The 70929-nt window shown below is 37.3% G+C and overlaps 6 protein-coding genes across 6 annotated transcripts; 2 read left to right on the forward strand and 4 right to left on the reverse strand.

Annotated features, from left to right (window-relative positions):
• Nucleotides 1-6263: 6263 nt before the first annotated feature.
• On the forward strand, nt 6264-11142 carry LOC121504350. The gene is made up of 4 exons (XM_041779060.1): nt 6264-6320; nt 6684-6941; nt 9362-9754; nt 11057-11142. Exons 1-4 carry the CDS (start codon nt 6269-6271, stop codon nt 11140-11142), a joined length of 789 nt encoding a protein of 262 aa, XP_041634994.1. The 5' UTR covers nt 6264-6268.
• A 12724-nt stretch (nt 11143-23866) lies between these two features.
• LOC121504352 lies at nt 23867-27730 on the reverse strand. The gene is made up of 7 exons (XM_041779061.1): nt 27591-27730; nt 26724-26791; nt 26576-26638; nt 26058-26315; nt 24884-25194; nt 24607-24657; nt 23867-23887 (listed from the first exon to the last, which is right to left on the reverse strand). Exons 1-7 carry the CDS (start codon nt 27728-27730, stop codon nt 23867-23869), a joined length of 912 nt encoding a protein of 303 aa, XP_041634995.1.
• A 1689-nt stretch (nt 27731-29419) lies between these two features.
• Nucleotides 29420-34761, reverse strand: LOC121504896 (butyrophilin-like protein 1). The gene is made up of 6 exons (XM_041779991.1): nt 34740-34761; nt 34328-34403; nt 31541-31882; nt 30923-31210; nt 30703-30819; nt 29420-30369 (listed from the first exon to the last, which is right to left on the reverse strand). Exons 2-6 carry the CDS (start codon nt 34392-34394, stop codon nt 29918-29920), a joined length of 1266 nt encoding a protein of 421 aa, XP_041635925.1. The 5' UTR covers nt 34395-34403; nt 34740-34761; the 3' UTR covers nt 29420-29917.
• A 6819-nt stretch (nt 34762-41580) lies between these two features.
• On the forward strand, nt 41581-46579 carry LOC121504353 (Fc receptor-like B). Its single transcript, XM_041779062.1, has 5 exons — nt 41581-41611; nt 41699-41761; nt 42125-42382; nt 44801-45190; nt 46494-46579. The coding sequence occupies exons 1-5, from the start codon at nt 41581-41583 to the stop codon at nt 46577-46579; spliced, it is 828 nt and encodes a 275-aa protein (XP_041634996.1).
• Nucleotides 46580-59682: 13103 nt separating this feature from the next.
• On the reverse strand, nt 59683-63177 carry LOC121504354. Its single transcript, XM_041779063.1, has 7 exons — nt 63038-63177; nt 62170-62237; nt 62022-62084; nt 61504-61761; nt 60330-60640; nt 60053-60103; nt 59683-59748 (listed from the first exon to the last, which is right to left on the reverse strand). The coding sequence occupies exons 1-7, from the start codon at nt 63175-63177 to the stop codon at nt 59683-59685; spliced, it is 957 nt and encodes a 318-aa protein (XP_041634997.1).
• A 2195-nt stretch (nt 63178-65372) lies between these two features.
• LOC121504355 (butyrophilin subfamily 2 member A2-like) lies at nt 65373-70077 on the reverse strand. The gene is made up of 5 exons (XM_041779065.1): nt 69786-70077; nt 66991-67332; nt 66373-66660; nt 66153-66269; nt 65373-65824 (listed from the first exon to the last, which is right to left on the reverse strand). The coding sequence occupies exons 1-5, from the start codon at nt 69850-69852 to the stop codon at nt 65373-65375; spliced, it is 1266 nt and encodes a 421-aa protein (XP_041634999.1). The 5' UTR covers nt 69853-70077.
• Between the last annotated feature and the right edge of the window lie 852 nt (nt 70078-70929).

A 70929-nucleotide genomic window follows, 5' to 3' on the forward strand; every position in this document is an offset into this window, starting at 1 on the left:
CTTTTTGCTTTACAGATTAACTCTGTCCTCAAAGGAACAGGTTTAGAGTCTGTGTCAGAGGGTAAGAAAAGAACCAGGCTCAGCCACAAAGGTAGAACAGAGGAGCTATAAGGATGTGCAGGTATGTTGGTGATTAGATCATAGTGCAGAGTGTGTATATGTGGGGAAGAATGTTTGTATTAGTGTCTTTAGTCAAACTGGAATATAATCTCAGAAGAAGTCTTAGAAACCTGCATTGCAAAAGTATTAAGTGGTAAAACAGACAACCCTTGTGTTCCCTGTTATATCCTGCTCTGTTACATCCTCAGACAGGATGGGTCCTGAGCTCTTCTTCCCTCTTAGAGCATGTTTCAGATTTTTTTTCTTTTCAAAGGGTCTGAACATCAAAAGATACACTATTTTCAATGAAAATAGCTTCTGATAAATAAATATGAAGGCTAAGTTTAAGTCAGCAGTGATTCATGTTTTAAAATGGAATCAAAAAATGGGGTAAGAAAACAGTCTTCAAACCTTTTTAATGTCAGGGGTTAATGGGTTTTTTGAAATATGTTAGAGTACAACGATTGAATAGAGCAAACATGAATAACAGAAAAAACATACAAAAAAGGTCAAATCAGATACTTTGTTATGTTACATGTTATCTTCAAGATTATCTGCTCTGAATAAAACTTCTGTTGTCCACCACACAGTCCACATTTTTCTCTGCCTCATGAAAATGGACACCATACTCAGCATTCATTATTCAAGCGACTTCATTTCTAAGGGCTCCAGCACGTTGTCTTTGTTCAGCATCTCTCTTTCATAATTGAATTTCATCTGGTCCAGGTTCCACTGATCCTGTAATAGTTTTTCCTTTTCTCTCAACAGTTCCTCTGGATTGTCAAACATCTGCTCTCTCTCTGTTATCTCTCTCTCTGCTGACTGAAGCTTCCTCTTGTTCTCCTCTCTGTCTGCCTGCAGCTGCTGAAGAATTGCTTTGAGTTGATCTCTCTGTGCCTCCAGCTCAGTCTTCACTTCCTTCAGTAAAATGACCAGGCCATCACAGTCCTTATCCTGCTTTTTTTGCTCTCTCTCTGTTATCTCTCTCTCTCGACTGACTGAAGCTTCCTCTTGTTCTCCTCTCTGTCTGCCTCCAGCTCCTGAAGTTTTGTTCTGAGTTGGTCCCTCTGTGCCTCCAGTTCAGTCTTCACCTCTGTCAGTAGAGAGACCAGGTCATCACGGTCATCTGGACGTGGTCTTCTTCTTCTGAAATCTTTAAGAGAAGACATGAACAAGGAAGACGTGTCAATAAAACTCTTATGAAACAGCATCATTAACCAGGTATACTTGAGGGCCATTTCTACCGTCACTGCAATCTAACACAAAAAGGCAGCAGTTTTCAAAGTGTGAAAGAGTGAACCTCCCCTAAGGAGAACTGATCCATTCAGTGGACCCCCATCCACAAAATAAATTGAAAAAATAAATAAACAACATTTCAAACATTTATGTATGATCTTTAAACATTTTTAACATTAATATATTTTGAATATTCTGGTTTGTAAATGTGGACAGCACGGTGGCGCAGTGGTTAGCGCTGTTGCCTCACAGCAAGAAGGTTGCTAGTTCGCTTCCCGAACAGGGCCTTTCTGTGTGGAGTTTGCATGTTCTCCCCGTGCACGTGTGGGTTCTCTCTGGGTACTCCGGCTTCCTCCCACCACCAACAGCTTCTTTTTGCCTGTTTTTCCCCATTTTTTCCGTTTTTATCCCATTTTTTGCTCTTTTCCACCTTTTTGCCTATTTAAGCTACCTTTCATAATTAAATATCAATTTTTTCCCATTTTTTTGCTCATTGTTGCTACTTCTTTTGTCACTTTTCTCCAATTTTTGCCCCCCCCCCCTTTTTTTATACAATTTTTGCCACATTTCATCCATTTAAGCTGCCCATTGCTATTTAATACCACTTGTTTTCTTTTTCCCCAATTTTTGCCACTTTTATCCTATTTTTCTTGACTTTTTTGCCCTTTTAAGTCACTTTCCACTCACTTTTTTGTCACTTCTCAACAATTTCTGCTACTTTCTGACCATTTTTCCACTTTTTCCTCCCCATTTTCACCCATTTTTTGATGCTTTTTGACCATTTTGCAACCTTCAACCTATTTTTATTGCTACTTGCTTCTTTTCTATTGCTACTTTATTTGCCATGTTTTACCTCTTAGATTGTGGCTCTTGCAAAGGTTTTTTTATTTTTTATTTTTTTATTTGGCTCGTTGGTTGAGTAACACTGCTCTATAGCATAGTTCCTATAGTAACTATAAGTTTATCCATTTTGCTCCATCCACAGCAGAGGTTAGCAAAGAAAATCACCTTTTTCTGGTTTTTGGTTTTGTGCCTCCCCTGAAGCTCTGTGGCGCCCCCCCAGGGGAGGCCCACCTCACACTTTGAAAACCACTGCTATGAGGCATTCATGACATGTAAACTACATGTAGCTGCTCAACTTGCACTATTCTACTACTAATAATAATACATATAATAATAACAACAACAATAATGATAATAATAATAACAATAATAACAAACTATGACTTACATGACTACAAGTCATATGCAGAAACACCGACGACAGCCATCAAGGCCAATCTCTTAGACCAAGACCTGGGAACACGGAGGCCAAAAACAGCAGGGATCTCAGAGGCACTCTGACCTGATGAAGGAACAACAGCTATGAAGAAGTGAGAATATGAAATTAAAGCTATGGTCTCAGCTTAAGAAACAGAATAAAATCTGGGAAATGATTCTGTGTTTCTGTAAAGATTAGAAGAGTACATTAAAGAAGGTTAGTGTTGAACAGCCAAGAATGATCAAAACAACATTTAGATTAGTTTTAGTCCTTTCTAGAGAACTTTAAACCATCCTAGTTTTGTTAAATTCAATTGAACAACCAATTTAAATCAATGTAAAAAAACAGAACATACCGTCTCCTTGCATTTTAGTTCCTTGTCTCTGAGTAGCTTTGAGACCTACTGACCTGGTTCCCCAGATTAAAGCACCTTGATTGTGATATTTTTTATGAGATGAGGTGTGGTTATCCTACAGTAGTATCACTTGTCTACCACTGATTAACAGTCTTTTATCAGGATTCTTATGACCCAATTCCTTTTTCCTTTGCAGTGTCATAAAAATGGCCTGTGTGTTAATTTCTTTTCTCTCATAGCACCAGTGTGTACAAGGTTGATAGTCTGGTAGAGTTTGAGTGTTGTGAAAAATCCAATTTAAAACAGAAAGCAATAATAAGTCAATCTCACAAACCCATATTTTATTCATCAGATGTTGACATTGAGACGTTTTACCAGTCAATGAAAAATACACTGCCCAAAAAATAAAGGAAACTCATAATCATCACAATGTAACTCCAAGTCAATCACACTTCCAGGGTATCAGCCTGTCCAGTTAGGAAGCAGCACTGATTGTGAATCAGTTTCACCTGCTGATGTCCAAATGGGACAGACAACAGGTGGAAAGGAGAGGCAATTAGCAAGACAAGCCCTGAATGAATGGTTTTGCAGGTTGAAGCCACAGACCATCTCCCTCTCTTCATTCTTTCTGGCAGATTTTTGGTTACTTTTGCATCCAGTGCCCTCACCACTAATGGAAGCGTGAGGCAGTATCTGCAACTCACCGATATTGCTTGGATAGCACACCCAAGCGTGGTGGCAAGAAGGTTTGCTGCTTCTCCCAGCACACTGTCAAGAGATCGAGGAGCTACCAGGAACCAGGCCAGTACATTAGAAGACATGGAGGGGGCTGTAGGAGGACAACAACCCAGTGGCAGGATGGCTATCTGCTCTTTTGTGCAAGGAGGAATAGGAGAAGCACTGCCATAGACTAACCTGACACACCAGATGGATGTGTTTCACACATCCATCTGGGAAGGTTCAATAGGAAATGTTTGAGAAAAGGCAGAGGCTTTGAAAAAAACTCGGAGCGTGATTGGATGAACGTTCTGTCTGTCACATCTCCACGGGCCAAACAGACCAATCAACACGTTTGCGTAACGACACTGCCGAAAGTACTGCCCCTTGTAGCTGATTGGTCCTGTCGCTGGCTAACCGGGCCCAAACGGTTTAGACAGGTGCTTAAAAAGATGGATTCGCCCGTGAAAAACAAGGAAACGGGCGTATCCATCTGCTTTGAAAGGTTAGCCATAGACCCCATGAGGGTGGTATGAGGGCCTGACGTCTACAAGTGGGGCCTGTGCTCACAGCCCAGCACCATGCAGCCAGACTGGCATTTGCCAGAGAACACCAGAATTTGCAGATTCGCCATTTGTGCCTGTGCTCTTCACAGATGAGAGCAGGTTCACACGTGACAGACGTGAGAGAGTCTGGAGATGCCGTGGAGAATGTTCTTCTGCTTGCAACATCCTCCAGCATGACCAGTTTGTCTGTGGGTCAGTGATGGTATGGAGGGCCTCACATACCTCCATGTGCCAGCCAGAAGTACCCTGACCGCTGTTAGGTACCGGGATGAGGTCCTCAGACCATATGCTGATGCAGTGGGCCCTTGGTTCCTTCTGATGCGTGGCAATGCTCGGCCTCATGTGGCTGGAGTGTGTCAGCAGCTCCTGCATGATGAAAGCATTGCTGCTATGGACTTTCCTGCCTGTTCCCCAGACCTGAATCCAATCGGGCACCTCTTGGACATCGTGTCTTGTTCCATCCACCGCCGCCACATCGCACCACAGACTGTCCAGGAGCTGACTGATGCCCTGATCTAGGTCTGGGAGAAGATCCCTCAGGAGACCATCTATCATCTCATCAGCATGCCATGACATTGTACTGAGTGCATACAGGCACATGGAGGTCATACACTCTACTGAGCCTCATTTTGAGTTGTCTTGATGAATTCCACAGAAGTTGGATCGGCCCGTGATTTGATTTTTCCACTTTTATTCTGAGTATGATTCTGAATCCAGTCCTCCATGGGTTAATGATTTTGGTTTCCATTGACCATTCTTATGTTATCTTGTTCTCAACGCATTCCACTATGTAAAGAATTAAGATTTTCAACTGGAATATTTTACTCATTGAAATCAGGGACATGTTATTTAAGTTTTACCTTTATTTTTTTGAACAGTGTAGTAGATCATGTTGAATTTGATTGCAGAAACATATCTAAGAAAAGTTGGGCTGATGAAAAAAAGACTGGAAAAGTAAGTGGTACTGATGAAAAAACATCTAGAAGAGCATACCAACTATCAAAGTCAAGTGAAAACAGGCCAGTAAGATGACTGCATGAAGAGGGGATGCAACACAATGATAAACATGGCCCTGTCCCTGCTTTCTGAGATGTGCTGCTGCCATCTAAAATGAGCCAATGTTTTTCCTGAAATGGTAGAATGTCTCAATTCTATCATTTGATATGTTTTTCTGTTATATTGAGAATAAGCTATGGATTCATGAGATTGAACAATCATTGTTTTATTTTTATAAACATTTTACACAATGGACCAACTTTTTTGGAACTGAGGTTTTGTACAAAAAAAAGTTTTAGTACATTTGAATCCTCTTTGACGTCTCTGAAATCAATCACAAATAGTGCAGTGAAGTTTAACTTTGTTAAAGGATGTATCAGGCAAAGATTATGTTACATAACATACGAGAAAATTCAGATAGCCTTGTAAAGCTGAATCCAAGCCTTTTCTTTTTGGCCCATATGACAGGGCATCTATTAAATTTCAGCAAAGTCATCCTAGAAGAAAACTGTTTTATCTTCATTATTTCACCTTGGATGGTGCCACTAGGTTTGTTTGATAAAAACGTGGTTCTTTATCTTTATTAACTCAGAAATCATCAACCACCAATACTTTAACAACATTGGTTTAGCCCATTATCTTTACCTGTTACTGTCTTCATGGTTCTCAGGTTGTTAAAGAGTGTTGCGTGTTCACATCTGTGTTCTTTTTGGTCACACTACTATTTTGGACCATAAATGTTTGACACATTTAGACCATAAGTGTTCTTTACCACACAGATATTTAAAGATATAGAGGACAAACATGCGTGTCATGTATAAAAATAGTTCAGACAGGAAGAGGAAGCTCTCACTGATGGGTGTCTTTGTTAGATTTCATTGTGACTGCAGCAGTCAGCAGTGAGGCATCATGGACGTCACATCTCTCTGCAGCAGACTCAGTAAGATCAGACTCTTTTAGCTTCATAGCTCATTGTTCTCTTTAGAAAGTATGTTAAATCTACAGTTTTCTCATTTCCTCTCTCCAGTGGTCGCTGTGATGGTTCTGCTGGTTGCACAGATTAACCAGAGTCACTCTGCTCAAAATGCTGGTAGGTTTCACACTCAGTCTATATATCAATCTGAGACATTATTTATAATAATCTGGCATGCTAATATGTAGGTTTTGGTGAAATGTTAGCAGGAAACTGGTTCATATAGTCTGTGAAAACAGTTTCAAAAACTAATAAAACTTCAACCCTCTCTTAGAGGGATAAAATTATACTAAGAATAAAGCAGAAATGTGTGCCCCCGTTTCATGAATATGTAGCAGTTTTTACCTGTCAATAAGTATGTGAATATTATTTTTTTCATTTGATGCTTTAAGCTGAAATAATCTTTTTTTGTGTGTGTGTGAATATGCAAACATACCTTAATCTGACTGCTTTGCTCTAATTTGTTTGTAATTTTTACAGACAGAGTTTTTCCTCGTATTACTCCAGACAGACTGCAGTTCTTTGAGTATGAGACCGTCCACATTAGTTGTGAAGAGTTGATGGGACTGACTGGATGGAGAGTGATGCACAGACACAACAAACCAACAAATTCTCACATCTGTACCCCTCCTGCATCAAGATGCACCATTGAGCCTGCCTTTGAACGACACAGTGGAGAGTACTGGTGTGAAAACAATGAAGGAAACACCACTGGTTCCATCAACATCTCTGTTACTGGTATGTAAGAAAAAACAGCAGAAATCTAACCTGACAACTAAGGTCAAAGGGTAAAGACTGATAGTCTGATATTTTACAACATGTCATTAATTTTCATTTTGTCATATTATTGCCTCTAGTTTTAATCATCCCTCTCTAAACCCAATGGCTGACGAGGGGTAAAGTATTTACTGTCACCATGTTTTGATGGGGGATTTTTCTACCTTTGAATATTTAGCTGTTGTTGTTAAAGCTGTTGTTCCCACAATCCTGGTCAAAGCGTACCACCTTGTTGATGAATTTGCTGCACTGATAGTAAAATTTTCCGTTGACTATGAGCACATTGTCATTGCTGGTGATTTATACATATGGAAAATCATGCTAATCCAAACACAAAACAATTTCTCAATATTCTAGACACATTTGAACTTACACAGTGGACTGGACCAACCAATAAGCATGGATACACCCTCAATCTGATTTTATCTAAAGGCCTCAATATAGCAATAACAATCACTGATATTCTGGATGTTGAGCTCTCAGGCCATTTTTGCATCTTCTTCTATATGACCCGCACAATCAGAAATGAAGATGTGGTCAGAACTGTAAATAATATATGACCCATAATCTGCTCATCATGTCATTGATGATATGATGGACAATTTCAACTATATTGTGTGTCACATCATACAACTAAAACATAGGTATTTAAGAGGAAACACAAGGCTCCTTGGAGAAACGGGGAAGAGTAAGGATGCTTAAAAGAATTTGCAAAGTTGATGAACTAAATAGTGAAAAAAACAAACTTCACCTACATTATGATATTTGCAAACATGCACTTGCAGCCTACAGTAAAGAAATTAAACTGTTGAGACAGCAGCACATCTCAGAAATTATAAATGAAAACAAAAACAATACACAGTACCTGTTCTCCACAGGTGATAAATTAATCAGTCCCCCCAGATCAACCCTGCTGACTTTCTATTGTCAAATAAGTGTAATGAGTTTGCCGCTTACCTCAAAGAAATCCGATCTTTCATTACTTTAAAAAACTGTCCAAATTAAAATGCACGCCTTTAAACTTGTTACTTATAATTTTTTCATGTATTATTTATTTATCCATGTATTTAAGTCTGCTACCTGCTCTCTCGACCCCATCCCTAAAACACTATTCAAATGTGTCTCTACAGGCTGGTATTCATATAAACATTTAAACAATTTAAGTTCAAGATCAGTAATACCCTGATAACGAGCGATAAACACTATTACAAATTATATACTTCCAGTATATTACAGGAAAGGAACTGACACAAGACAGAGAGGAGGAAAAAGAAAAGAATGGAAGAAAAGTGGTGTTTATATTTATTTATTACATTTTATTTGTCATGTAGGAATTATTTATTCATGCATTTCTTGATTATTTTTTTTTTCCATATTGCGTAGCTCCAGAACATGGGTCTTGTTGAAGCGCAAAGTGCTATTATTGTGATTATCTTTGTAATTACTTGTTGTCATAGTTCTAATTAAACAATTCTACACAAACACACACACCTACACACACAAATAGACATGGAATTGAAGAATAGATAAGAAAAACTCCAAGTCACTCTCTTTTAACATTGAAACACCTTTAGTTCTGCAGCACGGTCAAATAAAAGCATTTCAATGTCTGAAGAGAGTGCCTTGGAGTCTTTTCTTGTTTATATATATATATATATATATGTATTATTTTATATCTTGTTTATTCTTAAAAAAAGTTCCTCCCTGCTTGTCTCTGTCTTGTCACACAATACTGTTGCATCTTTCCACAAAGTCAGATGTGGGCCGACTGTGGCTCAGTCGAGAGAGTCAGCTGTCCCACAGTTGGAAGGTTGTGGGACAACCAGCTCCTGCAGTCACATGCCGATGTGTTGTTTGGCAAGACCCTTAACCCAGATTTGCTCCCACTGATTTGTCGGTGGTGTGTAAATGGGAATGGACGTGTATGCCTGAGATTAGCTAATACTGATGGCCACTTCTCCACAGCAACCTCTGCCATCAGTGTGTAAATGTGGAGTTGAATTGGTAGGTGTAATGTGCACTGTAAAAGTGCTTTGAGTGGTCACATGACTACCACAATGCAGTATCTATAAAAAACAAAAACAAACCTAAATCAGTGGATCATGGTCAACGTTTGGATATTTACACAAGTACTGTAGACAGTGGTATGACTGTAAATTTAGACATCAGAGTTGGATGGATCTGTGCCAGTTTTTTTTGTGATTAATGAAGAAAAATTAAAAAATACTGACAGCCCCATATGAGACATACATTTCATTATTTGATGACAAGATTTGTTGTAAAATTCAGGTTAAAGTTCAGTACTCAGCACTACTTAGTGTAACAGTACTGTTTATTTATGGTAAAAAAAATGACCTGATATCTTTGTGTGATATTTTCAGCTGGATCTGTGATCCTGGAGGTTCCTGCCCGTCCTGTGATGGAGGGATCTGATGTGACTCTTTTCTGTAAAAATCAGAAGTTTCAGTCAGAGCACATTGCTGATTTCTACAAAGATGATGTCTCTCTTGGGTCTGGATATAGTCACATAACCATCAGAAATGTTTCCAAGTCTCATGAAGGACTTTACAAATGCAGCATATCAGGAGCAGCACAATCACCAGAGAGTTGGCTGGCTGTCAGAAAAAAGGAAAATCCAAAACCAAACAAGGAGATTCAGCCCCCACAGAAACACTCCCCACATCATTCTACCATACTTTGGATTGCTGTCAGTATTTCACTGACTGTTATTTTTCTGTTTGTGCTGGGATTCTTTCTCTGCCAGAAACACCAAGGTACAGCAGTGCTTCAACCATGTTTTGTGTTGAAATGTCCTCTACTTCCTGTTTTTGTAACTCCAACATTCATAATTCACTGTTTTTAATGAGCTGCATTGAAGCTCTGCTTCTTTATTTATTATTTCTAATGATTTCCTCTTTATTTGTCTGTTTAGTGTCTTGTAAATCAACACCAGGTTCCCGCTCACAAGAAAACAATATAGGTGAGTAAAAGAACCATAGACTATTAAAATAAAATATTATTAGAGACACTGCTCTAGGAGGGATGTTGGATGTTTGTCTGGAACTTTTCTCATCTAACAAGCACACATACAAACCAGACAGTTTCTGCAGAAACAACATTACCGCTGTGTTTCTTTACAACATAACTGAATTTGCTTTCATATGCATATATCTATACAGAGCTTGACAAATGTATTAGACCACCTGTCATATCTGTCTCAGACATATTAATGACCACTAACCCTAACCAAAGTAAGGTTTATGTACCACAGCTGCCTAAATTAACAGCATTGGTAATGACCAAAATCATTTTTATGTTTCTGCAATGGTTAATACACCAATATGTAGAAGCTCTTTAACCCAAATGATATTTTTGATGCTAAAATAGAATTATTATTGTTATCCATGAATTTCCAAATTTAGTGATTTACAAAAAACCTGAAAAAATAGTAAAGTACATTAATATTTCTTGATTAATATGTCAAATTATAGTTATTTACTTGCATTCCTGAACAGAAAAATGAGTTTTAGTGGTTGAATGTTATGCTTGATTCACTTCTGACTTCTCAGAGAAGCCCAATGAGCCGGCTCAAATTTGGGTGAATTCAGTTTGAAATTCCTCATTCCTGTTCAAAATGGTAAAACGTGGAGAGCTGACTGAAAATGAAAGAGTCCGCATTAAAGCACTTCATGATGCTGGATGGTCTCTGAGACAGAGATGACAGGTGGTCTAATACATTTGTTAAGTACTGTATATACATATTTTCTATCATTGCTTTATTGATATCTCATGTTGTATTTTATTTTGAATGTAACATACTGTATGACAAAAATACTACATATATATATTTCTGTTTCTGTGAATGTTTCAGTGTCAGGACAGGGCAGTAATGCTGATCCACTACATGCCACATATGCTGTAGTCACAAAAACTAGGAAAAAAGGTAAAATACTTTATTATGTCTAAATGTATTTAATAATGAAACTCTAAATTCTTGATCATGCAAACATGTTGTTTAAACAAAAAAAAAAAAAAACATATTTAGAAGATTTCTTCTTTTGTCTTTTATGTTTCAGCATCAGTTGGAAACAATGCTGATGAAGTCACGTATGCTCAAGTTGAAAGCTTCAGGAGGGACAACGGTAGCTATAAGATATATTAAACCTAACCGTGTGCTAAGTCAACACTAGCTTCTTTAACAACAAAATTATATAAATAATTACAAAGTTGTTCATTTTTGATTGAGACTTCCATTCAGCCTACAGTTGTAAAGAGAACATGTCAAATTTAGAGATCATTTTATTGGATCCATCATAATATTAATGACTGTAAAATGAAACATCTCCCCCTCTACGGAAGCAGATTAGGGCCATTAGGGAAGGAGAAAATAATTTTGGATAAATCGAGATTAAAGTCGAAATGACGAGAATAAAGTCAAAACTTGTTATTATTAACAGTGGATCATATACACTGTGTGTTTATGTGGCAAAGAGAGAGAGAATCTCTTTGTTGATAAATTCAATAAAGAGGTGTGATTTCACATATTCATTGATATGAGGCTCATTTAGTAGAGACAGTTATTCTGTTATTGTCTTAAATACTCATACATCTACAGGAGCACAGCAGCGCTCTTGCCTCTCTTCCTCTTCTGTCTGATCACCTGTAGAGACGCACAGGTGATAGACAACCACGTTACCTCATGGGAGAGCGACGGGAGATTGATTGCTCGTTTATTGATTATAGACAAGTTGCTGCTAATGACAAAATGTTTTTAAAAAAAGGCAAAAAAGGAACACTTTGTCACGTGTTGTATTGAAAACTCTAGTTAACAGTATTGTGTATGATACATAAAGAAAATGTTACCTGCAAAACGCCATGTCCACAATGAACATTACATTTGTGTATGGAATTTAGAAACAAAAGTGCCCGTATGTTTTTATTGCTGCTTTCATGCAGCGCCTCCATGCTTCCCTTCAGATATGTCAGTAGAGTTGTTTATATTGGTGTTGTCTCTCCCACCACAACAAACACTGATCAATAAACAAGTGATGAATCCCCCTTCGCTCTCCCATTACCGAGGCTGAGTCTGTCACCTGTGCGTTTCTACAGGTGATCAGATGGAGGAAGGCGAGAGGTGTTCTCTCTCTCCTGTTAATGTACGAGTATTTAAGACAATAACAGAGAATCGTGCCTATATCAATGAATATGTGGAAATTATACATCATTATTGGATTTAACAACTCTTTGCCACATAAACACGCAGCGTCTATGATCCGCTGTTAATAATAAAAAGTTTCAACTTTTTTCTGTCATTTTGACTTTAATCTCCAAATTTCAACTTTATTCTTGTCATTTTGATTTTAATCTCGACTTGTCCAAAATTATTTTCTCCTTCAAAAATGGCCCTGATCCTCTCCCGTACCTCTTCAGATGCTTTAGTTTGATAACACAGAGTAGACTAGACCGTGAACGTTTGACAAAATTATTCACATGGAGAGTTACTTAAAAATGTAAGATATATGACCTGAATTCCAAAAAAGTTGGGATGTCACGTAGAATGTAAATGAAAACAGAATGCAATTATCTTCAAATTTCATAAACCCATATTTTAACCACAACAGAACATAAACAACATTTCAAATACCGAAACCATTTCATGAAAAATGTTAGCTCATTTTGAATTTAATGGCAGCAACACATATAAAGAATTAAAAAAAAATAAATAAATAAAAAAACAAAAAAAGGGACAGGGCTGTGTTTACTATTGTGTAGCATTCACTCTTCTCTTGTTCTGCATTAGATATAGCAAAATGAAACCTGATAACAGAATTTTAACATGTGAATATTTAACAGAAAAACTAAGAAAATATGACTGATGGTTTTAAGTATGACTGATAGTTTTCTCCCCACAGACAGGCCAAGTGCAAGAACACAACCAAGTCCGATGAAGGACAGTGCCATCTATTCTTTCATTACCAAAAGGTGAGTATAGTATAATAATCTCATTCACTTGATTTTGTATTTTTATTTCTGAATCTATTCAACAGAAATTGATCCTTCTCAAAGCTAACACCCACACTGTTTTAGTTTGTTTTTAGCTGTGTTGGTTTGAAGAGTATACCTGTAAATGTAAGGCTGGCAGACATCAAATGCTTGAAGCATGCTGTTTCTTACTTTCTATTGTATGTTTTTTTAGGTAATTTTCACAAGACCGATGGATCAAGAACAAGGTCTGCCTCATACTCTGCTCTTGGTGTTAATTTATTATTATTAATAAAAATAATAATAATAATAATAATAATAATAAACAAATAAAAGAGATTTATGAAAAAAAATGTTAATCATCAAAAATGAAAATACACCAGTGATATGTAATATTAGATCTGAATGTAAGTAGTGATGAAAATGCTAAAGGTGTATAAGATTTATACCAAGCTGTGAGAGAACAGTTGTGGTGGAATGAAAGTTCACACTGCGAGTCTTGATTTACAGTGAAAGACCATTTTTCATAATTTTTCAGCTCATATTTTATGAGTTAAAATAGGCACAAACAGTGACAAAACAACATCACTAGTGAACACAACTAGCAGCAAAATAAGAACAAATATTACATATCTGGCTAATTCTCTACCTATTTCCTGATTTAAGATGATTTCCTTGAGTCTGAAAGAGAATCTTGGAAAGCCTCAAAGATGTGGATTCTGAGGGAAGCATGTGCAGTCATATGACCAAAATATCAAACATGACATTAATTCATCCAAACAGTCAGGGACAGTGCTGGTCATCGATGCACAGTCAGACTGAAAGTCGGCCCGATGTTTAAGAGAGTTCTGCAACACAAAATGAGTGTCTGGATTGGCTGAGAACTGCACAGTGTACTCATTTATAAAGCATCAGTTTAAAGTCTACAACTGGAAACTATGCAACTGTTATTTTTAAACAGACACCACAGTCAAACACAAGCAGATTTTTTAAGGACAAAGGTCAAACTAAGGTTACGGTGTCATTTCCTACTTCATAAATAAAGTCTGTTTTAAAAGAGGTCACAATTGTACAATAATGAAACCACTGGGAACAGGGCGTGTGTCACATCTGCAACTACAAATCCTCATGAAAATGAAAATCAAAGCTCCTCTTTAACAACAGACTGAAAGAGTGATATGAAAAACTAAACAGGGTGGGCTTTTCTACTAACACTTGAGCAGTGTTAAAGGTCAAGTAAGAATATATTAAACCCTTGTTATTTGTTCTTGTTTTCTAAGTTCAGTTAAGACTTGGGTTGATGGTTCAGAGGTTCCTCTATTCGGGGCTTGGCACCCTTCTTAAACATGTTTTTACCTTAAGAGGTTGTATGAGCAAAACGAAAATATATTGGAGATCTTCACACATAATTTAAGTATTTGATATAAAAAATGTATTTTAAATAAATGATTTGTTTGGCCATTAGTGAATTATGAACAAGGCTTTTCATCTTGACACAAATTTAGATGAAAGAATAGTTTCTTCTTTTCCAAAATCAAAGGTTAAATCAAAGGTGTAGTCTTTGTAGAAAAAGAATGACATCTTTGCTTCAGTCAGAGAATCTGAATCAGTGGAGACACAAAGCTCAAGTTTGTTTTTTAATCTTTATAGGAGAACAAATCAAAACTGAAGATTTACTGTAATCACAGAGTGAAAGTCTAGTTTAAAGAGTTCATCTTTCATAACTGATTTAGTAAAATCTCTGAGTTGACCATGTATGCCTGTTTTATCCATTCATAGCCAGGCAAGTATATTGAATTGCTTGGTACAATTTGAATCTTTTAGAAAAGGCTTGTTGTGTGCTCAAATGAAAGGGTCCATAAGGCTGAACAGCGTAGTTTTACTAAAGTCTGTGCGGTTCACACCTGTCTTTCTTCATCTGTGGTCTTCAGCCTGACTGCATTCTCTGTGTCTATTGTAAGAGCGATTATACGTGTGACAGTTAAACCACATTTATTATCTGACATCTGATTAAGCTATTTATAAGAGCGGAGTGCTGCAGTCTTCAAATATTCTCAGTGTGGTTTATGATTAAACTGGTGAGGCTGAAGCGGCTGAGTATAAAGACGTATTCATGACAACTTTCCGTTAACATCTGAAACCAACAGCCTCATGCTCATCATCCCATATCGATGTTTCCTCAAAGCAGGAAATCACACCACATTCAAATAGTGACAGTCTGCTCCTACAGGCTTGCACTTGAATTTAAGTAAGGCATTCTGGGTTATAGACAGGCTTCAACATACTGTAGACCTTTAGAAGCAAATCATTGAAAGCTTCTCCATTTATGTTGGGATTGACTGCATACACATTGAAGATGTTTCACCTTGAAAATATCTGTGTTCTCAAAATACCGTGCCCACTGTTTCCTTCTTATTTATACAATACAGAAATGAGTATTGTCTTTGCTAGTTTTGTCTACGTTCCTGAATTCCACTGATGTTGTTGCATAGATTACACCTGCAAACATTTCTTTTCAAATTGTAAGTTGGAAAGTTGTGAGAGATGTGTATTTTAGGAAAGAAAAGAAACATACCCCACCCATGGCAAATGTGTGATTGACTTATAAAATGATTTTTCACTGTTTTAATAAATGAAGCAGTAGTATGATAAATGCAGATTGAATTCATGTTTATTCATTCAACCATCTATTAATGTTTATCTGTTTAATTTGGCCTTCTTTTGTCAAAAGATGTAAAAACATCCGAAAGTATATATATTTTTCCTTCCAGTTATATCTGCAGTGCTCATAATGAATCAGGTCTTGACCCTTGTATATAATAATCTAATAATATGAACATATGAGAGTGCAGTTTGATTTTGAGGCTTTAAACTGTGTGGATTTGTTTCATCACCTTCATCCTTGTAACTTAAATGAGCCAATTAAAGACCCTGTAAAGTGAAATCCAAAACTTGTGTCTTAAAACACTAGAAATGTTAGACTATGGTTGCTGTAAACATGTGAAAACACTGAGATCTACATGTAACTGAATTCTGGATTTAGACCATTAGAAAGCTTTTCACCTCTTTCCTGGCTTGGTTTAATGTGGGGGCTAATATGGGCAGAATGACCCTGCCCCTCTAACACTACAATCTAAAATCACAGAGCAGTTCATCTCAGTCCAGTCTGTTGTTAGCTGATGTCTCTGCCTTTATTGTAAGTTAACAGTCAGTTAAATGCTGTTTTTCTGTTCATTAAGGGTAAATTTGAACTATCATAACAGAGATTTGAGCTAGAAAGTGGACTTTGCCTCTTCTAAGGTACAGAGCCAGGCAGCTGTGCTAGGACCATAAGGTCAAGGGGTGGGCTAACAGTGTGAGAGTTTTCCCACATTCAGATTGTAGCATTTCTAAATCTGAGAAGATTGCATTTCTCCTAAGTGGGCGTGGCTTCAGCTCATTCAACAGACACGCCCACACCATCCTAGAGCAGATTTTACTGCCCTTAATTTTCATGATTTTGAAGCTTCATTTTATAAACTTAGAGATGATTTATTGTTATATTATATTATATGATATTATATTATATTATATTATTGATGTTTCATTGAAATGTGACCTGGGGGTTCATAACACAGTAATCTGTCAGACAACAAATGTAAATACAGATTTATTTTCACTTTACAGGGTCTTTATGCAGAGATGTAAGCGCTGATAATGTAACAGTGATGCATAATGTAAGAAATTTATTTTTGATTTTTATAATTACAATTCCTGCTGCATTATTGAGAACAATTTCTGCCTTTAACAAATCCCCTTTGGGAGCTATTAAAACAGTGTGCAGACTTCACTCTTTCCTTTTGATTGTTGGTCTGGCACCTGTTTTACTTTCTTGGATGTGCATGCATTTCTCTATTGTATTGCTGTGCCACATACCTCAGTATTCACAATTCAACAATGGCACTTAAACTGAAATGCAAAAGCTTCAATTAAGCTTAAAGTTACTTTATATTTTTAAAACACAGAGGAGAGGCGATTATCATGGTAATCTATAAACTACTGACTCACTCTATAATGTAATAAAATTATTACACTACCTGGAGAAAAACTGTTTTGCCTGCTTCATAGTATAAAAAAGATGCTACATGTAGTAAGTAATTACAACATGTGCAAAACTGTTAACATTATCAGCTCTTACAAGACAAGTTGCAAAAAACACATCAAAGAGACCTGTAATACCCTTTTGGATTTTTCCATTGTATTAACCCTGACTGTTTCATCAAGCATAAAGCAAAGGGCTGATCCTAATAGTGATGTACTGCCCTCCTGTGTCATGATGTGAAAAAATTGGTTTACTATCCACCATTTAATACACTGATAAAAAATGTACAGTGACACCCTGTACAGTCAACAACCTTCACCTGCTTACTGCTGGTAGAATCTTTTATCAAACATTAAAGTAATTTATACATTTTCCCTTACAAAATCAGCTGTTTTAAAGGTAGATGAAGATTAAATATATGTTACAGCAAAAGCAGGACTGAGATGTCATTTTCAATTTTTTTATTTCATGCTGTTTAATCCTCTTAAGATGGCGCCGATTGACCGGCAGCTTTTTTACAGCAGCTCTGAGGACTCTCTGGAGTTTTTCCTTCTTAATTCGTCTTTATTTTATTTCTTGTTACTCTTCTTTGTTTGGTTGTGTTTTTAAATCCTCAGAGACACCAAGAATGGTGCTTCTAGTAAAATTTTTTATTTACTTTTTAAACTTTTTCTCCGCGTCTGTGGGTCTGTGAGCGGCAATGGCCATTGTTTACAGCAGGGACCAGCTGTTGGCCCAGCGTAGCACAGCTGTGCGGCCGGAGTAGTGACCTGATGTCCCCCGCAAGTTCAGGAGGAGGGTGCAGAGGTGCCGTGCCGGGATCAAACGCCGCAACAAGGGGAGAGCTTATTGACCGGCTCTCCTGTCCGTCATCATGGGGAACGTAAGATCTCTCCCCAGTAAGATGGACGAGCCGGCGGCGTTGACCTGACATGATCAGGAGTTCCGGCGGTGCAGCATGCTGTTGTTCATGCAGCACGCGGACGCAACCGTAGCACTGGATGGATTTTCCCTATTACAGGTTGACCGGACAGAGAGGAGCAGTAAGAGGAAAAGAGGGGGGCTGGTGGTGTAAGAGATAGTGTAACTCCAGGCACATCACTATCAAAGAGCAGCACTGCTGCCCGGACATTTAACAGTTGGCGCCCATACTCCACGTATGCAAATTTTCAAACCGCAAGACAAACGTGCAGTAATCTTGGAATTAGCGTGTAAACTGATGAAAACGGTTCATTGAAAATCTCTCCAAGATCTTCCCGAGATGAGATTTCAATGGAGCGAACTGATGAGGTCATCACAGTATTATCTCCTGACTGGTTCGTCCGTGCTGCCAGCAAAGCGGAACAGACCGCCCCCACAAGGCCTTTTAGCCATTTAGTAACACAGTAAATAAACACTTACCAAACAGATATGTCCTGCTCTATCCTTCACTGCTGCTGGTTTTCTTCCCCCTCTCTCTCCACACTATCAGGGTCAGACTCCGGGTCTAACATGTATGGACGTATATCAAAATTCACCATATTTTACTCCAGTTCTTTCAAACTTTACAACTACTAGCATAGCAACATAGCCACATGGGAGAGGGCGGGCACCCAACAGTGAGTCCTGCTGCCGGCCAGCCTCCAGAAAAACCGCCAATCAGCGCACAGCAGGTGGGGGGGGTGGAACAACTGAAAGAGAAGGAGGATGAGAGAGATGAGGGTCAACCTAAACCAGAGACAGAAGGGAAGGAATGAAATAATTTAATAAGTTGAATCAGAAGGAACAAAAGACAATGACATAATACTTATTAGGATACTTGGCATTAAAATGACATTACATAAAGTGGCACTAGCCCTGTATGCATTGTATATTAAGAACTGCCTATAGTGGAGCTCTGTGATTTTTCCTCTTCTTTGTTCATCTTTTCCTACATTGACACTTCACCACAAAACATGACAGATTTTTTAAATGAAAATCAAAACACAGAAAAAAACACTTAAGCAGTAACGTTTTACTTCGACACTCAAAAACTCAGCTGCCAATTAGAATTTGTGTATGTGGATTTCTTTTTATTCTCTTTAAGTCTAAAAACCTACACTGAATTCTGATGTGCTTCATCTCCAGTGCAACACCCAAAAGCAGCTCTTATCAACCAGATCATGGGTTCAGTGTTCATTTTAAAGCATACATGACCATTAAATCCAGGATAGAAATGATTACCTGTATAAAGTCAGGATTTTTGTTGATGTTGGCCCACAGAAAATCAATGTTTGGGTCCTGTCAGTCCTGTCAGCATGCTTTGAGTTTAAAATAGTAGTTTCATTGCTTTGCCTTTTGTTTCTTCTTCTGTAGTTTATTGATCATAATCCAAGCATCACAGTGTTTCATCTAGTAACCTTTGCCTATTCTGATTTTTGTGACCACAGTCGTTAGACCAAAAGTTATTGAACAGCCAAACGATAAAACCTACAATGTAAAAAAATGAATGAGAATCGACACTGCAGTCAACACGATTCAAACACTGGAGATACTATATACAGCCAATTTTAATCTTGCACCTGTGTTTTGCGTACTGTTCTGGATAGGTTTGGGGTCTTTTGGGGTCAAACTATGAGCTGGTATTAAACAGAGGTGCAGCAGCTGGAAAACAGACATGAATATGTGCAAATAAGCAATAACAAGTCTGACATGCTACAGGTCACGTGTGGGGTCCCACAAGGATCAGTGCTGGGTCCTATATTATTTATATTGTACATTAATGATATTTGTAATGTGTCAAAATTGTTTAATTTAATTTTGTTTGCTGATGACACAAACTTGTTTTGCGCCAGTAAAAACCTGAATCATCTTCTGGATACGGTGGTAAAGGAAATGGATGTTTTGAAACGATGGTTCAATGTTAATAAATTATCTTTAAATGTTAATAAAACTAAATACATGATATTTGGAAATCGGAAAGAACAATGCAAATGTAAAAGTTATGATAGATGATATTGAAATAGAACGGGTTTATGAGAATAAACTCTTAGGAGTTATCATAGATCACAAACTGCTGGAAACCTCATGTTAATTGCATTAAAACTAAAATATCAATGTCAATCGCTATATTGTATTAAACCAAAAATGTTCTTAATTTAAATTTATTACATATGTTGTATTGTTCTTTCATACTTCATACATTATTTTCTGTGTGGAAGTTTGGAAGAACATATAAAACAATCATAAATCCAATTTTTTTGCTTCAAAACGATCAGGCTCATAAACTGAGCAGATTTGTCATGATCCAGGTTTTGATTTATTATGTTTCTGAGTTTTCCTATGGTTATCCTTTGTGTATTCTGTGATTTCTAGTTTGACTTTGTATTAGGTTTAGTTCTTAGGTGTTATCTGTAGCCCTTGTGTTTCCTTTGTTCAGCTTTTAGTCTTTAGTTCAGTTCATTTCGTGTTTTATATAGTCTTTGTGTTTCTGTGTATTTTGGGCTTTTGTTATTTTCCATGTGTCTAGTTTTTTATTGTATTAAGTAATTCCCTGTGTTCCATGTTTAGTTTTACATCCCTTGTGTTTCATGTGTAGTACTCCATGTATTTCTTGTCTAGTTTATTTCCCTGTTTCATGTTCAGTTTTTGCTCCTTGTGTTATGTTTAGTTATTCCCTGTTTCATGTTAAGTTTCCCTGTGCTTCTTGTTTTGTTTCATGTTTTAGTTTTACTCCCTGTGTTTGAGTTTCCCTCCTTGGTTCTTTGTATCCTCCTGTATTTTCAGTATTTCTGTAGTTTAGCTTCTTGTGTCCAGTTTTCAGTCCTTGTGTGCTTCTTGTGTTAGGTCCCATGTTTCCTGTTTTATTTTGTAGTTGCCTTCCCTTGTGTGTTATTCCAGTTTTGCTTCCTGCCTGAGTTTCCCTCCACTTTGATTATCCTTCACCAGTTTCACCTGTGTCTGATTGTCCACACCTGTCTGCCATTGTTAATCACTCCCTGTGTATATAAGCTCTGTGTCTCCCTGTGTCTGTGTTGGTTTATTGCATATGTCTTCCTCGTGTCAGCTCCTCGTGCTTCCTCGTGCTCCTTCGGATTTTGTTTTGTTTCTTTGAGTTTGATTCCTGGATTTATTTTGAGTAAGTTCTTTTGTTTCATTAAATCAGTCTTTTGTGTTATCTGCATTTGGGTCCTCCCTTTTGAGTTTTTTTCCCCTGAAATCCCTGACAAGATTATCGAGAACCAACACACAAATTATTTATAAATCTGCAGGTTCTAAAATTTTGTGAATTGGTTGATTTGAGAATAGCCTCACTGATGAACAAGGCATACAATAAGATGTTACCAGATTGTATCCAGAGGTTGTTTCAGATTAGAGAGTGTGAGTATGAACTAAACACAATAAACTTACAAAGAATTATGTTATGATTCAAAGAGGTTTACATTATAAATGTCTAAAGAGCAAAATAAATCCCAGTATAAGTCACAGTGAGGTCATACTGATCAAATTGATGTTAGTTTTTGTGTCAAACAAGCTGGTTTAATGAAATGTTATTGAAGTTTACACACATTACTGTGCCAACTGTAAAGAGTCTTCTTTTTCATAATCATCTAAGTCAGAAGTTAAGACTCTTCTAATGAAATTTAACAAACTTACCTTGTCTTTGGAGAGCAGACATTTATGGGAAAAATTACAGATCAGATAACGCATAATATTATGAAGACCAAATTTCAGCATCCAGCGCCTCATGTTTTCATTGGTGACTTTATTTAGTATAAAATGGTTCCCATGACCAAATTCATGGATCGCATACAGCTCTGTGGACATAATATGGTGCTTAACACATCCTGACAGTAATGTGTGACTGAAATTAACTCAAGTTGGGGAAAATAAATAAGAATTGGATCAAAAAGATTTTGTTGGTCAGGTTTGAGTATCTTTAGAGGTTAAGAGTTACACTGTGAGGATCTGGCTGATGACTTAATAAAACTTCTAAGAGTGAAATAAAGAGAGACGGGATGTTATTTCACAGATCTGCTGTATTAAAAATAAATATAAAGACACAAAAACTGGTAACATATTAACAAGGATGTTCAGGTTTTTCTGTTTTCACATTTATATTACATTGCCATGAAATAACTTTTGTTTTTTTAGTTTTCAGGATGTTTCACCCAACAGTCCCATAAATGTAGTCCCTTTACCATCAGTACACTGGTTCTCCATCACACTGCTGTCTGTCTTCTTCTAACACACTATGGAGGTAAATAAACACAAAACTGTTCAAACTTAAAGACTGACTCGACCATTTTCATTTGGGGCTTATCATGAACTTTCTATTGTTCATGTTTATTTTATATATTTGTTTGTTTATTTGTAAAGGGACCATGTACAATAAAAAACAAATGTTTCCATTTGATGCATTGTACCAGAGTTAGCGTAAAGCTAATTTACATCTGCAGTCCCTTGGCAGGTCACAATGCATTTTACATGCATTTCCATCCATTACAGTGTGCAGGGGCCTGACCCTAGATTCATGCATTTTCATTCAGCATTAACACATAATAATCTGTCAGGTGTGTGCTGCTGTGGGATCTGAAAACAAAGAAAAAGACACAGAATGTAAGATGGAGAACTGTTTTACTCCCAAAGACATTTTTATTTCATAGATCATCACATTTACATGTGTATACATTAAAGTAGAGGAACAAAACACTCAAACATAACAAAATGATGCATTTTTGGGCTGATTTATTAAAAAATAGTTAACTCAGTTATTCCTCACATTAAAGAGTTTTTAGTTTATGCTTTCTTAACACGGCTGTTGTTGCCTCTGAATCAAAAAACAGTGTTAAGTCAATATTTTACAATATTTTGCCAATAGAGGGCAGAAGTGTCCTCTCATTAAAGGAGCAGTCTGTGTGTTTTCACACTTTTCTCTCACAGATTATTAACAGTGAAACTTTGTGGTTCAGTTCTCTTATATGGTTGTTATTAACCGCTGTATTGTTATTATCATTATAGATATGTCTACCGCTGTGAGTCTGTCTGGGGTCAGACTTTGGTTGATGGTTCTAGTTTACCACAGACAGTCTGACAGAGGTCACAGCGATCATGTTCTCATGTTCTCAGCTATTTCAGACGTGAACAGACTGAGTACAAACACCAAGGTGATTCAACCTCTACAGTGTCCTTATTTCTACAGCTTTTCAAAATAAACCTAGCTGGGTGAGACACTTTTTAGCCCAGACCGGAAACTTCCACTTCTGAACACCTATGAGACAACGCTGCAACTGAAGGAGGTGATGTGTTGTGTGCATAGCCCCAGCTCTCACAGCCACTTATTTTAAGGTATTTTTTTTTTCAAGCATTGTGCTGTTTATCTACCTCTACATGAAGAACAGTGCTGCACATTCTGCTCAGTAAGATGCACACACATAAAGAAGCAGTCACTGATAGCTCAGTACTTTTTCTTTTTTTACTCTTTTTGCCTTTTTTTCAGACATTTAACATATTTTATACATTCTGAATCAAAAAAATGTTGCAGAAAAACAGAATATATGATAGTCCAAAAGTCAGGATTACTATTAAAGGCCAGACCCCAGCTACAGAAATGTCTGGTCCCCTAAAATGATGAATGAATGAGCTTCCTGTAGATGGTATCTACAAGTCTCCATTGATAAAAAGCTATAATTGGATTTGAATAAATCACTATTCTTTCTTTTGGTAACAACTTCAGAACCTGATTTAATAAATTCAGTGTTCATGATGTTAAGAAAAAAGAAAAGAAAAAATAATTCCCCTCTACCATCCAGCTGGGCCATGGAAACCTCCACCACAACAGCTCACAGAGACTGTCTTCCAGTATTCAGTGTTTCTGTGCAGCTATCTGAAAGAGATGCAGAAAATATGTTAAAAACAGCTGATGAGATATGAAAGGGATGTAACCCTGATCTCTTTAGACCCTTTTCCTTTGTCTCCTTTTTTGTTATTTGTATTTACGACACATTTTGGATGCATTTTCTTTGCAGATGACACCTGAATTTATTGTTCTGTGTCCAAAATTTCCACAGCCACTTGATAGATCATAAAGGAAATGAGCTTCAATGAATAATCATGATTTTTTGTCCATTATCATTCTGTTATTTGACTAATAACACAACTAAAATGAAGCATATGACAGAATGGAGAAAAGCTTATTTAAATGTAAGGTTTTGAGTCGTATAGTCAGACAGTTAAGGCAGCAGGAGGTTGAACACACACTCTTCTTCAGAATCAATGTCAGCTTGATGTAAACTCTGCTGTGGAGCAGAAACAGTGGAGAATGGTGTGGGTTAAACTGATAAAACTGCTGCCATGGCTTCATCAGAGCTAATCGCTCCACCAGCAGCCACACCCAGTCACACTACAAACCTTTCTGTCAGAAATCTGGATTCATCATCTTCAACAAAATAGTTTTAACAAAACAGCGTCAAAAGTCAAAGTTTTAAACACTACAAATAAAACCTGCTAATACAGAAGGGACAGTATGACTGTCAACCATCCTTCCTGAAATGATAATGATAATGATTATTTGTAGTATTTTAACATAAAGTTGGTTTTACTGACCTGTTTGATCTTCTTGTGGTGGTGATTTTCCAGACAATAAACCAAAAAAGTCTGAAAAAACAGATAAAATCACCATAAGAAAGGCACAAAACAATGTAATCTTTTAAAACAGTAAATAAGCAAACGATAAGCAGGAAGTTGGAAAAATGAACTGAAAAGGAAACAAATAATCACACATTATGGTTTCTTGCATTTCTGTACCTTTGTGTATGCAGCAGAGGATCAGTCCTATTGCTACCAGAAACGTGAAAACTACTGCAATCCTAAAAATCCACACCTGGGTGGGAAAATTAGACGGATGTTGTTGTGGGGGTTGAAACTCTTTGTACGATATATTTGTGTTTTCTGTGACAGCCAGCCAACTCTCCGGTGATTGTCCAGCTCCTGATATGCTGCATTTGTAAAGTCCTTCATGAGACTTGGAAACATTTTTGATGGTCAAGTGACTATATTCAGACCAAAGAGAGACGCCGTCTTTGTAGAAATCAACGATATATTTTGATTCTGAGTTCTGTTTTTGGCATAAAAGGGTCACATTAGATCCCTCCATCACAGGACGGGCGGGAACCTCCAGGATCACAGATCCATCTGAAAAATGTCACACAAACAGTGTGTTAAAATCAGTTTTTGTACATAAAACATAAAGTCTGTTACTCTTTACAGTGTTAAAATAATTTGCACTGGATTTTTACTGTAAGAACTTCAGAGGGAAAAAGATTTTTGAAGCTGAACAGTGAACAGCATTATGACTTTAATTTATTAAACACAAAAAAACTGTTAAAACATAAGCACAGATTAATCACGTTTCCACATTATTAAGCAAACAACATTTTTCTCTTATTTTCCTAAATCTTAATGCAAATGACAGAGTATTTTTCAAGTCATCAGCCATTAGAGCATAGTTCAAATGTTTTTGAACAAACTTTATAATGAAAACTGTTATTTTTAAAAAAAATAAAATCTCAAAATGCACTGTTCCACATTATTAAGCAGGCAACAAGTTTCAGCAACATGGGAAAGAAAAAGGATCTCTGCTGCCAAAAAGTGTCAAAATGTCATTTGCATAATAATGAGGAAAGCAGTGTAATTAAAACTGAATGGTCATAGCCTTTTTCTTTTCCTTCTTTTCTTTTTGACAGTTTTAAATGGTGTAAAATTGTAAGGAAAAAAAACAGGCAGATCTAAAGGGTAACCAGTTGCACTGATTTTAGCAAATAAATGATAAAAAAAATTAGCTGTTTTTGTCTTACTCTATTAAAATGTAGCAAAATTAAAAAAAAAAAAAAGCAGAGCTGCTAAATGAGATTAATGGAATGTCTTCTTTTCCATCCTTTTTTACAGGCAGAAAGTGACTAACTCAGTGGATATCTTCACTCATGGTGCAGAAGTGTCTAACATCAACAACAACAATAATCCACCAGGTTTGAGTCTCCTGGTGTTGTCTTACATACCAGTAACAGAGATGTTGATGGAACCAGTGGTGTTTCCTTCGTCGTCTTCACACCAGAACTCTCCACTGTCCCATTCGAAGGCAGGCTGAATAGTGCATCTTGATGCAGGAGGAGTACAGATGGAAGAATTTGTTGTTTTGTTGTGTCTGTGCATCACTCTCCATCCAGTCAGTCCCATCAACTCTTCACAGCTAATGTGGACGGTCTCATACTCAAAGAACTGCAGTCTGTCTGGAGTAATACGAGGACGAGCTTCACCTGAGGGTTACAAGGAAAGAAAGGAACCTGTTTAACTTTTATTTAACTTATTCTTTTTTTTAGAAATCATGGTTTATAGGTGAGAGTGCATTTTCTGCTTCATTTCACAAATAAACATATTTAGTTTCTCTCTTGTCCGACTTTTAAAATAATAAAAGCAGTCTCTGTGTAAACATTGTTCTGTTTAGATGTTAGCAGAAGACACATAATCATATGTTTTAATATTAGAGACACAAGCACAAACTGAGTGTGAAACCTACCAGCATTTTGAGCAGAGTGACTCTGTTTAATCTGTGCAACCAGCAGAACCATCACAGCGACCACTGGAGAGACAAAATAGAGATTTTATACATTTTAGTTATGAGAAAAAATAATAATAATGTAGTTATGAGAAGAACCTGAACTCACAGAGTCTGCTGCAGAGAGATGTGACGTCCATGATGCCTGACTGCTGACTGCTGCAGCGTGACTCTGAACTGTAACGACCACACAGAGACACCGTCAGTGACAACTTCCTCTTCCTGTCTGATCTATTTCTGATTAAGCAGTTGTGTACATATATATATATATATATATATATATATATTAGTCTCCTTACCTTGAGAACTTCCTCCTCCTGTCTGATCTATTTCTGATGTAAATACATCACACTTCTGAAACATCCCTTTTCTCTTCCCCGTCTGATTCCATCCAGGCCATGTGACAGTGGACCGGCTCTTTACCTTTGCAGGACTTCTTAAGGGGGCCTGGGGGTTGCTCATCCAGTCTATATGGGTTATGTGGACTCGGAGAAGGCTTATGATCTTATCTCTAGGGTGGTCATGTGGGGTTACTGCAGGAAACTAAAGGAGTGTCAGCATTCTCTGCACAAGCCATTGCCAGGGCGGCCCCTTTTCACCGTCTCTGTGTTTTTTTATGGCAAGGATCTCAATGGGAGGAGGGTTTCCAGTTTGGGGACCTCCAAACTTAATTTCTACCTTTGCAGATGATGTGGTTCTGTTGGCCTTTTCAGCTGTGGACCTCTGACAGGCACTGGGGTAGTTTTCAGTTTAGTGCAAAGCGTCTGGGGTGAGAATAAGCACTGCGAAGTTCAAGGCCGTGGTTCTCTGTCAGAAAACATTGGATTGCTCCCTCTCAGGTGGGGAGTGAATCTTTGCCCCATGTGAAGGACTTCAAGTATCTCAGGCTCTTGTTCACAAGTGAGGGTAGACTGGACTATGAGACTGGGTTCAAGCAGTTGAATTTAGAGTCCTCAGGAGGGTGTCTGGGCTCAGCCTTAGAAAAAGGGTGAAGAGCTTGATGTCCAGAGGGACCTCAGAGTAGAGTCGCTGTTCCTCCATCTTGAAAGTTGCCAGTTGAGGTGGTTTGGACCAGGATGCCTTCAAGTTGCTTCCCTTTGGAGGTCTTCCGGGCATATCCAACTGGGAGGAGACTCTGTGGCAAACATAGATATGCCTGGAGGGAATATATATCCTATCTGACCTGGAAATGCCTCGGGAACTCTCAGGAGGAACTGGAATATGTTTCAGAGAAAAAGGATGTTTGGGCTGATTAACTTCACCTGCTTCCACTGTAACCCAACCCCAGTCAGAGGAAGATGGATGGACGGACTTCTGAAACATGGAATTATTTAACATTGTCTCTGCATTTTCTGTAGCAGAGTCTGCCTTGATATTTCAGTACATCAATAGAAGTTACTAGGAATCACAGCAGCAGCACATTTTGCAGCTGTGTAACCCTGACATGCACCAAGCCCTTTTGCCACCTGCAACATTTCTGTTCCCATTTTTGGCAATACCAAAATCAAAACCCCATTGGTATATGTGCAGCTATGACAGGTGTCAGCGTACTGTCTGCCAGCAGAGGTCAGTCCTCTGTCATAATAAAATGATTGTCTGTGTAGTTGGAGGTCCTGCTGAGCCATTTTCTTTTCCTGTTTGAAATCCAAACAGAGAAAAAACAATGACGCGTTTCATGTTATTGTCTTTTATTGCAGTTTCATGGTTATCAGGAGACTTTGTCCTAACCGTTGTTTTATTTTATACCTAGATTGATCATTTATGGTCTGTAATACAATCACTGTTTTGTTACTGATTGAAGCAAAGAACTTTCAGCAGTGGATCAACCAGCCACAACAGTCAGGATGGTTTATAGTTTTGTGGGAGTTTTTCAACAGTGAGTGTATTTAGTTCAGCACCATTTTGTTCCAAACATTAACCATTAATTTCACTCACATTTGTATAGCTTCAATGTTTTCACCGTTCTGTTTTTTTTTTTACTAAATCACCACATTCTGATAAAGACAAACATGTTTTTATATCAAAATAGACTTCAACTTGTGCAAGGAAAGGAATTTTGAAGCACCATGTCATTGAATAAAACTTTAGACTATATTTATAGTTTAGATTCAGACTTAAGATATTTTGGTTGAATTTTTGGACCCACAGAGTCCTGCAAAATGGTCAGGCTTCCAAAAAAATCTGCTTCCAACAAGATATTTTCGTAGTTATGAATATTATTTTTCAATTAGATTTTTCTGGATGCTTAATCACACATTAATTTTGATATCACATTTGATTTTTTTTTTTTTCCCAAGCCAAGATGCGAGAACTCAAAGACATGTCAAGCATTTTCCAGTTTGACTATTTTCATAAAGAACACTGCACATTCAAGTTTTACAGTTTGTTGTAAACACTTTCCTGAAATCTAATAATTATTTTAATCATTTTTCTTTCTGTTTTTGAACCTGTCATGATGTTATCAATTGATTAATCATTTCTTTATCTATTTAAATCAGAAAAGAAGTTTACATCAAAAAGGAAATTTTAAACATCGTCACAGCCAGTCTCTAAAATGTTTGTTTTTTTTTTTTTCTGGTAAAATACTGACAGGATTTAGTTCATAAACTATGTAACAAACATACTGAATAACTAATTTAGCAGAGAAAATGTATTTATACTGCTTGTGCTCTGTGTCATCTATTTAATGCTTTAACCAATGAATACATAAACATAAAAAAACACAACATATAAAAACGATTAAAGTTAAAGTATTTAATATTCAAAATTAGCTCTGTAACCACAGAGTACAAGCGTTTTTTATGATTTATTTTTAACTTGTGATATTATCCATGTCATACTATTCTGGTTACATCAAAGTACAGCAGAATGATGTTAATTACACTTTCACTGGTTTATTGAACTTTCTTAATTAAACACAATTAACATGCATAGTAGGTCACTTTGATGTTAAACTGGTTCTGTGTGTTCAGTAAATTATCAAGAGATTATTATTTATCAAAAAAATGTTTTACGCATCTTCTGTACTGTTTTGTCCCATCATTTATTCTGTTCTATTTTTATTTTAGCTCCTCTCCCTCATTTATCATGTCCTCCATTTTTCTATATTTTCTCCATGTGGCTCTTTACTTTGTTCTTCATCATTGCTTTTTGTCACACCATGCATCCATCAGTTATTGCAGTGGTACCCAAGCTTTTTCTGTCGGGCCCCCCTTTGACAGGTTTAAAATATTTTCAGCCCCCCCCCCAACCGAACATATCAATATGTTCAAACATGTAAATGTACATCAAACACACCATCATTCACATTTCTTCCTTAGGTTGCTCTGTGTTGTTCTCCATCTTCTTTACAGCATCCATCATCATTGTCATCAGTTTGTCTGTGTCCATCTCCAGTTGTTGAAAGTCTTTCTTTCTGTTCTCATGGCTCCAGCCGGCCTCCCTACAGATCTCTTTGAGTTTTAAATACACCTGTGCTTTCTTTTCTTTTAAATCTCCCTTCTCCTCAGAAACTTCTTTCTCCACTGATTTAACCTTTCTCTCATGTTCCTCAACCACACTCTCAGCCTCCTTCTTCTTTAAGGTGAGATCATCTTTTTGCTGCTTCAGCTCTTTATGCAGTCCCATCAGTGTCTCTTTGAACTCTTTTCTCAGTGACTCCTCTAAAAGCTTTAACTTATTTTCTGAATTATCCACTTTCTTGCCCTCCATCATGAGCTGTGTTCCTTCTCTGTCTTCATTTTTGTTCTTCTTTCCTGTGGAGAAACAGAAGTAATACATTACTGCTTTTAAATCATTCAAACAAAGATTTCATAATCCTAACTGTGCCTCTCTTATAGAGACACAGTGAATTGTAGGAAACTTCAACCCATCTGAATGAGGAAGTCTTGTAAACTGGTAGATAACTCTAAACATGGGATATTTTTATTCTACTTTAGTGTTAAAAACTCTGAATATGAAAAATGAGTGAACCACAGTTGGACGTACATCTTTGTTGGTGTTTGTTGATGTAAGCTTCACATTTACATGAGAAAAATCTTAAACAATTTTTTGTAGTTGTTGTTATTAATCGACTTTTTTCATCTTACCTTTTAGTTTATTTCTCAGTTTCCAGGCCATGAAGACACATATGAAGATAATTATGAGGCCAAACACCACACTGATGGCTATAGAAGAGGAACAACCGGGAACCAGGAAGAAATCATCTGGAAAGAGAAAAAAATGATATAAAAGCAGATACTGGAGTTTATGTTTGAGAGAAATGTTTGTGTTTAATGTTTCTGAAGCTGAATCCTGTTATTTTTCTACCTGGAACATGGAAGCTTCTCTCTCTGGTCTGGTTGATGTTCCTCTGTTGGAGTTTACAGGTGAAGTTGTTGCTGGCTGTCTTCTTCACAGTCACTCTGCTGCTGATAGTATAGAGATCATCAGGACCTTTGACTGATCCTGGAGCTCCAGCAGAAAGGAGATGTCCCTCAGCATCCAGCCACATCAGCTCAGGCTGTGGGTACCAGCCTTTAGACTCACAGTCCAACATCACTCCATGGTTGGCCTTATCCATGCCTGCTAAGCTAACGCTAGGTGGAGAGGCAGCACCTGAGGATGGAGAGATACCAAGAAAGTTATTATTCTAGTTCTGGAGTTCTGTCCAGCTGAACTTTGACCCCAGGATATATCATTATCTGTTTCCAGATGTGACCAATGTTGGTGGATGTAAACAGGGAACATGTTTTATGAATGGAGAAAATCAGCCAAGGTCTTTAAAAGGGACATAAAAGCAAAATGTAATGTGCTAATTAAACAGTCATCTACCACCTTTAACTAAAGGCTTTCTGTTTACATTTGTGTGCAGAAATCTAGCAGGGCCCTTTATTAAGACCTTACAATTTAATACTCTGCATGGACTGGTGTAGATGATTTACTTACCAACAGTCAGATCAACAAACATTTCTTTCTTCATCGTTGGAATGGAGCATCTGTAGGTCCCGTTATCAGAGATCCTGGCTTTAGTCAGAGTCAGTTGGAGGTCTCCAAGCTTCAGTTTGTCCACAGACAGTGACGCTCTGCCTTTGTAGGCCTTGTTTTGGTTATCTGGAAGTTCCTTGCCATTGTGCCAAACAAGGACAAATCTGGGTACAAGGTCAGACCTCCCCCACTCCAGTGTCATGGAAACAGCATCCACAGGAGGATCCAGCTGACAGGGCAACACTACATCTTCACCCAACATTACTGTGACCGACTGATGGGGAGATTTATCTGTTTTCTGACCTGAAACAAAGTAGATTTACTTGAATTCTCTTATCAAATACACATTAACCGAGGTATAATATTTAGATTTGAGATCTGTCTTTACAGATTCAGTAAAAAATGCTGGATATCAAATCTGTTCTAAAGGATGACTAAAAATGACTGAAACCATCGAAGAGTTTATAAAATATCCTTTGAATCATGATGTGCCTTGCATGAAAGCTGCTCTTTCAATAATGTCTTCAGAGCTGCTGAATTCAATCATTTTAAGTTGCAAAACAATTAAAGTTTGACTTCATTTCAAGTTATTGAATTATTGGTTTAGACCCTTAAAAAACATTACAACCATCAACAAGATACAAAATAACACAGAGTGTTTGTGCAGTGTTTATACTCATCATATATGAAAAACAAAGAAGCTCACTGGTTGACCAGTTACTTGGAAAGCTAAATCAACAGGAAAACTCTGGTTCCCTGTGCAGATGGTGATACAGTGCCTTAAAAAAGTGTTTGCCCCCTTTCTGATTCCTGACTTTTTTGCATATTTATTTACTTTAATGTTTTGGATCATCAAACCAATTTTTATATTTCAGAAAAACAACCCAAGTAAATACAAAATGCAGGGTCTGTGAATATTTCATTTTTTAAGGCGGAAAAAATCCAAACCTATCTGTCCCTGTGTGAAAAAGTAATTGTCCCCTGAACCTAATAACTGGTTGTTCCACCCTTGGCAGCAATAACTGAAATCAAGTGTTTGTGATAACTGCTGATGAGTCTTTCTCATCACTGTGGAGGAATGCTGTCCCACTTTTCTTCACAGAATTGTTTAAACTCAGCCACATTGGAGGGTTTTCCGGCATGAACTGCCCGTTTAACCCTTGTGCCCTCCTCAAATTTACTACCCTCTGGACACCTTCGAGGCAAAAATGTACATGTACAGAAAAATTGCCATTAAATCAGCATACATGGATTTTTTTTTCTACTTTTTTTTTCATAAATCTCTTTAACAACTTCAGACCTTCTCAAAACTACCAAACATTCAATTATTTCAAGATTTTAACCCTTTAAATGCCAGTTTGATTATTTGAAAATTTTCTTTTTTTTTCTGCAAAAAAAACACAAAAAGTGAATTATTTTCCATAAGATTAATATTAGAAAGATGAGGCTTTGGTGTTGATAAGAATCTTGGATGGGTCAAAGATTAGCAACAAAATTGATTTGATTGCATTTGTATTTTTTTATATAATGTCAGAAATACCCTCTTTACACCCTGGAGGCAAAAATGCCCCCATTGACCTCCATTAAACCCCAGTTTTTTAATCTCACTGTCATTGCAGGATAAAATCATGCATTCTTTAATGTCAGCATTTCAATGTGAAGAAATACAGTAAAAATTGACATTTTTACCGTATTCCACCAGATTCAACCATTTTCCCATTGTAGGACCATGCACCAAATTCTGTTATTTTTGCCTTTTATATTGTGGAGAGTTTTTATGTGTGTGATTACGGCTGTGTGTGTGAGTGCGTGCATGCCGGGGTGTGTGTGTGTGTGAATCTGTAAGCATGCACAGAATATTTCTCCAAAAGTCTTGGGGATCATCAGGATGTTTTTAGTCAAATGTGAGACGAGTCTTTGTGTTCTTTTTGGTCAGCAGTGGTTTTGGCCTTGGAACTCTCCCATGATGCCATTGTTGCCCAGTGTCTTTCTTATGGTTGACTCATGACCTCTGACCTTAACTGAGGCCAGTGAGGCCTTCAGTTCTTTGGATGTGGTTCTGGGTTCTTCTGGGACTTCCTGGATGAGTCGTGGTTGCACTCCTTGAGTCATTTGGCCGACCACTCCTGGGAAGGTTCACCACTGTTCCCAGTTTTCTCCATTTGTGGATAATGGCTCTGACTGTGGTTCACTGGAGATCCAAAGCCTTGGAAAAGTCTTTGTAACCTTTTCCAGACTGATAGATTTCAATCACTTTGTTTCTCATTTGTTCATGAATTTCTCTGGATGGTGGCATGATGTGTTTCTTTCTGAGATCTTGTAGCCTACTTCACTCTGACAGCTTCTATTTAAGAGATTTTTTGATTCAACAAATCTGGCGGTAATCAGGCCTGGGTGTGGCCAGAGAAACTGAACTCAGCTTTCTAATAACTGTAGTTAATCACAATTAACTCATGATTTAACAAGGGGGGCAATTACCTTTTCACACAGGGCCAGATAGGTTTGGTTTTTTCCCTTAATAAATTAAATAATCATTCAGACACTGCATTTTCCACTTACTTGGGTTGTCTTTGTGAGGTATTAAAATTGGTTTGATGATCTGAAACATTTAAGTGTGATAAATATGCAAAAAAGTCAAGAATCAGAAAGGGGGCAAATACTTTTTCAAGGCACTGTATGTGAGTTTAGTTTAAAGAAAGGACTAACTAAAGTCGAGGTAACAAGAACAACATGATGGGTTCGACTTACTTCCACAAGAGGGCGCTATGAGAAGGACAACACCAACGTGTAAGAACACGCCCATGAGCTGAGCCATCGTCAGGCACTGAAAACATAAAAAACAATCTTAACTGTGGTTTTTATGGCTCTCAATTTTGGATTAAAAATATATTCACATTTGAATTGTCCTCCTGCTGATTGTGGGGATACTGCAAAACAAGGCTGAATATGACAGATATGAATGAAGTGCCATCCTCAAAAGAACCAAGTTCGCCCAAACTTTAAGGTTAAGTCCCGAGGCAGTGTTGGCGTGACGGTCTGATGTAAGTGAAGACCCGCTGAGACACCTTTATAATTAATACAACAGTGCTAAATGTTCTTAAAATAGCCTTACAGAAAATGTTCAACATTTAAATCATTAAAATTTGACTGTCTTACATACCGTTTATTGTCGCCTCCTCGTCCCTCAGCGTTCAGCACAAAGGTCAGAATGAATGAAATGATGTGTACTTTGCACATGACTATAAACCATAAAGGCGTGTCTATAAAACTTCAACTTGGATACCACACAACAGCCTGTGGTGATGTTAAAATACAAAAATGACTTCCTGTCCTTATAATGTTATATGATAAGTTGAACTGTAAATGCCTAAATATAAAAAGAGATTAAACTCCTCTCTGCAGCTTGAGTATCTACTGTCAAATATGTGGTAAATTATTTTGAGACTTTAATCTTGGTCAAAAATGCAGCAATAATAAACCTGCATGCACAACAGCTATTACTCTACACACACAGCCCTAATGATAAAAAAATCTGTGCCAGTGATGGGGGATGTCTTTGTTAGTTCACTGCTAGTTTCTGATTGAAGTGTTTTTGCTAAGGCCAGAAAAGCTTAAATGTTGAGCAATGCATTTACTTGAAATTTTTGATGAAACTGAACAAAACAGCAGCTAAATCTTTTGAAAACTGAGTGTATGGGGACACTGCATGTCACGGTCACGTGTGTTTGAACTGAACTACAGATTTAGAGAAGGCAGAGACCCGGAACGTTCTGGGCGCCCATGACCATAAAAACGTCTGAAAACGTTCAACAAACTGAACAAATGTTTGGAAATGATCAACTACTCCAATACCATCCTGAGACAAAACAGCAGTCAATGCTTGTAAAACTCCATCATCACCAAGGATGAAGAAAGCTCCACATGTTGGTTGTTTTCTGTGACATTAAGGGGATCATTTTGGAGGAGTGGGTTCCAGAAGAGTCAATGGTGAATCAGCACGATTAAAAACTGATTCTAGAAAAACTGAAGGTCTGATGAAAGAAATCATAGTTGTGGAGAAATGGTTTAATTCTTCATGAAGACAACAGATTAAATCTGTGCTGACAGAACAGGTTAAGAGTCTGTCAGAGGTGAAGTAAAGTACCACAGATGTTCTGCCACAGACAGCCACACAGGTAGAACAGAGGAGGTGCAGGTATGTTGGTGATTAGGTAATAGTTCATAGTGTGTGAATGTGTGTGGGGATATTCTCTCAGAAAAGCTTCAAGTTTAAAGTATTCAATAGTAAAACAGAAAACCTCCTCATAAGACAGGATGGGTCCTAAACTCCTCTTCCCTCTTAGCATGGTTTTGCTTTTTGTTTTCAAAGGGTCTGAACATCAAGAGAGAAATTATTTTAATGAGAATTACAGATTCTGATATCTATCAATGCAGGCTAAATCTAGATCAGCAGTGATTCATGTTTTTAAATTAGAATACAGAAATAAAACACTCTCATGGAGCAAGAAGACAGTCTTCAAATCTTTTTAATGTCAGGTGATAATGGATTTCCTGAAATATGTTAGAGTACAATAAACAAATAGAGCTGACATGAGTGGTAGAAAAACAAAAAAACTATACAGGCCAAATCAGATTCAACAGATTTGACTGTTATCCTCCAACACCAAGTATAAGAGATTATCTGCTCTGAGTAAGACTTCTGTTGTCCACCACACGTCTACATTTATCTGCCTTATAAAAATGGACACCATCCTCAGAATCCTACATATTCAAGCAGTTTCATTTCTAAGGGCTTCAGCAGTTTCTCTTTCTTCAGCATCTCTCGCTCATAACTGATTTTCATCTGCTCAAACTTCTGCTGATCCTGTAATAGTTTTTCCTTTTCTCTCAACAGTTCCTCTGGATTGTCAGACTCCTGCTCTCTCTCTGTTATCTCTCTCTCTACTGACTGAAGCCTCCTCTTGTTCTCCTCTCTGTCTGCCTGCAGCTCCTGAAGCTTTGTTCTGAGTTGATCTCTCTGTGTCTCCAGTTCAGTCTTCATCTCTGTCAGTAGAGAGACCATGTCATCACGGTCATCTGGACATGGTCTTCTTCTTCTGAAATCTTCAAGAGAAGACGTGAACAAGGAAGACGCATCATTAAAACTCTTATGAAACAGCATTAACACTCAAGTATACATCAGGGCCATTTCTACCCTCACAGCAATCTAACACTATAAGGCATTCATGACATGTAAACTACACGTATGTGCTCAACTTGCAACAGTGCTGCACCAACATCTTAATGCCCTCCTGACACTAATTTGAGGTAAACGCCTTAAATCATTTAAGAACAGCAGTTTCTGATGTAGAAAATGGTACTTACTCTCCCCAAAAGGAGGCGCTATTATCTGTGTAAAATATTACTATGTGATTGTGTGAAAGGCGGCCCCTCATGATACACAGGAAGTTTGAGTCAGATTGGACTATGCACGGCTGAGTTATAAACAACTTCCTGTTTCTTGAAAAATATGCAAATTTAAGGGCTCGCCATGGCCACACCTTAAGACTTATCAGAAAGCTCCGGATACATTTTGATTGTTGATGTCTCCTCTAGCAGTATCCTAAAATTCAGCTTGGTTGGATGAATGCTGTCGGAGGAGTTCATCTTCAAAGGACCCCTTGTAATGGCCAAAAAAATACCAAATATTGCTAAATCTTTCAAAATGGCAGCTTTCCTGTTGGAGATAGGGGAGGGGTCCAAGAGGCTTTTTTGTAGATCTCCCTGAGCCAGATTAGCACACAAAATTTCAAAGACATTGGACAAAGTCAAAGGAGGGGGCTTTATTTTTAAAACTGTCAGGGGGCGCTATCAAGGTAATTCCAAACATTTTTGGTGGAGTCCCAAAAAATATCACATTTTTCATCAGACCTGTGACACACGCCAAAATTCAGGACTTTTTACATGTTCAGATACTTAAATCTACAAATATATACTCATTTTTCAAATTACAAATAGGTCATCAATGGTTCAGTGCCCTAATGATAATAATGATAATGATGATAATAATAATAACAAACTATGACTTACATGAATACAAGCCATAAGCAGAAACACCGACGACAGCCAACAAGGCCAACCTCTTAGACCTAGACCTGGGAACACAGAGGCCAAAAACAGCAGGGACCTCAGAGACACTCTGACCTGATGAAAGAACAACAGCTATGAGGAAGTGAGAATTAAAAAATGAAGTTATGGTTTAAGCTTAAGAAACAAAAAATGTGGAAAGTTATTCTGTTTCCTCATTCAGATTCAGAAAACTTTATTTATCCCAAAGGGCAATTCAGTTTTTGCAGTCTACCCAGACCATACATACAATTACAAACCACAAACAGAGACAATAATAAATAAAAGTCAGTACATGACAGAGATGCTCACTGACACATTGACCCTCATGTGATCCCTTTAGTAAAGACACTCAGGGTCCGGCAGATTATAATGCACATTTAAGAATAGCAGCAGATAAAAAAGAACATAAATAAGATACCCAAAGGTGCATTACAGATTACATTATAAGTTTACATTCATAGAATGTATGAGCGAGCCACCAGAATTAGCACACAGTTTTAACCACCAAATGGTTTGGCACCAAACAAGGAAAAACACAAAAATACAAAGCTATTAGACCATGAGACTACTATCAAGGTTTAACAGCCTGATGGCAGAAGGAATGAAAGACTTTTTCTGTAAAGATTATTATAGTACAAGAATGTTGAACAGCCAAGATTGATCAAACCATATTTAGATTAATTTTAATCTTTTCTAGAGAACTTTAAACCATCCTAGTTTTGTTAAATTCAATTGAACAACCAATTTAGATCATTTTAAGAAACAGAACATACCGTCTCCTTGCATTTTAGTTCCTTGTCTCTGAGTCGTGTTGAGACCTACTGTTCTGGTTCCTCAGATATAAAATAGCCTGAACTCTGATCCTTTTTATGAGGTGAGGTGTGGTTATCCTACAATAGTATCATTTGTCTACTGCAGCTTTTTCACAAACATTTACGAGGATTGTTACAACATAAAGTCCTCATCCTCTCCAGTATCCTAAAAAGGCCTGTATGTTAACTTTTTTGGCCAACAGCTGAGGTCAGCCCTCCACATGGCTCTGTATGTCACTGACTGACTGAGAAAGTGGTGCAACTGTCAGAGATGTACATACAGAGTTGCGTTGTGGGCGGGGGTTAGTTTTACAGAAAGCCGTTGGTAATGGCTGCCTCCACTGCTCTAAAAACCTCAGATATAGCTTTAGCACTGCATCTGTTTTACGAGAACTGGACCACGTTTCAATATGAAATAAAGAATAAAAACAATCCTAAAAGCTTTTCATTTTAGGAAAGATGTTTTCAGTCTTTTGCATGAGTGTGTGATAGTAACAAGGAGAAAGTTATCTGTTGTGAGTGGATGTATACAAGGCCTGCTAGTGGGGTGATTAGCTCGGAATTAGCCACAGCGGCGGTTTTGTCGGAGATGAAGAATGTCTCTTTATTTAAAACAAGCAAGAGAGTCTGGCTGCAGACCTCAACAAAACCTCTATGCTGGGGCGGACCTCTACACTAGGGCATGCAGCGTGTTAGCTGTTGTTAGCATGACTACACTGCTGTGCTTACTAGACCTTAGCATAGTACAGGTCTATGGTTAGGCATACAGCAGCAGACCCTGACCCATACGCTTGGGTGAAGCTGTGCAGGCCGTGCAGACCCCGACCCCTTAGCTGGGGCTTAGCCCCAGTGTACGGGTCTACGCTGGGCCGTGCAGTAGCAGACCCCGACCCCTATGGGTCTACGCTATTAAAACCTGAGTGGTTCGGTTTAGGCATTAAAACCTGACTGGTTAGATTTAGGGTAAGCCTGTGGGCAAGTGGATACAGCAGAAATTTCGTCGTGGGTAATATACATCATGCCCCAGCACAGAGGTTTTCGCCCCAGCACGCAGGTCTCCAGCTGAACGCCCCAGCGTAGAGGTCTGCAGCCAGATGCCTCTCAAAACAAGGGCATGTAGCAACACTGCAGGCTTTCTGTGACAGAAAAGATGTTTTTTCTCCTCTCCCGCTCTGTTTCTGCATGGGTGTGCAAGCTTTACGGCGGGGTTTTCCAGTGTATCCAGGGGCTGCTGTAGCCCTAGCAGTTAGCTCAGATGTTGCTGAAGGAAGGAGTTTAATCAGAACTGGACTACATTTCTTTTTAAAACAAGTGCACACAGACAGCTTGTCTTGACACAGAAGTTGTTTTCTTCTCTTCCTGAGAGGCCTTGGCATTAATTTTACATGAAGCTCTGCCATTCACAATCCACGACAGCGGTGACCTGCACAAGATTAGCGGATGCGCACTGCGTCGTCTGTCGCTCTGATACCCTGTGAATGTGACAGAACATTCCTCCAATCAACTTCTGAAGATTTTCTGAAAAGTCTTGCTCTTCCCAAACGTTTTCTATGGGAGCTTTCCCAGATTAGAGTGAGATATATTCACTTGATCTTGTGTGTCGAGTTAGCTGTTTCCTGCTGACAGGGCTTTATGTTTAAACTTTTAAAGCCCTTCAGTTCTCATCCCACAGACATTAGTGACGGCACAAATACACACCCCAAAAACTAATCACTCTGCCAAAACACACAATTCAGTCAGGCATTTCAACAGACATCGCAGATAGTTGTGGTCTGCCATATACTAGGTTTTAACATAGTCCTGTTTTTTATAGCATCAGTGCTGGCAACATTAAGAGTCTGGTAGAGTACAAGACAAGGCAAGGCAAGTTTATTTGTATAGCACATTTCAGCAACAAGGCAATTCAAAGTGCTTCCCACAGGACATTAAAATACAAGGACAAAGGGAAAAAGAAAATCAATGAAGACATTTTAAACGAAGCATGTAAAAGGTGATTAAAAACAGCAAATAAGGCCCACAACCCCAACTCAAAAAAGTTTGAGTGTAAGAAAAAAAAAATGCAATAAGTATTAAATCTTAAATCCATATTATATTCGCAAAGGAACATATCAGATGTTGAAACTGATACATTTTACCATTTAGTGACAAACAATAGATCATATTGAATTTGATGGTAGCAACACATCTAATAAATGTAGGGATGGGGCTATACATGGCTGGAAAAGTAAATGGAACTGATAAAAAAAAGCTAGATAAGCATTTCGTAACTATTTAAGTCAACAGGCGATCAGGTCAGTAACATGACTGGGTATAAATCTGTCAACAAAACTGTATTCAAAACTTTTGAACCAGTTTCATAAAAATGTTCCTCAATGTAAAAATGTTTTGAAGTTGAATATCCCTCCATCAGCAGTCCAAAATATCATCAAGAGATTTAAAGAATCTGGAGAAATCTCTGAGCAAGGGGCAAGGCTGAAGGCCAGTATTGGATGCTTGTGATCTTGGGGCCCCCAGGGGCCACTGCAATAAAAACATGCATGACTTTACTGAAATCACTACATTGGCTCAGTAACACTTCTAGAAATCATCGTCTGTCAACACAGTTGGTTGTGTCATTCACAAATGACCGTTAAGAATGTCAAAACTAAAGCTCTTTTAAAATGGACTGAGGCCGAATGGAAAACTGTTCTGTGGTCACATGAATCATTTTTTAATTTTCTTTTTGAAACCATGGATGCCATGTCCTTTGGACTAAAGAGGAGAGGGAGCATCCAGCCTTTAACAGTATTTTAGTTCAACCCCTTATCCATCCATTATCTGTACCTGTTATTCTGTTCAGGGTTACGTTATCCCCGGTATTATAGAGTGGTGTCACTGAGCTGAGTCTGTGTTCTTTTTGGTCACACCAGTGAAAAAAAAACTCAAACCATAACTGTTCTATACCACATAGATATTTAAAGATATAGAGCACAAACCTGCTGTATTACGTTTAGAAATAGTTCAGACAGGAAGAGGAAGCTCTCACTGATGGGTGTCTTTGTTAGATTTCATTGTGACTGCAGCAGTCAGCAGTGAGGCATCATGGACGTCACATCTCTCTGCAGCAGACTCAGTAAGATCAGACTCTTCTGGCTTCATAGCTCATTGTTCTCATTAGAAAGTATGTTAAATCTACAGTTTTCTCATTTCCTCTCTCCAGTGGTCGCTGTGATGGTTCTGCTGGTTGCACAGATTAACCAGAGTCACTCTGCTCAAAATGCTGGTAGGTTTCAAACTCAGTCTATATGTCAGTCTGAAACATTATTTATAATAATCTGGCATGCTGATATGTAGGTTTTGGTGAAATGTTAGCAGGAAACTGGTTCATATGAGACAGTGAAAACAGTTTCAAAAACTAATAAAACTTCAACCCTCTCTTAGAGGGATAAAATTATACTAAGAATAAAGCAGAAATGTGTGCCTAGTTTCATGAATATGTAGCAGTTTTTACCTGTCAATAAGTATGTGAATATTATTTTTTTCATTTGATGCTTTAAGCTGAAATAATCTTTTTTTGTGTGTGTGTGAATATGCAAACATACCTTAATCTGACTGCTTTGCTCTAATTTGTTTGTAATTTTTACAGACAGAGTTTTTCCTCGTATTACTCCAGACAGACTGCAGTTCTTTGAGTATGAGACCGTCCACATTAGTTGTGAAGAGTTGATGGGACTGACTGGATGGAGAGTGATGCACAGGCACAAAAAAACAACAAATTTTAACATCTGTACCCCTCCTGCATCAAGCTGCACCATTCAGCCTGCCTTTGAACGACACAGTGGAGGGTACTGGTGTGAAGACGATGAAGGAAACACCACTGGTTCCATCAACATCTCTGTTACTGGTATGTACTAAAACATAGCAGAAATCCAACCTGACAACCAAGGTCAAAGGGCAAAGACTGATAGTCTGATATTTTACAACATGTCATTAATTTTCATTTTGTCATATTATTGCCTCTAGTTTTAATCATCCCTCTCTAAACCCAATGGCTGACGAGGGGTAAAGTATTTACTGTCACCATGTTTTGATGGGGGATTTTTCTACCTTTGAATATTTAGCTGTTGTTGTTAAAGCTGTTGTTCCCACAATCCTGGTCAAAGCGTACCACCTTGTTGATGAATTTGCTGCACTGATAGTAAAATTTTCCGTTGACTATGAGCACATTGTCATTGCTGGTGATTTATACATATGGAAAATCATGCTAATCCAAACACAAAACAATTTCTCAATATTCTAGACACATTTGAACTTACACAGTGGACTGGACCAACCAATAAGCATGGATACACCCTCAATCTGATTTTATCTAAAGGCCTCAATATAGCAATAACAATCACTGATATTCTGGATGTTGAGCTCTCAGGCCATTTTTGCATCTTCTTCTATATGACCCGCACAATCAGAAATGAAGATGTGGTCAGAACTGTAAATAATATATGACCCATAATCTGCTCATCATGTCATTGATGATATGATGGACAATTTCAACTATATTGTGTGTCACATCATACAACTAAAACATAGGTATTTAAGAGGAAACACAAGGCTCCTTGGAGAAACGGGGAAGAGTAAGGATGCTTAAAAGAATTTGCAAAGTTGATGAACTAAATAGTGAAAAAAACAAACTTCACCTACATTATGATATTTGCAAACATGCACTTGCAGCCTACAGTAAAGAAATTAAACTGTTGAGACAGCAGCACATCTCAGAAATTATAAATGAAAACAAAAACAATACACAGTACCTGTTCTCCACAGGTGATAAATTAATCAGTCCCCCCAGATCAACCCTGCTGACTTTCTATTGTCAAATAAGTGTAATGAGTTTGCCGCTTACCTCAAAGAAATCCGATCTTTCATTACTTTAAAAAACTGTCCAAATTAAAATGCACGCCTTTAAACTTGTTACTTATAATTTTTTCATGTATTATTTATTTATCCATGTATTTAAGTCTTCTACCTGCTCTCTTAACCCCATCCCTAAAACACTATTCAAATGTGTCTCTACAGGCTGGTATTCATATAAACATTTAAACAATTTAAGTTCAAGATCAGTAATACCCTGATAACGAGCGATAAACACTATTACAAATTATATACTTCCAGTATATTACAGGAAAGGAACTGACACAAGACAGAGAGGAGGAAAAAGAAAAGAATGGAAGAAAAGTGGTGTTTATATTTATTTATTACATTTTATTTGTCATGTAGGAATTATTTATTCATGCATTTCTTGATTATTTTTTTTTTCCATATTGCGTAGCTCCAGAACATGGGTCTTGTTGAAGCGCAAAGTGCTATTATTGTGATTATCTTTGTAATTACTTGTTGTCATAGTTCTAATTAAACAATTCTACACAAACACACACACCTACACACACAAATAGACATGGAATTGAAGAATAGATAAGAAAAACTCCAAGTCACTCTCTTTTAACATTGAAACACCTTTAGTTCTGCAGCACGGTCAAATAAAAGCATTTCAATGTCTGAAGAGAGTGCCTTGGAGTCTTTTCTTGTTTATATATATATATATATATATGTATTATTTTATATCTTGTTTATTCTTAAAAAAAGTTCCTCCCTGCTTGTCTCTGTCTTGTCACACAATACTGTTGCATCTTTCCACAAAGTCAGATGTGGGCCGACTGTGGCTCAGTCGAGAGAGTCAGCTGTCCCACAGTTGGAAGGTTGTGGGACAACCAGCTCCTGCAGTCACATGCCGATGTGTTGTTTGGCAAGACCCTTAACCCAGATTTGCTCCCACTGATTTGTCGGTGGTGTGTAAATGGGAATGGACGTGTATGCCTGAGATTAGCTAATACTGATGGCCACTTCTCCACAGCAACCTCTGCCATCAGTGTGTAAATGTGGAGTTGAATTGGTAGGTGTAATGTGCACTGTAAAAGTGCTTTGAGTGGTCACATGACTACCACAATGCAGTATCTATAAAAACAAAACAAACCTAAATCAGTGGATCATGGTCAACGTTTGGATATTTACACAAGTACTGTAGACAGTGGTATGACTGTAAATTTAGACATCAGAGTTGGATGGATCTGTGCCAGTTTTTTTTGTGATTAATGAAGAAAAATTAAAAAATACTGACAGCCCCATATGAGACATACATTTCATTATTTGATGACAAGATTTGTTGTAAAATTCAGGTTAAAGTTCAGTACTCAGCACTACTTAGTGTTACAGTACTGTTTATTTATGGTAAAAAAAATGACCTGATATCTTTGTGTGATATTTTCAGCTGGATCTGTGATCCTGGAGGTTCCTGCCCGTCCTGTGATGGAGGGATCTGATGTGACTCTTTTCTGTAAAAATCAGAAGTTTCAGTCAGAGCACATTGCTGATTTCTACAAAGATGGCGTCTCTCTTGGGATTGTTCATGGTCACATGACCATCAAAAATGTTTCCAAGTCTGATGAAGGATTTTACAACTGCAGCATAGCAGGAGCTGGACAATCACCGGAGAGTTGGCTGGCTATCAGAAAAAAGAAAAATGAACCAGACAAGGAGATTCAGCCCCCACAGAAACACTCCCCACATCATTCTACCATACTTTGGATTGCTGTCAGTATTTCACTGACTGTTATTTTTCTGTTTGTGCTGGGATTCTTTCTCTGCCAGAAACACCAAGGTACAGCAGTGCTTCAACCATGTTTTGTGTTGAAATGTCCTCTACTTCCTGTTTTTGTAACTCCAACATTCATAATTCACTGTTTTTAATGAGCTGCATTGAAGCTCTGCTTCTTTATTTATTATTTCTAATGATTTCCTCTTTATTTGTCTGTTTAGTGTCTTGCAAATCAACACCAGGTTCTCACTCACAAGAAGAGAATATAGGTGAGTAAAACAACCATAGACTATTAAAATAAAATATTATTAGAGACACTGCTCTAGGAGGGATGTTGGATGTTTGTCTGGAACTTTTCTCATCTAACAAGCACACAAACAAACCAGACAGTTTCTGCAGAAACAACATTACCGCTGTGTTTCTTTACAACATAACTGAATTTGCTTTCATATGCATATATCTATACAGAGCTTGACAAATGTATTAGACCACCTGTCATATCTGTCTCAGACATATTAATGACCACCCTAACCCTAACCAAAGTAAGGTTTATGCCACAGCTGCCCTAAATTAACAGCATTGGTAATGACCAAAATCATTTTTATGTTTCTGCAATGGTTAATACACCAATATGTAGAAGCTCTTTAACCCAAATGATATTTTTGATGCTAAAATAGAATTATTATTGTTATCCATGAATTTCCAAATTTAGTGATTTACAAAAAACCTGAAAAAATAGTAAAGTACATTAATATTTCTTGATTAATATGTCAAATTATAGTTATTTACTTGCATTCCTGAACAGAAAAATGAGTTTTAGTGGTTGAATGTTATGCTTGATTCACTTCTGACTTCTCAGAGAAGCCCAATGAGCCGGCTCAAATTTGGGTGAATTCAGTTTGAAATTCCTCATTCCTGTTCAAAATGGTAAAACGTGGAGAGCTGACTGAAAATGAAAGAGTCCGCATTAAAGCACTTCATGATGCTGGATGGTCTCTGAGACAGAGATGACAGGTGGTCTAATACATTTGTTAAGTACTGTATATACATATTTTCTATCATTGCTTTATTGATATCTCATGTTGTATTTTATTTTGAATGTAACATACTGTATGACAAAAATACTACATATATATATTTCTGTTTCTGTGAATGTTTCAGTGTCAGGACAGGGCAGTAATGCTGATCCACTACATGCCACATATGCTGTAGTCACAAAAACTAGGAAAAAAGGTAAAATACTTTATTATGTCTAAATGTATTTAATAATGAAACTCTAAATTCTTGATCATGCAAACATGTTGTTTAAACAAAAAAAAAAAAAAACATATTTAGAAGATTTCTTCTTTTGTCTTTTATGTTTCAGCATCAGTTGGAAACAATGCTGATGAAGTCACGTATGCTCAAGTTGAAAGCTTCAGGAGGGACAACGGTAGCTATAAGATATATTAAACCTAACCGTGTGCTAAGTCAACACTAGCTTCTTTAACAACAAAATTATATAAATAATTACAAAGTTGTTCATTTTTGATTGAGACTTCCATTCAGCCTACAGTTGTAAAGAGAACATGTCAAATTTAGAGATCATTTTATTGGATCCATCATAATATTAATGACTGTAAAATGAAACATCTCCCCCTCTACGGAAGCAGATTAGGGCCATTAGGGAAGGAGAAAATAATTTTGGATAAATCGAGATTAAAGTCGAAATGACGAGAATAAAGTCAAAACTTGTTATTATTAACAGTGGATCATATACACTGTGTGTTTATGTGGCAAAGAGAGAGAGAATCTCTTTGTTGATAAATTCAATAAAGAGGTGTGATTTCACATATTCATTGATATGAGGCTCATTTAGTAGAGACAGTTATTCTGTTATTGTCTTAAATACTCATACATCTACAGGAGCACAGCAGCGCTCTTGCCTCTCTTCCTCTTCTGTCTGATCACCTGTAGAGACGCACAGGTGATAGACAACCACGTTACCTCATGGGAGAGCGACGGGAGATTGATTGCTCGTTTATTGATTATAGACAAGTTGCTGCTAATGACAAAATGTTTTTAAAAAAAGGCAAAAAAGGAACACTTTGTCACGTGTTGTATTGAAAACTCTAGTTAACAGTATTGTGTATGATACATAAAGAAAATGTTACCTGCAAAACGCCATGTCCACAATGAACATTACATTTGTGTATGGAATTTAGAAACAAAAGTGCCCGTATGTTTTTATTGCTGCTTTCATGCAGCGCCTCCATGCTTCCCTTCAGATATGTCAGTAGAGTTGTTTATATTGGTGTTGTCTCTCCCACCACAACAAACACTGATCAATAAACAAGTGATGAATCCCCCTTCGCTCTCCCATTACCGAGGCTGAGTCTGTCACCTGTGCGTTTCTACAGGTGATCAGATGGAGGAAGGTGTTCTCTCTCTCATGTTAATGTACGAGTATTTAAGACAATAACAGAGAATCGTGCCTATATCAATGAATATGTGGAAATTATACATCATTATTGGATTTAACAACTCTTTGCCACATAAACACGCAGCGTCTATGATCCGCTGTTAATAATAAAAAGTTTCAACTTTTTTCTGTCATTTTGACTTTAATCTCCAAATTTCAACTTTATTCTTGTCATTTTGATTTTAATCTCGACTTGTCCAAAATTATTTTCTCCTTCAAAAATGGCCCTGATCCTCTCCCGTACCTCTTCAGATGCTTTAGTTTGATAACACAGAGTAGACTAGACCGTGAACGTTTGACAAAATTATTCACATGGAGAGTTACTTAAAAATGTAAGATATATGACCTGAATTCCAAAAAAGTTGGGATGTCACGTAGAATGTAAATGAAAACAGAATGCAATTATCTTCAAATTTCATAAACCCATATTTTAACCACAACAGAACATAAACAACATTTCAAATACCGAAACCATTTCATGAAAAATGTTAGCTCATTTTGAATTTAATGGCAGCAACACATATAAAGAATTAAAAAAAAATAAATAAATAAAAAAACAAAAAAAGGGACAGGGCTGTGTTTACTATTGTGTAGCATTCACTCTTCTCTTGTTCTGCATTAGATATAGCAAAATGAAACCTGATAACAGAATTTTAACATGTGAATATTTAACAGAAAAACTAAGAAAATATGACTGATGGTTTTAAGTATGACTGATAGTTTTCTCCCCACAGACAGGCCAAGTGCAAGAACACAACCAAGTCCGATGAAGGACAGTGCCATCTATTCTTTCATTACCAAAAGGTGAGTATAGTATAATAATCTCATTCACTTGATTTTGTATTTTTATTTCTGAATCTATTCAACAGAAATTGGATCCTTCTCAAAGCTAACACCCACACTGTTTTAGTTTGTTTTTAGCTGTGTTGGTTTGAAGAGTATACCTGTAAATGTAAGGCTGGCAGACATCAAATGCTTGAAGCATGCTGTTTCTTACTTTCTATTGTATGTTTTTTTAGGTAATTTTCACAAGACCGATGGATCAAGAACAAGGTCTGCCTCATACTCTGCTCTTGGTGTTAATTTATTATTATTAATAAAAATAATAATAATAATAATAATAATAATAAACAAATAAAAGAGATTTATGAAAAAAAATGTTAATCATCAAAAATGAAAATACACCAGTGATATGTAATATTAGATCTGAATGTAAGTAGTGATGAAAATGCTAAAGGTGTATAAGATTTATACCAAGCTGTGAGAGAACAGTTGTGGTGGAATGAAAGTTCACACTGCGAGTCTTGATTTACAGTGAAAGACCATTTTTCATAATTTTTCAGCTCATATTTTATGAGTTAAAATAGGCACAAACAGTGACAAAACAACATCACTAGTGAACACAACTAGCAGCAAAATAAGAACAAATATTACATATCTGGCTAATTCTCTACCTATTTCCTGATTTAAGATGATTTCCTTGAGTCTGAAAGAGAATCTTGGAAAGCCTCAAAGATGTGGATTCTGAGGGAAGCATGTGCAGTCATATGACCAAAATATCAAACATGACATTAATTCATCCAAACAGTCAGGGACAGTGCTGGTCATCGATGCACAGTCAGACTGAAAGTCGGCCCGATGTTTAAGAGAGTTCTGCAACACAAAATGAGTGTCTGGATTGGCTGAGAACTGCACAGTGTACTCATTTATAAAGCATCAGTTTAAAGTCTACAACTGGAAACTATGCAACTGTTATTTTTAAACAGACACCACAGTCAAACACAAGCAGATTTTTTAAGGACAAAGGTCAAACTAAGGTTACGGTGTCATTTCCTACTTCATAAATAAAGTCTGTTTTAAAAGAGGTCACAATTGTACAATAATGAAACCACTGGGAACAGGGCGTGTGTCACATCTGCAACTACAAATCCTCATGAAAATGAAAATCAAAGCTCCTCTTTAACAACAGACTGAAAGAGTGATATGAAAAACTAAACAGGGTGGGCTTTTCTACTAACACTTGAGCAGTGTTAAAGGTCAAGTAAGAATATATTAAACCCTTGTTATTTGTTCTTGTTTTCTAAGTTCAGTTAAGACTTGGGTTGATGGTTCAGAGGTTCCTCTATTCGGGGCTTGGCACCCTTCTTAAACATGTTTTTACCTTAAGAGGTTGTATGAGCAAAACGAAAATATATTGGAGATCTTCACACATAATTTAAGTATTTGATATAAAAAATGTATTTTAAATAAATGATTTGTTTGGCCATTAGTGAATTATGAACAAGGCTTTTCATCTTGACACAAATTTAGATGAAAGAATAGTTTCTTCTTTTCCAAAATCAAAGGTTAAATCAAAGGTGTAGTCTTTGTAGAAAAAGAATGACATCTTTGCTTCAGTCAGAGAATCTGAATCAGTGGAGACACAAAGCTCAAGTTTGTTTTTTAATCTTTATAGGAGAACAAATCAAAACTGAAGATTTACTGTAATCACAGAGTGAAAGTCTAGTTTAAAGAGTTCATCTTTCATAACTGATTTAGTAAAATCTCTGAGTTGACCATGTATGCCTGTTTTATCCATTCATAGCCAGGCAAGTATATTGAATTGCTTGGTACAATTTGAATCTTTTAGAAAAGGCTTGTTGTGTGCTCAAATGAAAGGGTCCATAAGGCTGAACAGCGTAGTTTTACTAAAGTCTGTGCGGTTCACACCTGTCTTTCTTCATCTGTGGTCTTCAGCCTGACTGCATTCTCTGTGTCTATTGTAAGAGCGATTATACGTGTGACAGTTAAACCACATTTATTATCTGACATCTGATTAAGCTATTTATAAGAGCGGAGTGCTGCAGTCTTCAAATATTCTCAGTGTGGTTTATGATTAAACTGGTGAGGCTGAAGCGGCCGCGCTGAGTATAAAGACGTATTCATGACAACTTTCCGTTAACATCTGAAACCAACAGCCTCATGCTCATCATCCCATATCGATGTTTCCTCAAAGCAGGAAATCACACCACATTCAAATAGTGACAGTCTGCTCCTACAGGCTTGCACTTGAATTTAAGTAAGGCATTCTGGGTTATAGACAGGCTTCAACATACTGTAGACCTTTAGAAGCAAATCATTGAAAGCTTCTCCATTTATGTTGGGATTGACTGCATACACATTGAAGATGTTTCACCTTGAAAATATCTGTGTTCTCAAAATACCGTGCCCACTGTTTCCTTCTTATTTATACAATACAGAAATGAGTATTGTCTTTGCTAGTTTTGTCTACGTTCCTGAATTCCACTGATGTTGTTGCATAGATTACACCTGCAAACATTTCTTTTCAAATTGTAAGTTGGAAAGTTGTGAGAGATGTGTATTTTAGGAAAGAAAAGAAACATACCCCACCCATGGCAAATGTGTGATTGACTTATAAAATGCTTTTTTCACTGTTTTAATAAATGAAGCAGTAGTATGATAAATGCAGATTGAATTCATGTTTATTCATTCAACCATCTATTAATGTTTATCTGTTTAATTTGGCCTTCTTTTGTCAAAAGATGTAAAAAACATCCGAAAGTATATATATTTTTCCTTCCAGTTATATCTGCAGTGCTCATAATGAATCAGGTCTTGACCCTTGTATATAATAATCTAATAATATGAACATATGAGAGTGCAGTTTGATTTTGAGGCTTTAAACTGTGTGGATTTGTTTCATCACCTTCATCCTTGTAACTTAAATGAGCCAATTAAAGACCCTGTAAAGTGAAATCCAAAACTTGTGTCTTAAAACACTAGAAATGTTAGACTATGGTTGCTGTAAACATGTGAAAACACTGAGATCTACATGTAACTGAATTCTGGATTTAGACCATTAGAAAGCTTTTCACCTCTTTCCTGGCTTGGTTTAATGTGGGCGGGGCTAATATGGGCAGAATGACCCTGCCCCTCTAACACTACAATCTAAAATCACAGAGCAGTTCATCTCAGTCCAGTCTGTTGTTAGCTGATGTCTCTGCCTTTATTGTAAGTTAACAGTCAGTTAAATGCTGTTTTTCTGTTCATTAAGGGTAAATTTGAACTATCATAACAGAGATTTGAGCTAGAAAGTGGACTTTGCCTCTTCTAAGGTACAGAGCCAGGCAGCTGTGCTAGGACCATAAGGTCAAGGGGTGGGCTAACAGTGTGAGAGTTTTCCCACATTCAGATTGTAGCATTTCTAAATCTGAGAAGATTGCATATCTCCTAAGTGGGCGTGGCTTCAGCTCATTCAACAGACACGCCCACACCATCCTAGAGCAGATTTTACTGCCCTTAATTTTCATGATTTTGAAGCTTCATTTTATAAACTTAGAGATGATTTATTGTTATATTATATTATATGATATTATATTATATTATATTATTGATGTTTCATTGAAATGTGACCTGGGGGTTCATAACACAGTAATCTGTCAGACAACAAATGTAAATACAGATTTATTTTCACTTTACAGGGTCTTTATGCAGAGATGTAAGCGCTGATAATGTAACAGTGATGCATAATGTAAGAAATTTATTTTTGATTTTTATAATTACAATTCCTGCTGCATTATTGAGAACAATTTTTGCCTTTAACAAATCCCCTTTGGGAGCTATTAAAACAGTGTGCAGACTTCACTCTTTCCTTTTGATTGTTGGTCTGGCACCTGTTTTACTTTCTTGGATGTGCATGCATTTCTCTATTGTATTGCTGTGCCACATACCTCAGTATTCACAATTCAACAATGGCACTTAAACTGAAATGCAAAAGCTTCAATTAAGCTTAAAGTTACTTTATATTTTTAAAACACAGAGGAGAGGCGATTATCATGGTAATCTATAAACTACTGACTCACTCTATAATGTAATAAAATTATTACACTACCTGGAGAAAAACTGTTTTGCCTGCTTCATAGTATAAAAAAGATGCTACATGTAGTAAGTAATTACAACATGTGCAAAACTGTTAACATTATCAGCTCTTACAAGACAAGTTGCAAAAAACACATCAAAGAGACCTGTAATACCCTTTTGGATTTTTCCATTGTATTAACCCTGACTGTTTCATCAAGCATAAAGCAAAGGGCTGATCCTAATAGTGATGTACTGCCCTCCTGTGTCATGATGTGAAAAAATTGGTTTACTATCCACCATTTAATACACTGATAAAAAATGTACAGTGACACCCTGTACAGTCAACAACCTTCACCTGCTTACTGCTGGTAGAATCTTTTATCAAACATTAAAGTAATTTATACATTTTCCTTACAAAATCAGCTGTTTTAAAGGTAGATGAAGATTAAATATATGTTACAGCAAAAGCAGGACTGAGATGTCATTTTCAATTTTTTTATTTCATGCTGTTTAATCCTCTTAAGATGGCGCCGATTGACCGGCAGCTTTTTTACAGCAGCTCTGAGGACTCTCTGGAGTTTTTCCTTCTTAATTCGTCTTTATTTTATTTCTTGTTACTCTTCTTTGTTTGGTTGTGTTTTTAAATCCTCAGAGACACCAAGAATGGTGCTTCTAGTAAAATTTTTTATTTACTTTTTAAACTTTTTCTCCGCGTCTGTGGGTCTGTGAGCGGCAATGGCCATTGTTTACAGCAGGGACCAGCTGTTGGCCCAGCGTAGCACAGCTGTGCGGCCGGAGTAGTGACCTGATGTCCCCCGCAAGTTCAGGAGGAGGGTGCAGAGGTGCCGTGCCGGGATCAAACGCCGCAACAAGGGGAGAGCTTATTGACCGGCTCTCCTGTCCGTCATCATGGGGAACGTAAGATCTCTCCCCAGTAAGATGGACGAGCCGGCGGCGTTGACCTGACATGATCAGGAGTTCCGGCGGTGCAGCATGCTGTTGTTCATGCAGCACGCGGACGCAACCGTAGCACTGGATGGATTTTCCCTATTACAGGTTGACCGGACAGAGAGGAGCAGTAAGAGGAAAAGAGGGGGGCTGGTGGTGTAAGAGATAGTGTAACTCCAGGCACATCACTATCAAAGAGCAGCACTGCTGCCCGGACATTTAACAGTTGGCGCCCATACTCCACGTATGCAAATTTTCAAACCGCAAGACAAACGTATGCGGCAGTAATCTTGGAATTAGCGTGTAAACTGATGAAAACGGTTCATTGAAAATCTCTCCAAGATCTTCCCGAGATGAGATTTCAATGGAGCGAACTGATGAGGTCATCACAGTATTATCTCCTGACTGGTTCGTCCGTGCTGCCAGCAAAGCGGAACAGACCGCCCCCACAAGGCCTTTTAGCCATTTAGTAACACAGTAAATAAACACTTACCAAACAGATATGTCCTGCTCTATCCTTCACTGCTGCTGGTTTTCTTCCCCCTCTCTCTCCACACTATCAGGGTCAGACTCCGGGTCTAACATGTATGGACGTATATCAAAATTCACCATATTTTACTCCAGTTCTTTCAAACTTTACAACTACTAGCATAGCAACATAGCCACATTGGAGAGGGCGGGCACAAAACATTGAGTCCTGCTGCCGGCCAGCCTCCAGAAAATCGGCCAATCAGAGGAAAGCAGGTCGGGGGGGGGGAACAAATGAAAGAGAAGGAGGATGAGAGAGATGAGGGTCAACCTAAACCAGAGACAGAAGGGAAGGAATGAAATAATTTAATAAGTTGAATCAGAAGGAACAAAAGACAATGACATAATACTTATTAGGATACTTGGCATTAAAATGACATTACATAAAGTGGCACTAGCCCTGTATGCATTGTATATTAAGAACTGCCTATAGTGGAGCTCTGTGATTTTTCCTCTTCTTTGTTCATCTTTTCCTACATTGACACTTCACCACAAAACATGACAGATTTTTTAAATGAAAATCAAAACACAGAAAAAAACACTTAAGCAGTAACGTTTTACTTCGACACTCATAAACTCAGCTGCCAATTAGAATTTGTGTATGTGGATTTCTTTTTATTCTCTTTAAGTCTAAAAACCTACACTGAATTCTGATGTGCTTCATCTCCAGTGCAACACCCAAAAGCAGCTCTTATCAACCAGATCATGGGTTCAGTGTTCATTTTAAAGCATACATGACCATTAAATCCAGGATAGAAATGATTACCTGTATAAAGTCAGTATTTTTGTTGATGTTGGCCCACAGAAAATCAATGTTTGGGTCCTGTCAGTCCTGTCAGCATGCTTTGAGTTTAAAATAGTAGTTTTATTGCTCTGCCTTTTGTTTCTTCTTCTGTAGTTTATTGATCATAATCCAAGCATCACAGTGTTTCATCTAGTAACCTTTGCCTATTCTGATTTTTGTGACCACAGTCGTTAGACCAAAAGTTATTGAACAGCCAAACGATAAAACCTACAATGTAAAAAAATGAATGAGAATCGACACTGCAGTCAACACGATTCAAACACTGGAGATACTATATACAGCCAATTTTAATCTTGCACCTGTGTTTTGCGTACTGTTCTGGATAGGTTTGGGGTCTTTTGGGGTCAAACTATGAGCTGGTATTAAACAGAGGTGCAGCAGCTGGAAAACAGACATGAATATGTGCAAATAAGCAATAACAAGTCTGACATGCTACAGGTCACGTGTGGGGTCCCACAAGGATCAGTGCTGGGTCCTATATTATTTATATTGTACATTAATGATATTTGTAATGTGTCAAAATTGTTTAATTTAATTTTGTTTGCTGATGACACAAACTTGTTTTGCGCCAGTAAAAACCTGAATCATCTTCTGGATACGGTGGTAAAGGAAATGGATGTTTTGAAACGATGGTTCAATGTTAATAAATTATCTTTAAATGTTAATAAAACTAAATACATGATATTTGGAAATCGGAAAGAACAATGCAAATGTAAAAGTTATGATAGATGATATTGAAATAGAACGGGTTTATGAGAATAAACTCTTAGGAGTTATCATAGATCACAAACTGCTGGAAACCTCATGTTAATTGCATTAAAACTAAAATATCAATGTCAATCGCTATATTGTATTAAACCAAAAATGTTCTTAATTTAAATTTATTACATATGTTGTATTGTTCTTTCATACTTCATACATTATTTTCTGTGTGGAAGTTTGGGGAAGAACATATAAAACAATCATAAATCCAATTTTTTTGCTTCAAAACGATCAGGCTCATAAACTGAGCAGATTTGTCATGATCCAGGTTTTGATTTATTATGTTTCTGAGTTTTCCTATGGTTATCCTTTGTGTATTCTGTGATTTCTAGTTTGACTTTGTATTAGGTTTAGTTCTTAGGTGTTATCTGTAGCCCTTGTGTTTCCTTTGTTCAGCTTTTAGTCTTTAGTTCAGTTCATTTCGTGTTTTATATAGTCTTTGTGTTTCTGTGTATTTTGGGCTTTTGTTATTTTCCATGTGTCTAGTTTTTTATTGTATTAAGTAATTCCCTGTGTTCCATGTTTAGTTTTACATCCCTTGTGTTTCATGTGTAGTACTCCATGTATTTCTTGTCTAGTTTATTTCCCTGTTTCATGTTCAGTTTTTGCTCCTTGTGTTATGTTTAGTTATTCCCTGTTTCATGTTAAGTTTCCCTGTGCTTCTTGTTTTGTTTCATGTTTTAGTTTTACTCCCTGTGTTTGAGTTTCCCTCCTTGGTTCTTTGTATCCTCCTGTATTTTCAGTATTTCTGTAGTTTAGCTTCTTGTGTCCAGTTTTCAGTCCTTGTGTGCTTCTTGTGTTAGGTCCCATGTTTCCTGTTTTATTTTGTAGTTGCCTTCCCTTGTGTGTTATTCCAGTTTTGCTTCCTGCCTGAGTTTCCCTCCACTTTGATTATCCTTCACCAGTTTCACCTGTGTCTGATTGTCCACACCTGTCTGCCATTGTTAATCACTCCCTGTGTATATAAGCTCTGTGTCTCCCTGTGTCTGTGTTGGTTTATTGCATATGTCTTCCTCGTGTCAGCTCCTCGTGCTTCCTCGTGCTCCTTCGGATTTTGTTTTGTTTCTTTGAGTTTGATTCCTGGATTTATTTTGAGTAAGTTCTTTTGTTTCATTAAATCAGTCTTTTGTGTTATCTGCATTTGGGTCCTCCCTTTTGAGTTTTTTTCCCCTGAAATCCCTGACAAGATTATCGAGAACCAACACACAAATTATTTATAAATCTGCAGGTTCTAAAATTTTGTGAATTGGTTGATTTGAGAATAGCCTCACTGATGAACAAGGCATACAATAAGATGTTACCAGATTGTATCCAGAGGTTGTTTCAGATTAGAGAGTGTGAGTATGAACTAAACACAATAAACTTACAAAGAATTATGTTATGATTCAAAGAGGTTTACATTATAAATGTCTAAAGAGCAAAATAAATCCCAGTATAAGTCACAGTGAGGTCATACTGATCAAATTGATGTTAGTTTTTGTGTCAAACAAGCTGGTTTAATGAAATGTTATTGAAGTTTACACACATTACTGTGCCAACTGTAAAGAGTCTTCTTTTTCATAATCATCTAAGTCAGAAGTTAAGACTCTTCTAATGAAATTTAACAAACTTACCTTGTCTTTGGAGAGCAGACATTTATGGGAAAAATTACAGATCAGATAACGTACAATATTATGAAGACCAAATTTCAGCATCCAGCGCCTCATGTTTTCATTGGTGACTTTATTTAGTATAAAATGGTTCCCATGACCAAATTCATGGATCGCATACAGCTCTGTGGACATAATATGGTGCTTAACACATCCTGACAGTAATGTGTGACTGAAATTAACTCAAGTTGGGGAAAATAAATAAGAATTGGATCAAAAAGATTTTGTTGGTCAGGTTTGAGTATCTTTAGAGGTTAAGAGTTACACTGTGAGGATCTGGCTGATGACTTAATAAAACTTCTAAGAGTGAAATAAAGAGAGACGGGATGTTATTTCACAGATCTGCTGTATTAAAAATAAATATAAAGACACAAAAACTGGTAACATATTAACAAGGATGTTCAGGTTTTTCTGTTTTCACATTTATATTACATTGCCATGAAATAACTTTTGTTTTTTTAGTTTTCAGGATGTTTCACCCAACAGTCCCATAAATGTAGTCCCTTTACCATCAGTACACTGGTTCTCCATCACACTGCTGTCTGTCTTCTTCTAACACACTATGGAGGTAAATAAACACAAAACTGTTCAAACTTAAAGACTGACTCGACCATTTTCATTTGGGGCTTATCATGAACTTTCTATTGTTCATGTTTATTTTATATATTTGTTTGTTTATTTGTAAAGGGACCATGTACAATAAAAAACAAATGTTTCCATTTGATGCATTGTACCAGAGTTAGCGTAAAGCTAATTTACATCTGCAGTCCCTTGGCAGGTCACAATGCATTTTACATGCATTTCCATCCATTACAGTGTGCAGGGGCCTGACCCTAGATTCATGCATTTTCATTCAGCATTAACACATAATAATCTGTCAGGTGTGTGCTGCTGTGTGATCTGAAAACAAAGAAAAAGACACAGAATGTAAGATGGAGAACTGTTTTACTCCCAAAGACATTTTTATTTCATAGATCATCACATTTACATGTGTATACATTAAAGTAGAGGAACAAAACACTCAAACATAACAAAATGATGCATTTTTGGGCTGATTTATTAGAAAATAGTTAACTCAGTTATTCCTCACATTAAAGAGTTTTTAGTTTATGCTTTCTTAACACTGCTGTTGTTGCCTCTGAATCAAAAAACAGTGTTAAGTCAATATTTTACAATATTTTGCCAATAGAGGGCAGAAATGTCCTCTCATTAAAGGAGCAGTCTGTGTGTTTTCACACTTTTCTCTCACAGATTATTAACAGTGAAACTTTGTGGTTCAGTTCTCTTATATGGTTGTTATTAACCGCTGTATTGTTATTATCATTATAGATATGTCTACCGCTGTGAGTCTGTCTGGGGTCAGACTTTGGTTGATGGTTCTAGTTTACCACAGACAGTCTGACAGAGGTCACAGCGATCATGTTCTCATGTTCTCAGCTATTTCAGACGTGAACAGACTGAGTACAAACACCAAGGTGATTCAACCTCTACAGTGTCCTTATTTCTACAGCTTTTCAAAATAAACCTAGCTGGGTGAGACACTTTTTAGCCCAGACCGGAAACTTCCACTTCTGAACACCTATGAGACAACGCTGCAACTGAAGGAGATGATGTGTTGTGTGCATAGCCCCAGCTCTCACAGCCACTTATTTTAAGATATTTTTTTTTTCAAGCATTGTGCTGTTTATCTACCTCTACATGAAGAACAGTGCTGCACATTCTGCTCAGTAAGATGCACACACATAAAGAAGCAGTCACTGATAGCTCAGTACTTTTTCTTTTTTTACTCTTTTTGCCTTTTTTTTCAGACATTTAACATATTTTATACATTCTGAATCAAAAAAATGTTGCAGAAAAACAGAATATATGATAGTCCAAAAGTCAGGATTACTATTAAAGGCCAGACTCCAGCTACAGAAATGTCTGGTCCCCCAAAATGATGAATGAATGAGCCTCCCATAGATGGTATCTACAAGTCTCCATTGATAACAAGCTATAATTGGATTTGAATAAATCACTATTCTTTCTTTTGGTAACAACTTCAGAGCCTGATTTAATAAATTCAGTGTTCATGATGTTAAGAAAAAAGAAAAGAAAAAAAAAATCCCCCTCTACCATCCAGCTGGGCCATGGAAACCTCCACCACAACAGCTCACAGAGACTGTCTTCCAGTATTCAGTGTTTCTGTGCAGCTATCTGAAAGAGATGCAGAAAATATGTTAAAAACAGCTGATGAGATATGAAAGGGATGTAACCCTGATCTCTTTAGACCCTTTTCCTTTGTCTCCTTTTTTGTTATTTGTATTTACGACACATTTTGGATGCATTTTCTTTGCAGATGACACCTGAATTTATTGTTCTGTGTCCAAAATTTCCACAGCCACTTGATAGATCATAAAGGAAATGAGCTTCAATGAATAATCATGATTTTTTGTCCATTATCATTCTGTTATTTGACTAATAACACAACTAAAATGAAGCATATGACAGAATGGAGAAAAGCTTATTTAAATGTAATGTTTTGAGTCGTATAGTCAGACAGTCAAGGCAGCAGGAGGTTGTACACACACTCTTCTTCAGAATCAATGTCAGCTTGATGTAAACTCAGCTGTGGAGAAACAGTGGAGAATGGTGTGGGTTAAACTGATAAAACTGCTGCCATGGCTTCATCAGAGCTAATCGCTCCACCATCAGCCACACCGAGTCACACTACAAACCTTTCTGTCAGAAATCTGGATTCATCATCTTCAACAAAATAGTTTTAACAAAACAGCGTCAAAAGTCAAAGTTTTAAACACTACAAATAAAACCTGCTAATACAGAAGGGACAGTATGACTGTCAACCATCCTTCCTGAAATGATAATGATAATGATTATTTGTAGTATTTTAACATAAAGTTGGTTTTACTGACCTGTTTGATCTTCTTGTGGTGGTGATTTTCCAGACAATAAACCAAAAAAGTCTGAAAAAACAGATAAAATCACCATAAGAAAGGCACAAAACAATGTAATCTTTTAAAACAGTAAATAAGCAAACGATAAGCAGGAAGTTGGAAAAATGAACTGAAAAGGAAACAAATAATCACACATTATGGTTTCTTGCATGTCTGTACCTTTGTGTATGCAGCAGAGGATCAGTCCTATTGCTACCAGAAACGTGAAAACTACTGCAATCCTAAAAATCCACACCTGGGTGGGAAAATTAGACGGATGTTGTTGTGGGGGTTGAAACTCTTTGTACGATATATTTGTGTTTTCTGTGACAGCCAGCCAACTCTCCGGTGATTGTCCAGCTCCTGATATGCTGCATTTGTAAAGTCCTTCATGAGACTTGGAAACATTTTTGATGGTCAAGTGACTATATTCAGACCCAAGAGAGACGCCGTCTTTGTAGAAATCAACGATATATTTTGATTCTGAGTTCTGTTTTTGGCATAAAAGGGTCACATTAGATCCCTCCATCACAGGACGGGCGGGAACCTCCAGGATCACAGATCCATCTGAAAAATGTCACACAAACAGTGTGTTAAAATCAGTTTTTGTACATAAAACATAAAGTCTGTTACTCTTTACAGTGTTAAAATAATTTGCACTGGATTTTTACTGTAAGAACTTCAGAGGGAAAAAGATTTTTGAAGCTGAACAGTGAACAGCATTATGACTTTAATTTATTAAACACAAAAAAACTGTTAAAACATAAGCACAGATTAATCACGTTTCCACATTATTAAGCAAACAACATTTTTCTCTTATTTTCCTAAATCTTAATGCAAATGACAGAGTATTTTTCAAGTCATCAGCCATTAGAGCATAGTTCAAATGTTTTTGAACAAACTTTATAATGAAAACTGTTATTTTTAAAAAAAATAAAATCTCAAAATGCACTGTTCCACATTATTAAGCAGGCAACAAGTTTCAGCAACATGGGAAAGAAAAAGGATCTCTGCTGCCAAAAAGTGTCAAAATGTCATTTGCATAATAATGAGGAAAGCAGTGTAATTAAAACTGAATGGTCATAGCCTTTTTCTTTTCCTTCTTTTCTTTTTGACAGTTTTAAATGGTGTAAAATTGTAAGGAAAAAAAACAGGCAGATCTAAAGGGTAACCAGTTGCACTGATTTTAGCAAATAAATGATAAAAAAAATTAGCTGTTTTTGTCTTACTCTATTAAAATGTAGCAAAATTAAAAAAAAAAAAAAGCAGAGCTGCTAAATGAGATTAATGGAATGTCTTCTTTTCCATCCTTTTTTACAGGCAGAAAGTGACTAACTCAGTGGATATCTTCACTCATGGTGCAGAAGTGTCTAACATCAACAACAACAATAATCCACCAGGTTTGAGTCTCCTGGTGTTGTCTTACATACCAGTAACAGAGATGTTGATGGAACCAGTGGTGTTTCCTTCGTCGTCTTCACACCAGAACTCTCCACTGTCCCATTCGAAGGCAGGCTGAATAGTGCATCTTGATGCAGGAGGAGTACAGATGGAAGAATTTGTTGTTTTGTTGTGTCTGTGCATCACTCTCCATCCAGTCAGTCCCATCAACTCTTCACAGCTAATGTGGACGGTCTCATACTCAAAGAACTGCAGTCTGTCTGGAGTAATACGAGGACGAGCTTCACCTGAGGGTTACAAGGAAAGAAAGGAACCTGTTTAACTTTTATTCAACTTATTCTTTTTTTTAGAAATCATGGTTTATAGGTGAGAGTGCATTTTCTGCTTCATTTCACAAATAAACATATTTAGTTTCTCTCTTGTCCGACTTTTAAAATAATAAAAGCAGTCTCTGTGTAAACATTGTTCTGTTTAGATGTTAGCAGAAGACACATAATCATATGTTTTAATATTAGAGACACAAGCACAAACTGAGTGTGAAACCTACCAGCATTTTGAGCAGAGTGACTCTGTTTAATCTGTGCAACCAGCAGAACCATCACAGCGACCACTGGAGAGACAAAATAGAGATTTTATACATTTTAGTTATGAGAAAAAATAATAATAATGTAGTTATGAGAAGAACCTGAACTCACAGAGTCTGCTGCAGAGAGATGTGACGTCCATGATGCCTGACTGCTGACTGCTGCAGCGTGACTCTGAACTGTAACGACCACACAGAGACACCGTCAGTGACAACTTCCTCTTCCTGTCTGATCTATTTCTGATTAAGCAGTTGTGTACATATATATATATATATATATATATATATATATATTAGTCTCCTTACCTTGAGAACTTCCTCCTCCTGTCTGATCTATTTCTGATGTAAATACATCACACTTCTGAAACATCCCTTTTCTCTTCCCCGTCTGATTCCATCCAGGCCATGTGACAGTGGACCGGCTCTTTACCTTTGCAGGACTTCTTAAGGGGGCCTGGGGGTTGCTCATCCAGTCTATATGGGTTATGTGGACTCGGAGAAGGCTTATGATCTTATCTCTAGGGTGGTCATGTGGGGTTACTGCAGGAAACTAAAGGAGTGTCAGCATTCTCTGCACAAGCCATTGCCAGGGCCCCTTTTCACCGTCTCTGTGTTTTTTTATGGCAAGGATCTCAATGGGAGGAGGGTTTCCAGTTTGGGGACCTCCAAACTTAATTTCTACCTTTGCAGATGATGTGGTTCTGTTGGCCTTTTCAGCTGTGGACCTCTGACAGGCACTGGGGTAGTTTTCAGTTTAGTGCAAAGCGTCTGGGGTGAGAATAAGCACTGCGAAGTTCAAGGCCGTGGTTCTCTGTCAGAAAACATTGGATTGCTCCCTCTCAGGTGGGGAGTGAATCTTTGCCCCATGTGAAGGACTTCAAGTATCTCAGGCTCTTGTTCACAAGTGAGGGTAGACTGGACTATGAGACTGGGTTCAAGCAGTTGAATTTAGAGTCCTCAGGAGGGTGTCTGGGCTCAGCCTTAGAAAAAGGGTGAAGAGCTTGATGTCCAGAGGGACCTCAGAGTAGAGTCGCTGTTCCTCCATCTTGAAAGTTGCCAGTTGAGGTGGTTTGGACCAGGATGCCTTCAAGTTGCTTCCCTTTGGAGGTCTTCCGGGCATATCCAACTGGGAGGAGACTCTGTGGCAAACATAGATATGCCTGGAGGGAATATATATCCTATCTGACCTGGAAATGCCTCGGGAACTCTCAGGAGGAACTGGAATATGTTTCAGAGAAAAAGGATGTTTGGGCTGATTAACTTCACCTGCTTCCACTGTAACCCAACCCCAGTCAGAGGAAGATGGATGGACGGACTTCTGAAACATGGAATTATTTAACATTGTCTCTGCATTTTCTGTAGCAGAGTCTGCCTTGATATTTCAGTACATCAATAGAAGTTACTAGGAATCACAGCAGCAGCACATTTTGCAGCTGTGTAACCCTGACATGCACCAAGCCCTTTTGCCACCTGCAACATTTCTGTTCCCATTTTTGGCAATACCAAAATCAAAACCCCATTGGTATATGTGCAGCTATGACAGGTGTCAGCGTACTGTCTGCCAGCAGAGGTCAGTCCTCTGTCATAATAAAATGATTGTCTGTGTAGTTGGAGGTCCTGCTGAGCCATTTTCTTTTCCTGTTTGAAATCCAAACAGAGAAAAAACAATGACGCGTTTCATGTTATTGTCTTTTATTGCAGTTTTATGGTTATCAGGAGACTTTGTCCTAACCGTTGTTTTATTTTATACCTAGATTGATCATTTATGGTCTGTAATACAATCACTGTTTTGTTACTGATTGAAGCAAATAACTTCCAGCAGTGGATCAACCAGCCACAACAGTCAGGATGGTTTATAGTTTTGTGGGAGTTTTTCAACAGTGAGTGTATTTAGTTCAGCACCATTTTGTTCCAAACATTAACCATTAATTTCACTCACATTTGTATAGCTTCAATGTTTTCACCGTTTTGTTTTTTTTTCACTAAATCACCACATTCTGATAAAGACAAACATGTTTTTATATCAAAATAGACTTCAACTTGTGCAAGGAAAGGAATTTTGAAGCACCATGTCATTGAATAAAACTTTAGACTATATTTATAGTTTAGATTCAGACTTAAGATATTTTGGTTGAATTTTTGGACCCACAAAGTCCTGCAAAATGGTCAGGCTTCCAAAAAAATCTGCTTCCAACAAGATATTTTCGTAGTTATGAATATTATTTTTCAATTAGATTTTTCTGGATGCCTAATCACACATTAATTTTGATATCACATTTGATTTTTTTTTTTTTCCCAAGCCAAGATGCGAGAACTCAAAGACATGTCAAGCATTTTCCAGTTTGACTATTTTCATAAAGAACACTGCACATTCAAGTTTTACAGTTTGTTGTAAACACTTTCCTGAAATCTAATAATTATTTTAATCATTTTTCTTTCTGTTTTTGAACCTGTCATGATGTTATCAATTGATTAATCATTTCTTTATCTATTTAAATCAGAAAAGAAGTTTACATCAAAAAGGAAATTTTAAACATCACAGCCAGTCTCTAAAATGTTTGTTTTTTTTTTTTTTCTGGTAAAATACTGACAGGATTTAGTTCATAAACTATGTAACAAACATACTGAATAACTAATTTAGCAGAGAAAATGTATTTATACTGCTTGTGCTCTGTGTCATCTATTTAATGCTTTAACCAATGAATACATAAACATAAAAAAACACAACATATAAAAACGATTAAAGTTAAAGTATTTAATATTCAAAATTAGCTCTGTAACCACAGAGTACAAGCGTTTTTTATGATTTATTTTTAACTTGTGATATTATCCATGTCATGATATTCTGGTTACATCAAAGTACAGCAGAATGATGTTAATTACACTTTCACTGGTTTATTGAACTTTCTTAATTAAACACAATTAACATGCACAGTAGGTCACTTTGATGTTAAACTGGTTCTGTGTGTTCAGTAAATTATCAAGAGATTATTATTTATCAAAAAAATATGTTTTACTCATAGACTGTACTGTTTTGTTCTATTTGTTCCATCATTTATTCTGTTCTATTTTTATTTTAGCTCCTCTCCCTCATTTATCATGTCCTCCATTTTTCTATATTTTCTCCATGTGGCTCTTTACTTTGTTCTTCATCATTGCTTTTTGTCACACCATGCATCCATCAGTTATTGCAGTGGTACCCAAGCTTTTTCTGTCGGGCCCCCCTTTGACAGGTTTAAAATATTTTCAGCCCCCCCCCCAACCGAACATTTCAATATGTTCAAACATGTAAATGTACATCAAACACACCATCATTCACATTTCTTCCTTAGGTTGCTCTGTGTTGTTCTCCATCTTCTTTACAGCATCCATCATCATTGTCATCAGTTTGTCTGTGTCCATCTCCAGTTGTTGAAAGTCTTGCTTTCTGTTCTCATGGCTCCAGCCGGCCTCCCTACAGATCTCTTTGAGTTTTAAATACACCTGTGCTTTCTTTTCTTTTAAATCTCCCTTCTCCTCAGAAACTTCTTTCTCCACTGATTTAACCTTTCTCTCATGTTCCTCAACCACACTCTCAGCCTCCTTCTTCTTTAAGGTGAGATCATCTTTTTGCTGCTTCAGCTCTTTATGCAGTCCCATCAGTGTCTCTTTGAACTCTTTTCTCAGTGACTCCTCTAAAAGCTTTAACTTATTTTCTGAATTATCCACTTTCTTGCCCTCCATCATGAGCTGTGTTCCTTCTCTGTCTTCATTTTTGTTCTTCTTTCCTGTGGAGAAACAGAAGTAATACATTACTTTTAAATCATTCAAACAAAGATTTGATAATCCTGATTGTGCCTGTCTTATAGACATGTTGAACTGAAGGAAACTTTAATCCATCTGAATGAGGAAGCCTTGTAAACTGGTAGATAACTCTAAACATGGGATATTTATTTTCTACTTTAGTATTAAAAACACTGAATATGAAAAATGAGTGAACCACAGTTGGACGTACATCTTTGTTGGTGTTTGTTGGTGTATGCTTCACATTTACATGAGAAAAATCTTAAACAATTTTTTGTAGTTGTTGTTATTAATCGACTTTTTTCATCTTACCTTTTAGTTTATTTCTCAGTTTCCAGGCCATGAAGACACATATGAAGATAATTATGAGGCCAAACACCACACTGATGGCTATAGAAGAGGAACAACCGGGAACCAGGAAGAAATCATCTGGAAAGAGAAAAAAATGATATAAAAGCAGATACTGGAGTTTATGTTTGAGAGAAATGTTTGTGTTTAATGTTTCTGAAGCTGAATCCTGTTATTTTTCTACCTGGAACATGGAAGCTTCTCTCTCTGGTCTGGTTGATGTTCCTCTGTTGGAGTTTACAGGTGAAGTTGTTGCTGGCTGTCTTCTTCACAGTCACTCTGCTGCTGATAGTATAGAGATCATCAGGACCTTTGACTGATCCTGGAGCTCCAGCAGAAAGGAGATGTCCCTCAGCATCCAGCCACATCAGCTCAGGCTGTGGGTACCAGCCTTTAGACTCACAGTCCAACATCACTCCATGGTTGGCCTTATCCATGCCTGCTAAGCTAACGCTAGGTGGAGAGGCAGCACCTGAGGATGGAGAGATACCAAGAAAGTTATTATTCTAGTTCTGGAGTTCTGTCCAGCTGAACTTTGACCCCAGGATATATCATTATCTGTTTCCAGATGTGACCAATGTTGGTGGATGTAAACAGGGAACATGTTTTATGAATGGAGAAAATCAGCCAAGGTCTTTAAAAGGGACATAAAAGCAAAATGTAATGTGCTAATTAAACAGTCATCTACCACCTTTAACTAAAGGCTTTCTGTTTACATTTGTGTGCAGAAATCTAGCAGGGTCCTTTATTAAGACCTTACAATTTAATACTCTGCATGGACTGGTGTAGATGATTTACTTACCAACAGTCAGATCAACAAACATTTCTTTCTTCATCGTTGGAATGGAGCATCTGTAGGTCCCGTTATCAGAGATCCTGGCTTTAGTCAGAGTCAGTTGGAGGTCTCCAAGCTTCAGTTTGTCCACAGACAGTGACGCTCTGCCTTTGTAGGCCTTGTTTTGGTTATCTGGAAGTTCCTTGCCATTGTGCCAAACAAAGACAAATCTGGGTACAAGGTCAGACCTCCCCCACTCCAGTGTCATGGAAACAGCATCCACAGGAGGATCCAGCTGACAGGGCAACACTACATCTTCACCCATCATTACTGTGACCGACTGATGGGGAGATTTATCTGTTTTCTGACCTGAAACAAAGTAGATTTACTTGAATTCTCTTATCAAATACACATTAACCGAGGTATAATATTTAGATTTGAGATCTGTCTTTACAGATTCAGTAAAAAATGCTGGATATCAAATCTGTTCTAAAGGATGACCAAAAATGACTGAAACCATCTAAGAGTTTATAAAATATCCTTTGAATCATGATGTGCCTTGCATGAAAGCTGCTCTTTCAATAATGTCTTCAGAGCCGCTGAATTCAATCATTTTAAGTTGCAAAACATTTAAAGTTTTACTTCATTTCAAGTTATTGAATTATTGGTTTGGACCCTGAAAATACATTAAAACCATCAACAAGATACAAAATAACACAGAGTGTTTGTGCAGTGTTTATACTCATCATATATGAAAAACAAAGAAGCTCACTGGTTGACCAGTTACTTGGAAAGCTAAATCAACAGGAAAACTCTGGTTCCCTGTGCAGATGGTGATACAGTGCCTTAAAAAAGTGTTTGCCCCCTTTCTGATTCCTGACTTTTTTGCATATTTATTTACTTTAATGTTTTGGATCATCAAACCAATTTTTATATTTCAGAAAAACAACCCAAGTAAATACAAAATGCAGGGTCTGTGAATATTTCATTTTTTAAGGCGGAAAAAATCCAAACCTATCTGTCCCTGTGTGAAAAAGTAATTGTCCCCTGAACCTAATAACTGGTTGTTCCACCCTTGGCAGCAATAACTGAAATCAAGTGTTTGTGATAACTGCTGATGAGTCTTTCTCATCACTGTGGAGGAATGCTGTCCCACTTTTCTTCACAGAATTGTTTAAACTCAGACATATTGGAGGGTTTTCCGGCATGAACTGCCCGTTTAACCCTTGTGCCCTCCTCAAATTTACTACCCTCTGGACACCTTCGAGGCAAAAATGTACATGTACAGAAAAATTGCCATTAAATCAGCATACATGGATTTTTTTTTCTACTTTTTTTTTCATAAATCTCTTTAACAACTTCAGACCTTCTCAAAACTACCAAACATTCAATTATTTCAAGATTTTAACCCTTTAAATGCCAGTTTGATTATTTGAAAATTTTCTTTTTTTTTCTGCAAAAAAAACACAAAAAGTGAATTATTTTCCATAAGATTAATATTAGAAAGATGAGGCTTTGGTGTTGATAAGAATCTTGGATGGGTCAAAGATTAGCAACAAAATTGATTTGATTGCATTTGTATTTTTTTATATAATGTCAGAAATACCCTCTTTACACCCTGGAGGCAAAAATGCCCCCATTGACCTCCATTAAACCCCAGTTTTTTAATCTCACTGTCATTGCAGGATAAAATCATGCATTCTTTAATGTCAGCATTTCAATGTGAAGAAATACAGTAAAAATTGACATTTTTACCGTATTCCACCAGATTCAACCATTTTCCCATTGTAGGACCATGCACCAAATTCTGTTATTTTTGCCTTTTATATTGTGGAGAGTTTTTATGTGTGTGATTACGGCTGTGTGTGTGAGTGCGTGCATGCCGGGGTGTGTGTGTGTGTGTGTGTGAATCTGTAAGCATGCACAGAATATTTCTCCAAAAGTCTTGGGGATCATCAGGATGTTTTTAGTCAAATGTGAGACGAGTCTTTGTGTTCTTTTTGGTCAGCAGTGGTTTTGGCCTTGGAACTCTCCCATGATGCCATTGTTGCCCAGTGTCTTTCTTATGGTTGACTCATGACCTCTGACCTTAACTGAGGCCAGTGAGGCCTTCAGTTCTTTGGATGTGGTTCTGGGTTCTTCTGGGACTTCCTGGATGAGTCGTGGTTGCACTCCTTGAGTCATTTGGCCGACCACTCCTGGGAAGGTTCACCACTGTTCCCAGTTTTCTCCATTTGTGGATAATGGCTCTGACTGTGGTTCACTGGAGATCCAAAGCCTTGGAAAAGTCTTTGTAACCTTTTCCAGACTGATAGATTTCAATCACTTTGTTTCTCATTTGTTCATGAATTTCTCTGGATGGTGGCATGATGTGTTTCTTTCTGAGATCTTGTAGCCTACTTCACTCTGACAGCTTCTATTTAAGAGATTTTTTGATTCAACAAATCTGGCGGTAATCAGGCCTGGGTGTGGCCAGAGAAACTGAACTCAGCTTTCTAATAACTGTAGTTAATCACAATTAACTCATGATTTAACAAGGGGGGCAATTACCTTTTCACACAGGGCCAGATAGGTTTGGTTTTTTTCCCCTTAATAAATTAAATAATCATTCAGACACTGCATTTTCCACTTACTTGGGTTGTCTTTGTGAGGTATTAAAATTGGTTTGATGATCTGAAACATTTAAGTGTGATAAATATGCAAAAAAGTCAAGAATCAGAAAGGGGGCAAATACTTTTTCAAGGCACTGTATGTGAGTTTAGTTTAAAGAAAGGACTAACTAAAGTCGAGGTAACAAGAACAACATGATGGGTTCGACTTACTTCCACAAGAGGGCGCTATGAGAAGGACAACACCAACGTGTAAGAACACGTCCATGAGCTGAGCCATCGTCAGGCACTGAAAACATAAAAAACAATCTTAACTGTGGTTTTTATGGCTCTCAATTTTGGATTAAAAATATATTCACATTTGAATTGTCCTCCTGCTGATTGTGGGGATACTGCAAAACAAGGCTGAATATGACAGATATGAATGAAGTGCCATCCTCAAAAGAACCAAGTTCGCCCAAACTTTAAGGTTAAGTCCCGAGGCAGTGTTGGCGTGACGGTCTGATGTAAGTGAAGACCCGCTGAGACACCTTTATAATTAATACAACAGTGCTAAATGTTCTTAAAATAGCCTTACAGAAAATGTTCAACATTTAAATCATTAAAATTTGACTGTCTTACATACCGTTTATTGTCGCCTCCTCGTCCCTCAGCGTTCAGCACAAAGGTCAGAATGAATGAAATGATGTGTACTTTGCACATGACTATAAACCATAAAGGCGTGTCTATAAAACTTCAACTTGGATACCACACAACAGCCTGTGGTGATGTTAAAATACAAAAATGACTTCCTGTCCTTATAATGTTATATGATAAGTTGAAATGTAAATGCCTAAATATAAAAAAGAGATTAAACTCCTCTCTGCAGCTTGAGTATCTACTGTCAAATATGTGGTAAATTATTTTTGAGACTTTAATCTTGGTCAAAAATGCAGCAATAATAAACCTGCATGCACAACAGCTATTACTCTACACACACAGCCCTAATGATAAAAAAATCTGTGCCAGTGATGGGGGATGTCTTTGTTAGTTCACTGCTAGTTTCTGATTGAAGTGTTTTTGCTAAGGCGTCAGAAAAGCTTAAATGTTGAGCAATGCATTTACTTGAAATTTTTGATGAAACTGAACAAAACAGCAGCTAAATCTTTTGAAAACTGAGTGTATGGGGACACTGCATGTCACGGTCACGTGTGTTTGAACTGAACTACAGATTTAGAGAAGGCAGAGACCCGGAACGTTCTGGGCGCCCATGACCATAAAAACGTCTGAAAACGTTCAACAAACTGAACAAATGTTTGGAAATGATCAACTACTCCAATACCATCCTGAGACAAAACAGCAGTCAATGCTTGTAAAA

This window comes from Cheilinus undulatus, linkage group 22, assembly GCF_018320785.1.
Source record: "Cheilinus undulatus linkage group 22, ASM1832078v1, whole genome shotgun sequence".
NCBI lineage: Eukaryota > Metazoa > Chordata > Actinopteri > Labriformes > Labridae > Cheilinus > Cheilinus undulatus.

What these genes read in the sequence shown, in the direction of transcription:
- LOC121504350 (XM_041779060.1), top strand. Translation starts at nt 6,269, where the DNA reads ATGGTTCTGCTGGTTGCACAGATTAACCAGAGTCACTCTGCTCAAAAT. An exon ending in CATCAACATCTCTGTTACTG is followed by an intron (nt 6,942 to 9,361) that starts GTATGTAAGAAA and finishes TGATATTTTCAG; the next exon opens with CTGGATCTGTGATCCTGGAG. An exon ending in TCTCTGCCAGAAACACCAAG is followed by an intron (nt 9,755 to 11,056) that starts GTACAGCAGTGC and finishes TTTATGTTTCAG; the next exon opens with CATCAGTTGGAAACAATGCT.
- LOC121504352 (XM_041779061.1), bottom strand. Translation starts at nt 27,730, where the DNA reads ATGCCCGGAAGACCTCCAAAGGGAAGCAACTTGAAGGCATCCTGGTCC. An exon ending in TCACTCTGCTCAAAATGCTG is followed by an intron (nt 26,316 to 26,575) that starts GTAGGTTTCACA and finishes TGTAACCCTCAG; the next exon opens with GTGAAGCTCGTCCTCGTATT. An exon ending in CATCAACATCTCTGTTACTG is followed by an intron (nt 25,195 to 26,057) that starts GTATGTAAGACA and finishes GACATTTTTCAG; the next exon opens with ATGGATCTGTGATCCTGGAG.
- LOC121504896 (XM_041779991.1), bottom strand. Translation starts at nt 34,394, where the DNA reads ATGGCTCAGCTCATGGGCGTGTTCTTACACGTTGGTGTTGTCCTTCTC. An exon ending in GAGAAGCTTCCATGTTCCAG is followed by an intron (nt 30,820 to 30,922) that starts GTAGAAAAATAA and finishes TTCTCTTTCCAG; the next exon opens with ATGATTTCTTCCTGGTTCCC. An exon ending in ACTGAGAAATAAACTAAAAG is followed by an intron (nt 30,370 to 30,702) that starts GTAAGATGAAAA and finishes GTTTCTCCACAG; the next exon opens with GAAAGAAGAACAAAAATGAA.
- LOC121504353 (XM_041779062.1), top strand. Translation starts at nt 41,581, where the DNA reads ATGGACGTCACATCTCTCTGCAGCAGACTCA. An exon ending in TCACTCTGCTCAAAATGCTG is followed by an intron (nt 41,762 to 42,124) that starts GTAGGTTTCAAA and finishes TAATTTTTACAG; the next exon opens with ACAGAGTTTTTCCTCGTATT. An exon ending in TCTCTGCCAGAAACACCAAG is followed by an intron (nt 45,191 to 46,493) that starts GTACAGCAGTGC and finishes TTTATGTTTCAG; the next exon opens with CATCAGTTGGAAACAATGCT.
- LOC121504354 (XM_041779063.1), bottom strand. Translation starts at nt 63,177, where the DNA reads ATGCCCGGAAGACCTCCAAAGGGAAGCAACTTGAAGGCATCCTGGTCC. An exon ending in CATCAACATCTCTGTTACTG is followed by an intron (nt 60,641 to 61,503) that starts GTATGTAAGACA and finishes GACATTTTTCAG; the next exon opens with ATGGATCTGTGATCCTGGAG. An exon ending in ACCACAAGAAGATCAAACAG is followed by an intron (nt 59,749 to 60,052) that starts GTCAGTAAAACC and finishes GTTTCTCCACAG; the next exon opens with CTGAGTTTACATCAAGCTGA.
- LOC121504355 (XM_041779065.1), bottom strand. Translation starts at nt 69,852, where the DNA reads ATGGCTCAGCTCATGGACGTGTTCTTACACGTTGGTGTTGTCCTTCTC. An exon ending in CATAGCGCCCTCTTGTGGAA is followed by an intron (nt 67,333 to 69,785) that starts GTAAGTCGAACC and finishes ACTTTGTTTCAG; the next exon opens with GTCAGAAAACAGATAAATCT. An exon ending in GAGAAGCTTCCATGTTCCAG is followed by an intron (nt 66,270 to 66,372) that starts GTAGAAAAATAA and finishes TTCTCTTTCCAG; the next exon opens with ATGATTTCTTCCTGGTTCCC.